General features: G+C 40.2%; 1 protein-coding gene and 1 long non-coding RNA gene across 5 annotated transcripts; both read right to left on the bottom strand.

Annotated features, from left to right (window-relative positions):
* Positions 1-11,601: 11,601 nt before the first annotated feature.
* Positions 11,602-32,070, bottom strand: LOC130711323 (ubiquitin-like-specific protease 1D). Of its 3 annotated transcripts, none has more exons than XM_057560886.1 (14): positions 31,470-32,070; positions 31,158-31,206; positions 30,564-30,658; positions 30,259-30,473; positions 21,756-21,804; positions 21,481-21,566; positions 21,353-21,385; positions 21,156-21,251; positions 17,416-17,518; positions 15,926-16,023; positions 13,655-13,777; positions 12,911-13,025; positions 12,220-12,351; positions 11,602-12,136 (listed from the first exon to the last, which is right to left on the bottom strand). In XM_057560886.1, exons 1-14 carry the CDS (start codon positions 31,773-31,775, stop codon positions 11,960-11,962), a joined length of 1,677 nt encoding a protein of 558 aa, XP_057416869.1. In that variant the 5' UTR covers positions 31,776-32,070; the 3' UTR covers positions 11,602-11,959. The 3 variants fall into 3 exon arrangements, with proteins under 3 accessions (XP_057416869.1, XP_057416870.1, XP_057416871.1); XM_057560887.1 differs by having other exon boundaries at positions 31,179-31,206; XM_057560888.1 differs by having other exon boundaries at positions 12,220-12,327; positions 31,470-32,068.
* A 35,386-nt stretch (positions 32,071-67,456) lies between these two features.
* On the bottom strand, positions 67,457-69,663 carry LOC130710178 (uncharacterized). Of its 2 annotated transcripts, XR_009010320.1 has the most exons (3): positions 69,235-69,663; positions 68,375-68,407; positions 67,457-67,793 (listed from the first exon to the last, which is right to left on the bottom strand). It is a non-coding gene; the product is annotated as an uncharacterized LOC130710178 (long non-coding RNA). The 2 variants fall into 2 exon arrangements; XR_009010319.1 differs by lacking the exon at positions 68,375-68,407.
* Positions 69,664-72,089: the final 2,426 nt, after the last annotated feature.

Here is a 72,089-nt window from a genome sequence, read left to right as displayed (position 1 = left end):
TTCCATAACCATCTCTCGATTGAGATGCAAGTAAATAACACAAGAAAGGGAAGCTTTGAATTGTGTACTTTTAAATTACTTTTAAAACTTTGGTTTTCAAAAAGAATATTAGTTCTTAAAAGCTTTTCGTAAACGGTTTAGTGCAGCGGAATAATAAACAAAGTTTAGCAGACGATCAACACACACAGATTTATACTGGTTCACCCTAAACGATTGGGCTACGTCCAGCACTTGGCCACCACCAAGATTCCACTAGCAAGTTTCAAAAACTTCTCCAATACAAGTATTCTCACGGACTTCGCCAAGTATTCTACAGGACTCCTCCTACAAGTATTGTACATGACTTCTCCTACAATCTCTTCAAGATCGTTTAACTCTCTCTACAAGCTTTATTTTCGTACAAGAGTAATGGTAGAGAATTTATGGCACTGGAACTCTAAGTGTTTTGATACATATTTGACTTTGGATCACTCAAGAGTTCTAAGACTAAGAGAGAATTTAATGAAGAGATTCGACTCTTTAAGGTTGTTGGTTCTCTCTTTCACTTTGCAGAAATGGTAGGTAAGTTTGACACTTGAGAAAGTTTCTGCCTTGAGCTTTTGAAGCTTTGAATGCTTTGAAGAATGTAGTATTGAATGCTTTGAGCTCTTGTTCTTTCAACGTTGATTCTCTTGCTGCTTCATTCTTCAAGTTTTCCTTATATACTTGCTTGCTACGGTTGTAGCCGTTGTGAGACAAATCCAACCGTTGTTCTAGCCGTTGAGAGATGGGATATGTCTGTTGATTCAAATGGCTTCGGTTGGTAGATGCATTAAATGTATGCTACTGTTGAAGTCTATCATTTAGCTGAAAAGGTGATGTTTGTCGGCTAGTATGTGGCAATAGACTTGGGATACTCTTCAGAAATGAGACAATAAGGAAGTTTGATGTTGACGCTTATCCTTTTCCTCCATTGGCCAGCGCACTTTAAGGAGAGAGAAAATCTTCATGTGAGATCTTTTTGAATCCTTAACAAATGGTTGAGTTCTGACTGAGTCTTTGGCGCCTAGAATTTTGTCTTCAATCTTTCTTAATGATGAGCTGGCATTGGACGGTCAGGAGCAAATGTGCCTTGACTTGTAATATAAGCGTTCCAGACGGTCTTGCGAATTCTAAATCTTTTTCCTTTAGAAATGATTTGACGTTGAAGTACTTTGTTCAAATGAATATACCTAGGAATTCAGATTAAATAAGAAGCTTAGTTTTTATTAAAGTGCTTCTAGATAAAAATTGTTATTTATCAGAATCAGATTTTAAAACGATATGATGCGTTTGAACTTAACAATCTCCCCTTTTTTGATAATGACAATTTTGTAGTAAAAGGATAGAGGGTAGGTAAAAAGATTTCTAAATATAGCATAAACTCCCCTTGAGTTCTATATGATTTTTCTTTCTTAGAAAAGGAATTTGCAAGTGAACGTTGAGGTTCTTTGATATAACTTTGTTTTTCAAAACGTGTTCAAATTTTCTCTTCTTATATAACTCCCCCTGAGAAAAGTAACGTTTGCGAATTATGACTTTTCAAAACATAGCATCGTTTTTAAGATTCTAAGTCATTTTCATAATTAAGAAAAATTCTAGGTGTGTCACTATATGTACTTTTCAGGTGTGTCATATTTGTACTTTTCTACTCTATCTATTCTTTTCTAACTTCTCCCCCTTTGGCATTATTAAAAAGGTCATAAACAAACAAATATAGCTAAAAAGAGGTATCAAAGCAGGTTAGCATAGCAAGCATATAAATATTGAACGATATAGGCATAAGATCAATAAACAACGCATCATAAAATAAGTTAAACGGTGCAGCAAAGAAACTTAACGAGTTAAACAGTGCATCACATGAATAACATAAAAGCATAGTAAACTGTTTGATTGACTGAAAAGGGAAATTGAGATAGAGAGTGGCCCTTAGCCAAATCTGGCAAGCAGATTGTCGATCTTTGATGCAATGTTGTGCAACTGATGATTGATATGATCTCGGTAGTCGTCAAAGGCCTTCCCAGTGAGAAATGCATTTTCCAGTGGTTGATCTGGATTCACTTCAGCAGTAGCAGCAACAGGGGCTTGTTCTTGTTCCACTTCTTCTTCTTCTTCAACATCGTCTTCGGACGGAGACTTGGACTGTTCATCACGTTCATCCTCTGGTGGAAGTTCCACAAAGTATTCACCATCTTCACGGAGTGGTGGCTTGGCTTTGATCACTTGGAACTTTTCAGGATGCAGCTCCGACTCAGGTATATCAGTAGGCATAAGCACATACACTCAGTTGCCCAGAAGAACAACTAAGGCAGTCAGTCATTTGAGCAGAGAGAACGGTGCAGTTCCCACATAACCTTTAGTGGCGCACAATTTCCAATTTCTCCAGTCATGTTCCCTCCGAGCTTGCAGTGTATAAACGTCTCCAACATCGGATGGTTCTCTCCGTGAAGTATACACTTGGTGATTTGGAGTTTTTCCATTCCTTTTGATCAGATGCTGCTTGAAATCATTGAAGCATGCAACCTTGGATGTTTTGACCGTGCGTCTGCGTTTGATTGCAGAAGCAACGAGCTTCTGGAGACGCCTCTTTTGTACTTGAGAGAACGAAAGGATTGTGCCCAATCTTGCTGGTCTGGAGGAGCCCGAAGCAGGAGTTGATTGAGGGGGTTCTTGTTCAACGAACTGTTCAGTTTGTTCAGTCAAGGGAGCATGTGGAATGAGGGTTGTCAATGGAGTAGATGGTGGAGTGGTGGTGTTCTTGAGGTTGTTCATCATTTCACTAATGGTCTCTCATCATCAGAGGATTCAATGGAATGCACCAGTGTGAATTGTGGTGATGAGTTGTGAACAGTGGGTTCAACAACTTGTGGTTCAGTCATTTGGGTTTATGAACAACATTTACTGGGTGGTTCAGTGACAGGTGTGATGATATGAGGTGGTGATTTTTGAGTGTGGTGTGGTGGTGATGGAATGATTTGGTATTCAACATTTTCATTAAACAAAGAATTTACAAATTCTTGTTGAGAAATTTACAGATTTACCTCTTGAGGGGGCAGTGAAGAGCTAAGGCTTTCAGCCGACCTTGCGTGAAGAGCAGCGTCTTCTCCTTCCACTGTCTCATCATTTTCATCTGCCAAGATCTTTCTTCTACGGCGTCGAGGCTGGTTGTCCTTCACAGCAGGTTCTTCAAACTGTTTCCCCAAGCGCTTGAGCTGTGTGGGCTATACTGGCTTGTTTGTTGCTGGGGATCCCTTGCCTGATCGAGTCCTTGAAGCAACATGATGAGTAGGTGGTGGTAGAGGTACTCCACTTCTAGTGATCCTGATGGACCGTTCTCTGGTGGGAACCTTGGGTAGGTTACTGTTGGTCAATCTGCAAGTGTACAGAATCTACCCGGTTTTAATTTATCGAACCATAGGGAATTGGTATGCGAATTCAGTTTAAGCCTCAAGTTCACGGAAGGAAAGCGAGTAAAATTAAGTTTTGAGGTTGATTGTTTAAGTGTTAAGTTAACAAGCAAATGAAATATAAGTGTGTGAAGAACAATGGTGAGAATGCCTTGGGTTCTTGCTTAACTAATTCAGTTTTAGACAACCTATTCTATCCACAAAACTCTGTGTCTCGTTGATGCTCTAGCCTAATCAATTATCTATCGATGCCTCGCATAGACAATCCTCTCAAGCCAAAAGATAGGCACCATTCCTTGACAACCTAAACATTTGCTAAAGGCACTAAGCATGCAATTCAGGCCAACAAACCCCAACCGTTCCTCTATTCCTAGTAGCAAGCATAGAAGGGGTAATCCCACAACAAGTCCCTAATCTATAACAAACTTCTGTTCTATTATAGAAAAGCATAAAGCTAGCATGCATTCAAGCTTAAAAGATAAAGCATAGGACTGGGATTCAAGGGTTTACTCAGAACAACATGAATAGAAAAGGAATTACGACTAAAACATCCAAAGTCTTACAAAGAATCCATACAATAAAATGTAAAGAACCTGAGAAAGATAACAAGGTGGAAGCCTCTCAGAAGCCCCAAGGTTCTCCTCAGCTTCTAAACTTGATCCAAAATGTGTAAAATAACTAAGTGTTTCAATGAAAATGACCAAAGCCTTATTTATAGGCAAAAAATACGAGTCTGGGCGCCTGAGCGCCAATTCAAAGTAACAAAACAGTAGCTTCTGGAAGTAATTGGCGTCTAGGCGCCAATTGAGCACGCCTAGGCGCCAATTCCAACTTCTGGAATCAGAAGTCTCAGCTCCAATTGGCGCTCAGGCGCCAATGAAGCACGCCTAGGCGCCCAATGCTCGCTGGAAAACCTCTTGATCTTCTTCTTTACTCCTCTTTAAGCCTCTCTTCAATTCTCCAAGCCTCTTGACCTTCTTTCTTCAGCAGTTTCAGACCTGATTACTTAGGAATAGAGCAAGGAAAATATCTAGGAGCTTCAAGAGTTTATTAGCATAATGAACCTTCAATTCAAGTAGAAAAGGTATGCAAGTCCTAAACTTACTTAAAATGCAAGAAAGGTCCTTATAAAACTACAAAATTACCAAAACAAAGTAAAAACACAAAGAAAGATAAAAATGCATGAGAATGCATGAAACACTACATGAGACTCAACAAAAAGACTCAAAACTAACAAAGAAATGACCCTAAAAATACTACTAAAATAGGGTCATCGGTTACCAAACGGTTCAATCTCATCGTCACTGCAATATGCAATTCTTAAGGCTCTTGGCACCACTCTTCCGGACGGTTTCTTCACCTCAGTGTCAGAGGTTACCTTTTGTTTCTTCTTCATGTCTTATATGGAAGGTTCAGAAGCTATTGTCTTCTTCTTTCCTTCAGCAACTTTCTTCTTCTTCTTCTTCAGGTATTCCTCAGGAACTTTTGAGTCATGATAGGCGATATTCATCTTGCTTACATCGCCTAGCTTGATGGGGGCTGGGAAGATGATGTCTCCTTCCAGTCTTTCCTTTGAAAGAAGAAATTCAGCGGTTGCTCCTTTCTTCTCTAAGATGGTAGTCAGCAGAGAACCGAAGGGAAAGTTTCCTTGGTTCAATTCCAGGAACTTGATGAGGTAACTCCAGATCAGATGGGCATGATTCACTTTCACCGTCACAGAACCCTAGCAATATTACAGTCAAAATAACTATAATGACGAGTACATCGTCATCTAGATAATATTAAGGCCTAATAATGCCTCTAATAAAATAATTTCCATTTTTAAAGGCATAATATCACATATAACACAAACAATTCACATAATATTATTATTAAAATAATATGCCCTAGAACCGGGTAATCTTCACAAACGCAAAGATATTCAAGTCCAGGTATGAAACGATTCGTTTAAAAAAACAAATAAATAGTTTGAGGAAAAAAAACATAATTTCAAGCGTCTTGGCTCCTCCTCATAGGGACTGATCTTCTGTGCATCTCACCCTCCATGCTCCAACCGCTTCATTCAAGCATGGGTCTTCTTTTTATGCCGCAGAAGTTTTGGAAGGCTCTTGTTCTGTTCCCGTAGGTGCTTCATTGCTGGACATCACAAGTTGTGAATTAGAGGGTGAAGATGTTGACATGGATAGGGAGGAGGATGCCCCTTGCTTGGGTGATGACTGCACTGATGAGGATTTTGCTTCAGAGTTTTCCCCTCCAAGGCCCAGGCGGCGCGGTCGGCCTAGGAAGAAAACTGTGGCGAAGCGGAGAGCGGAGGGAACTCCTCGTAGACCTAGAGGACGACCAAAGAAGGTTGTTCTTGAGGCGGCTGTTAGCGACCCTCCGCAGGTGGCATCTCCTCCTTCCCCCATTGGTCCCTATTTTACGCGCGCAAAAAAGGTTTGGTGTTTAGGTAAATTTGCGGGATTGGAATTCCCTGGTAGCGAGGAAGAGGTCATTCGCGGTCTGGCGGAGTTCCTTAAAGAAAATGGGCCTAGAACTTCGTAAGCGTTTAGGTTTGTCTAGTTGTTTCTGGTAGCTTTTGGGCTTTGTTGGTTGTTCTTGGATTAGTTCGCTTTAGGGCTCTAGGAGCTTTTTCCTTGTTGTTGTGGTTTTTGTGGTTTATTTCGTCTCGCCACCTTTTATGGTGTTGTTCTTTTATCTTGATTTTTAATAAACTCTTTTTACTCTAAAAAAAAACAAATAAATAAATAAATAAGTGAAAGAAAAAAAAACTAAACTAACCTGGCATGTTAAAACCCAAGCAGCCCATATTTCTTTTTATCAAAACCCGTATTCTTCCCCCTCCCTCTCGAAACTTCTTTTCTTTTCCTCTGCAACAATGGCTATCATTCTCTTTTCTATTCTCTTCATTTTCTTTTTCTCCATTGAAGCCACACTAAATCTCACCATAAAAAACATACTCATATGAAGGAAAATTATGGCCATCAAGTGGAAAGGCTTTTGGGATAATTTTGGGGGCTTAGGGTTTGTGCTCTAAGGAAGTAGAAGAGTACCTACTCCTACAGAATTATTCTTCCTATTTCATTGAGGTACACCCAGTAACCCACTGCTTATGAATAGTATTATAGCATATGTTAGAATTAAGAAGAAATATTTTTAGGGTTTTGATTACAAAATTGGAAATTTCATAGTTGCTCACGGGTAGTACGACATAAGATAATTGTTGCTAAAGGGTTGAAATCTATTTTTGGTGTTCAGACTGACCGACGAGTGACTAGTTCGTTTGTCCTGAAGTTGTTGGGAGCAATCGTGTTGATTCTTCGTAACTGTGAGTGGTTTTCAACTACTATGACATATTTTTAACGTTCCTATAACTGATTTAATTGTTTTATCATATTGCCTATTTATCTAAATTGGGGAAACATGTTTTTATATGTTTCACTATCATTCTTGAACTTGTTTGAAAGCTGATTTTATGAAGTTGACTTTGAGCATGTTTTATGAATTGATATGAGAAGAGAATGACATTGGTTTAATTTTGAATTATGTGAAATTGAGATTGTGAACTTGAAAAGCTTTGATGAGCATTGGAAAGATGATTTTGAAACTGTTGATGAGACTTGATATGGTTTGAGGAACTGTTTTTGGGGATCATTGATAGAACCCCGTATCCGTTAGCGGAGGTAACAGCCTAGGTGCACCTAGCTAGTTTGATTTCGAGAGGAGAGGACTATCCGTTAGATGGAGCCGACAGTGCACGGAAATTACTATCAACGAGATGTAGCTGCCCCCGATGAGATTGATGAGATATGACATGATTCCGGGTGGAGAGTGTTATTCGTTAGATGGAGCCGCCTCTTGGGTAAGATAATCCTTATGAGGAAAGGGCTATCAACGAGATGTAGCTTCCCCCGATGACACGATGTGACTTAAGAAAGGAAAGGGCTATCCGTTAGATGCGGCTGCCCCTATCGGAGAGGTCATTCCTTAGGAGGAGAGGGCTATCAACGAGATGGAGCCGCCTCATGGTTCTACATGTGTGACCCTATTAATTATATTTCTAATTTTGAAATGCTTTCATATGATGGACATGATTTTTGATCTAGTTTCATTGAAATTGTTGTTTATAAACTTGGCAGTTTGGTGCTCTATTATTTGAAATGGTTCTTATTAATTTTATTAATATTGTATATTATCTACACTGAATTGGTAGTGAAAAATTCGTGCCTACTGTGTTTCCCTTTCCTGTTCATGGTAGTTGTTAAATCCCCACTAAGTCTTTGTGACTTACCCCATTCCTTATTTCCCTCCACAGATTTTCAGCAATTGAGTAGCAGACTTTTGTCAGATTCAGATCATTCGACTTATTTCCTTTGACAGGTTGTCATATTGGTGTCTTTTATTTAATCCTGGTTATCTGCAGCTATATGGAGTCCTAGGTGGATTTAGATTTGGGATTGTGATTTATTATTTTGTTTTAAGAGTTAGCACTTGAGTGCTCAAGTTGATTTTATATTTTGAGTAAAGTACACTCACCCCCCTTAAGGTTTGTTAGAATTACACTCCACCCCATTCTTATCTAAAATCTACATCCCACCCCATTTTATATAGAGGAAAATTTAGTGACGAAAAATATTCTTCATTAATAATTAGTTATTATTTAAATTGTTAATCAATAATTTCAAAAAAAAATTTCAATATAATCCAATAAATTTAAAAATGAAAACATCACAATCCTCCTCATTCTCTCAATCGCATTTTTCCTCCGTAAATTCACAATGAAAATTATGCAATAGCACACCTGCCCAATTTACAAACCATATCTCGAACATAGTGAAACATGCTTGTGTTTTCATATTTGGTAATAATTCAATTTTAATCAAAATAATCTCTTTATACCTCCAATTTTCAAAATTGGGTTGTAGGCCAAAAAAGCAACACAAATGGGTGAAGAAAATAGAGAAACAAAATTATGAAAATATGAAGTGGATATGAGGTTATTAGAGCCCAACGAGGCGGTGGAGCATCGTTTTTAACAAAATCCAACAATATCTTAGACCAACAGAGCGTTCGCTCACAACTTAAAGGGGTGAAATTCACAAGAAGTAGTTGAACAAGTGGCTTTAGGGATGTGCGATTCACGTTCTGGGGTTCAGGTTGCAACAAAACTTTGAGGCATGGTGGTGCCGTGGGGTTTCACATTGTGGGACAGTGGAGCCGTGTTAAAGGGAGTAAAGGCTTGGTGGTGACCGTTTGTGATGAGAAATATGATTTGGAGATAGATGGGACGTGGACTTAACAGACAGAGTGGATGTTTTTTTAAATTTAATTCAGTAAAATTATTTTCATAAATTAATGTATGATAGTGTATATGCATTAAATTTATTTAAAATTTTACTAATTAGTAATTAGTTTTTAGTAGTGACGAATTTGTTTTCGTCACTAAATTTTGCCTTTATAAAAAATGGGGTGGAGTGTAGATTTTTAAAAAGAATGGGGTGGAGTGTCATTCTTGCAAATCTTGAGGGGGGTGAGTGTATTTTACTCTTATATTTTACTTGAAATACTGGTTATGGAAGAGCTTATTGGTAGATGTTGTTATTTTGTAACTATTGAAATTACAAAAGAGATTCTGGTGTTTTTATAAATTATGTGTACATGTTTATTTTGAATAAATTGTTTAGAAAATGATTCTATGAGGATGAGGCTTGTCAGGCTAGGGTGGTAGTTTGTGCGTCGGTCACGGCTTGGGATTTTGGGTCGGAACAAGGTACCTTGGGGAAACGATGGGATTGTCCCCCAAATTTTCAGTTCTCACAACTCCAATCTCTTGAAGTTGAGCCGAGCGTTGCTGCTGAATCGTTACAACCCGTTGTTGCAAGATGCTCATCTCTATGGCAGTGTAGGGTGCCTTGTTTGATTTCTTGCTGGGTGCCTTTGAAGATGAAGTTAGAACTTCGGCCATATTTGAATGTAGAGAGTTTGAAGAAATTACAGATAATATGGTTTATTAAATAATTAATTCCCATAATATTTTTGACATATTAATATTAGGGAGTTGATGGACTAAACTTTGGAGGGAAAATTATTGATAGTGTTTTTGAATACAAAATTTAAAGTTTTTGGGGCATTAAGAGGGAATATTGTAATTAATGCATTAATTCCTTTTTGAGATTTTTATTTAGTTAATTATTCAAAAAATAAAATAAAAATTTTGAACCCTAATCAGATTTAGGGTGAGGGGCGGCCAAGAGGTGAAGAGGAGGAGGGAAGACTTTTTCATTCTTTCCTTTATGGCCAAGTTTTTATGAAGGGGCTTGATTTTGGATAAAAATATTTTATGGGGACTTTTTAAAAATAAAATCTATTTTATTTAAGTCCTTGGAAGGCTGATTTCATAACTCCTAAAAATTAGGGTTTAAAATGGCATTTTGAAAAGGGACTTTATCTCAAAACAAGCCAAATTTTGAGCGAGTTACCGATTATTCGACTACATGTAAATTGAGGCATATCAGGCACATACATGCCATCTCACACGGATACATACATACATATATGGGCGAGTACATCATAAGCTTGGGACCCGCCACAAAAACTGGGAAGACACAAGAACAAGGCACCAAAATGAACAGGGCGGTCATTGCATAGCCGAGACGAGCAATTCTAGGCATCAATAGGATGCCCCGCGTGATTGGATTTGGGCCTATCTTACTTATTGATATCAGGATTTGGGCCTTGGTTGTGAGGCCCAATTCCTAGAGTCTTCTAGATTAGGATCCACCCACTCTAAAAGCAGGGTCCTCCATTTTACTAGTAAGCTTTTTACTCATTAATGATATAGTACTTTTCTATTACATCATCTTTCCTTATTTGTGCTCTGCTAGGGTCCGCTAGAATATTCCCTTATATTTAGTAGGCCTCTAGTACGGAACAATATATATATTCATATATTTAGCTTATTCTCGATATGAGGGCTAGAGTATCGAGTATAAGGTCATTACCTGGTCGGCGAGAGTGCGGGATGTTATATCATCCATCTGACCCAAATCAAAATGTCTACTATCATAGTACTTGTGATCATAATGTCTCTTTTCTACTCTCTAACGTCTACTTGAATCCACTCAGTAAGTCTCATACCTTGCAACAGTCATTTGCTCAAGACTCAATATAAATGACATGAGAAGAAGAAAAAAAGAAAGGGATGCGACTGTGAGAGAAAAAGTGAAATAGTGTGAAAGAGAGAGATGCATGAAAGAAGAGAAAGGAATATGAGATGGAAAAAGGAAGACATTTAGAAGAATAATATGCATCTGCGAGCTCAAGAGAAAGATAAATTCAAAGTCCGAATGAAGAAAAGATGACACCTTGCACAAGCTGAGGGGAGCTTATTCACCTCGCACCTCAAATGTGAAATTGTAATTCATTGCGCGCCTGAAGGGGCATGGCAAATGAATATGTGAAGTGCCTGAAGAGGCATGACAAAATAATACTTGATTGTGCCTAAAGAGGCATGGGAAAGAATATTTGGTAGTGCCTAGAGAGGCATGGAAAGTATACTCAGGTATGCTCCAAGAGACATGGTAAAAAAATACTAGTAAGGAGAAGTCATTTAAACTTGTTAGTGAAAATCTTGGTGGTTGCCATGGATTGGATATAGCCCTCCGATTTTCGATGAACTAAGATAAATGATGTGTGTGGAATGTCCGCTGCCCTCTATTTTCTTCTAGTGTTGTCTGCACATCACATCATACATCATACCTTTCATTTTTCTCTCTTATCTTCCTATGTCATGAGTGAGAATAAAGTGGAACACATCTTTATCCATCATATAGAACATATTATTCACACAACTATAACGGAAACTTAACCGTTCATAACACTTTGTAGATACAAAAACCAAGTGACGGCAACTATGACTTGACCTTATAGACACTCTTACGGTGTTCCCATCTCTTAAATGACAGCCAGAGATTCAGTCCTTCATGAACGAAAGGGATTACTAAAATAAACTTTACCCTGTAGATAGCCCAGGACTAACGATGGAACTAAAATAACTTCAATTGTTCCCATCTCTTAAACCCTTACCAACGTTTTTCAAGATACACTTTTTCTACCTACTTTGTAATTCCAAGAGTCGTTTTATATCTCTATATTTATAAAACAAAAAAACTAAAGATGGAACTAAAATAACTTCAATTGAAATTGCCAACATTTAATGATTCAAGTACACAGTTTCTCCTAGATTCACCTTCAAGTCTTGTCATCAGCTCTGTACTATTTCCTACTATATAGTTAGAAGCAACTGCTAACCCACAAGTAATGGTTAGAAACTGGACAAGCAAATTGTTATTTCCGCACGGCATAACCTTTCTTGTATCAGTTGGACTATTTACCAGGCCATAGGAAACTCTACATCCCAAAACTACCAGCTCCATGGCTGTACTGTACACGGGCAAAAAACATGGGCACCAACTATATCAACTATCAACAGTTCATCAACCAATGATACCAGCATTGCAATTCATATTGCTATATTAGGTCAAAGAATCCTGGGCAGTCTCAACCCCTTCGGTTGCATTGCCAGAAGATGCTGGAGAAGATTCTGAGATACAATTATGGCTAATTGAATTTTGTAGTTCTTCTATAAGCAATTTCTTGATTTTCACTCTCAAACTGGATGCCTCTTCAGGTCTGAACCATCGCTTGCTAAACTGTAAATTGATTATTATCAATCAATAAAACCCATTGCTTGAGATGAAATCATACTAAAAAAGTAAAACATGTAATACCATACCATATCTAAATCTTTCTTTTTCAGTCTTTCCGGCGCCTCTTCCATGAAACGCTTAATGAAGTACAATACAAAAAGACCACAATCATACTCGTTCTTCTGTTGGGGGACCTGGTGGGTAAAGTGCAACACAATCTGTAGTAATTAAAATCCCACAAATTTCAAAATTGAAGAAAAATCATCACTATGATTACTGAAACACCTGCATAAAATTTTTCTGTTTGTTTTTAGCATCAATTTTTAAGAACCTAACTTCAATGAGCTGGAGTGTTTTAAGGTTATGACCTAAAAGCACAAAGGTTAAAAGAGCTTTTTCTTGAAGCTGACAGAACTTGGTTTTATGGCTGTTCACCAAACAAGGTTCCAAAGAAGGATTTCACTCCTACAAAAGTGATCACTCAGAGAAAGTCTCAGGAATGACGCTATCAGCAATCTACTTTATCATGGATAGCAACAATCTATATAAGTGGTATGATTTGCTGCATATTCTAAAGGTCTAGCATTCATTTTGAAGAACAAATTATGAAAATAAGATATATCATCTTCAAACTACTATCATAGTATATCAAATGATCAATGGCACCATCTGGCTTGACTTGTATCAGTCGAGGTCTAATGTGGCTTAAGGAACCATGGGTTTAAAACAAAAAAACACTATAAATAGCACCTGATTCTAGATTTAGAGCACAATTACCGTGATGACTTGAGCTTCAATTCTACGAGAAAGGCACTTCCATATCCTGTCCGCAATTGAAACATCTGAGTAGACACAATCTCGATCCATATATTTCTTTTCTTCAATCAGATAGCTGCAGAGCATAATTTCATATCATGTTTACATTAATGATAAATGCCTGGAAGAAGTCAATCAGAACATGGCAAAACAAATGAACTAACAGAGTGGACTAGGGATGATCGAACTCTAGACCACTTAGTCATAGATGCTTTGATACCATGTCATGTATCAAACACCCCAAAAGCTTAAGTTGTTGGGTGAAGACACATGAATGGTTTTAAATTATATTTCTAATAATATGTAAAACGACAAATGCCCATTGCCAAATCTAAAGTAAGGTTACAAATATATAGACTTCTGTTATTTCCATTAACAAAATATATATTGAGATATACCCAAATACTTCAATACAAATGGTAAATCAAACCACAACATGATTCTTCTTAAATACAATGACTTCATCAAATTAGGTGCTTACAAACACTTGATCATATCTGCTGCTTATAACCCTCATCATGATTTCTTTTTAGAAAAACAGATATCAATCTTGCCAACCCTCCTAAACCAATGTCAAGAAATTATACCAAAACATTTTGATGAAGTGGCAAGATACTTTCAAGAGCTAATCACCAGATCATGGATGGAGTGGATATGCCACATTGTTAATGGGATACGATCATAACAAACATTTCTGAGTCTCACCTTTTAATATTGTCAAAAACTGATTGACTAGAGTGAAGACCCAAAGAATCCAAATGAAGTATGATTGGCCCCGATTCATCTCCTTTGTCCGGGATACAAATAATGATCAAGCTCCAATGAAGACTGAATACATGAAATAATTGTAAGCAATAAACCCAGAAATAGTAGAGGCAGATAAAATATAAATATTGTGCAGGAAGTGCAAATAATATCAGAGGGTTTTGCCATCATCATGGAAATTCTATTTTCTTTACAATTAAGGTCGTCCCTTCTCCTTTCAAGGGTCTATCTGAATAGAGAAAGACAATTCAGTACTTCTTGGTCGTGAGGATTTTATTTATTTCCCAAAGATAATAAAAGAAAAATGTCTTAAAAAAATTCTAATTTGAACTAAAATACAAGCATAAAAATAGTATAGAAGTTTACATTTAAACAACCCACATCTTTAATTTGTTCTGCTTACCAGATTTTCTGCACCCAATATTTCTTCCTATATGAATAATACTGTAAGGAATAAGTGATACTTAGAAAGTATATGCCAAAAAAAAATCTAACAGAGGATACCAATCCCTTAGAGCATCCACAAAAAGCCCGCCTAACCATGAGCTAACTAATGCAAACAAACAAAATGATCACACCCCAGGAGAAATTTGATTTCAGCCAGAGATTCCTGAAAAATGTGCCCTTGCTTTATATAATTTGATTTTTGTTTATCCTCATTCCTATTCTTCATCTTTTGTTTTTCCAGCAATACTAAATTTTAAAGTTAAGAAGACCAAATCACATTGAAAATGGTGATCCAACCAGATCTTAGTTAATCAGAGTCGTCCCTAGCATAGCAAAAATGATGTACTGGTGTTTGCTTAATGACTACCAGAAATGAATTTGAATGACTATGCAGAAAACACCTAGCAGGTCACTGAATGCCTTAAGCAGCAACCCTTTCCTTATTTAAATTATTAAATGGCCTTTTCATTAAAAGCCACCTTTATCTTAAAAACTGACAACTTTCCAACAATACATATACATATTTACAACTAAAAATGAACTTTTTTCCATATATAATGTACATGTGAAGCATGGACACAAACACCAGACATAACATGAACACGAATAAACAGAAACGGACAGTATCTAAAATACAGGACACTAGAACACCGCACATGCAAGTACATATGTAGATGTGCATGTCTTTGTTCGTATTTACACAGGAAGTGCATGAGTTGGGAACATTAGAGGTTGTATGGTCAACATTTGCTCCTCCCACTTGTGTTTTAACTTGATATGCCCTACATGTGCCGGGGTACATGAGTGAATGGAGAAGTGAGCATCATTCCAATGAAGAGTGTCAGAGACATTTCTTAACATTGTTTCAGGTTTTAACCAATTTATTTTCATTTTAAGGTACTTTTCTTGAAGTTATTTATAAAGCAAAATAAAATTTTGTACGAGTATTGTCCTCCAAGTGCTAAATGTTAAGTGTTGGCTAAGTGTCCAAGAAGTGTCTGCTGTGTGTCTATGTCAATAAACACTCTATTATTGCTTAAGGATTTTATTGCGGAGAAGTGTTGTATACGTGCCAATATTGGATACGTGCCTAACACTCTAACACATCAAGAAGTTTCCATGCTTCATAGATTACCCCAGATCATTCAGTTTATTTTTATTATTGCTTATGGATTTTATTGCGGAGAGGGGGGGGGGGTGGGGTGGAGGGGGGAGATGTTAATTCTCCAATGATTTATTTGTACATAGTAGATGAATGCAAATGCACAATAAGGTTAGAATGTTTCATTTGTGGATTTCCATCACTAGCATGCGCAACTGTAACCAAATGTTGCTCATTATTTCAGTTATGTTTTCACTTTCATTATTTGTTTTCATATTCTGTTTTCAAACTTAATTACAAAAAGGAAACATTTTTTCACTTTATTTCCTATTCTCAAAGTTTGTGAAGCAAACAATGAAAATAAAATGTTTCTTTTCCATTATAAAACGTCAAAAGCAGAAAACAGTGATATGGAAACCAAACAGGCCATTAATTAAACAATTTTTTTAATGTAATTTCATTAAAATTCAAATATCAAACAAGAGGGGTAGTACTAGCTGAAGTATTTAAACAAGGACAAATGTTTCTTCACAAGGATGGTTTTTTCTAACATGTGAATAGTATTTTCTTCAGATAGTAAACTAATTCTAAGGAAAAAGAATTTCCCACCATTAAGAAGAATTATTTACATAAGAAATTTCAATTCTAACAAGAAAACTTACTCCTCATGTATTGGAATCAAAACATATGCCTTCTGAAAAATATTTACACCCTTCCACCACCTTCTGAACTTCACAAAGATTGTCTCTCTGTCACTTTGCTAGATATTACAATGGAAAATAAATTAGAGCAGCATATACCAAATAAAGTACAAAGGGAATGTGAGGGAGATAGGAGGAGGAATTAACTTTGACAACAAAAGCATCTTTAATGATGAATCAAGAACCCACCTCAGATTTTCATAAATTTTTTGCCCCCTGTTACATTACTAACTATTCAAATGTTAAATAAATTGTTTTATAACCCACAATGGGTCCAACACTTTTCTAGACCCTACCATGCAGGAGTTTAGAGCATCAGGTTCACCTTTAATATTAGAAATATACGCATACACATTCATGTCATTATTCTTGAATTTCAGTACCTAACTCAACCCAAAAAACTAGCTTCTTAGGTAAGGATTGCCCAAGCATCTATAAGCATTATATGTGCCAATCTCTAGTTGATATGGAATCTCAATCAATGTTGTCAATGGCGGAGAGCCAAAAACATGTCATATTTGACAAATAATGATGGCGGATTATGGTGGAATATGGCAAATTATGGCGGGATATCAGCCATGGTGGAGAACCAAAAACCCGCCATGATATTCCACCATGGAGGATATTTGATAACACTGATCTCAAAACACACCTCACACCCAAGACTGGACATCGATTGTACAACTTATTTTAATATTTTTGAGTTTTTATTTGAGCACTTTTTTTTATTACATCGATTGTACAACTTATTTTAATGTCAGATCTAGGATAGACTCTGATACCATCTTGAATTAGGCTAGAAATAACTCAACCCAAAAAGCTAGCTGAAGTGTTGTCATCCCCAGAGTCGTCGAGTCTATGTTTTCATGGATGCCAGTCATGCCACTTTTTCATGAAACACTTTTTCATGAAACGATTCCAATGTTGGTCCCCAGCGTTAAGGGGAAACTGGACTAGAATCTGAGTCCAAGAGTTGTTGTGTCGTCCTTTTCCATAGGATATGACATCCTCTTCGGGCACTAACCATAGTTTTGATTTCTGAACAATTAACTGTGCAAGATGAAGATAACAGATACAAGAATGTGTACCGTTGAAAACAAAAACATGACCTGCGCAATAACTGCGCAAGATGAAGACAACCGATACAATAATGTGCCCAAACAGAATGGGTTAGCTATTAGCAATTTTCATGTGTATGGTGATGAATTACCTTACCTCAAAATGTACCTTCAAAATTATAACCCAAAACAAGTCTAGAAACACAAAAACGGAACCATTAACTTATCAACTATTAGTCAAATCAGTCAAAAGGCAAAGGGCTTAAATGTTTGAGATCAAACAATCAGCAATGCATTATATCATTAAGTTAAGGAGCCTGTGCACTGATAGAAAATAATCTCCGTGCGTCCGCATTAATACAGCCATAAATTTGAAGGAAGATGGTTAAGTACCTTGCAGGAAACAGCTTCTTTGAGCTTCTTGTAGAAATATGTATTGAAGAAATGGTAGTCAGATAAAGAACTATTTGTCAAAGATGCTTGCTGCTGCAAATATCTAACCAATTAAAAATGTCATAAGTAGAGAGCTAAAAAACTAAACATGCAAAATAAGTCGACTTTTCCATTTATATTCTCTTCTGGAAACTAAACATGCAAACTAGTTTTTTAGCTGTACTGCAGTATGATTAAAGTTTTTAGCATGACTATTCTAAAGGGACAAAAATAAAACAATGACATGATAAGTTCAATAGATAATAAGAGTTGATTGGAGTAAATAAGTTCAGCTATTCATGAAACAAGCTCAGTTAATTAAATGCTAGATGAAACTCATTTGTTTTATTAAACAACCAAGCTCGAGCTTGGCTTTAAGCTCAATTAAAAGCTTGTGAATAGGTCATGTGACTGTTTAGAGAGGGGGGATAAGAGAGAAATCTATATAGGAGACAATTGGTATAAATAATAATATTTTTTATTATATAATTGTATCGAGAGTGGTTAAGACCCAACAGGAAAGTGAGCTTACTGTTACAGATAACAATTTATGACCAGTTAATGATCACACAAGACAAGATAGGATTAGAAATGAAAGTATTATAGAGAAAGTTGGGAAAGTACCTACTGTGTAAAATATGGTAAACTCACCAAAAGGGTCCGGCTCCTCTAGAGTGAGTCCACTCACTCCTCTAAGGTAGTCCACTAAAGTAAGTCATCACACCATTGATTGAGTTGTTTTTAATTTATTGACTTTTCAAATTAGGTAATCACTATTAATGGAGTTGTTTTTAATTTATTGACTTTTCAAATTAGGTAATCACTATTAATGGCATGATGACTTACTTTACCCTTTAAAGTGAGTCGGCTCACTTTATAGGAGCCAAATCCTCACCTAAGGTTTAGGCAATTGTTGAGGTCGGGACATACAAACATGTACGGTATGTTTGTATCAAAATTTTCATAGGAAGAATAATGGAAGGATGGATTGCAGCAGGAAAAAGAAAGGTTTGTGTGTTTTGGATACTCACCGACATATGATGGAAGGGGAAACCGTCCCTCTACAGTAACATCAGTTTTCCTCACTCCTCACACAAGAAAACATGAATCTTGCCAACATTTTTACACTCTTCCAAAACTAAACTTTAATTTTGGTGGTCTGGCTTATATCATATATTAGTTATTACTGACCGTGTCTTTTAGTTTGTTAGACAAAAATAAATATTTATATTATATTATGCATAAAGAGTAAGACTAAAATTATAAACATAAATATTTATACTAGGTTTAATTATATATTAAAAATTAAACATGTATATCTTATATATAAGTAAAATGATAAAATAGTAATTCCTTAATATACTCATTCTCCTTTCTCTTACTTTTCCATTTATTTTCTCTTATTTTTCACTCAATCCAAACAACTAAAAAATCATTTCATTTTCCACTTATATTTTTTCATTTTCCACTTATATTCCTTCCACTAATTTTCATCTCTACATCCAAACAGAGCAGTAAGGTACACTAGATGGAAAATGGTATAATAGTCAAAGGACGAGAGAAACTAAGGAAAACTTTGCATCAAAGCATTAAGAAGGATTTGAGTTTAATAGTCAATCATTATACATGATCCATGATAGGACATGATGTCATGCCATTCTTTGAATTCATGTAGCTGACCTCATCTAATGCGAAAAATTGTTGTTGGTGGTGGTGGCATTTTAGTTCTATCTAGAGAAAGTTAATTACCTAATTTTATGTTCAAGATTCTTTTACCCTATTTCTCTTTCTATTGTTCATTTCATCTTCTATCATAAAAATGCCAACAAAATACTAAATTAATAATCTTAAAAATACTTCACGAAGAGATTTGATTATGGGAAAGAAACAAATCAAAGCCACACAACTAGCCAAACTCAAGCTTCATCTTTTAAACAAGCCAAGTGCAAGCTTTAAATTTATTTCGTTTAAATAAATTAGCCAAACTTGAGTATTGCCTTTTCGCAAACCAACAGCGCTCAGTTTGGCTGAACTTTTCACCCTAAGAGTAGGAACATCACTCTGGTTCACCAGTCACCGTTGCATTATCAAATCCTCAGTTGTTCCATTAAACTAGGAATAATCCCATAAAGGGCACAATGCCTCAGTGGAGCAGAATCCTAAGCCAGGGGGCAAAGGGAGGTAAAACTTCTTTGGCTAATAAAAGTGAAAATAGTGGACTCAAGTGTTTGACAGAAGCTGAGTTACAAGAAAAGCTAAGAAAAGGAAAATGCTTCCGATGCGAGAAGTTTGGCCCTAATCATCATTGCAAGAACAAGCAACATCAGATGATGCTAATGGGGAAGAAGAAAAAGAAAATTCTGAAAAAGAAAGGGATGTAAATCCTATCATTGTAAAAGAGGGAGGTGAGGCACAACTTTCCATGCATAGTATAGGCTAACTACTAAAACGTCACTCGAAGTATAGGGAGAAATGGGAGGAAGAAAGGTGGTAGGACTTGTTGATTGTGGAACCTCACATGATTTCATTTCCACACAGATAGTGACTGATTTGAATCTACTTGTTTCATCTTGGTAGGTACTCACGGTTAGTAGTTAGTTTAGCTTAGAAGGGTTAGTAGTTTGTTAGAAGGTTAGTTAAAGAGTTAATGAGGCTTGTTGCCTATTAATAAGAAGGAGTTAGAGTGAGTTGGTCATGCTTTGTATTTTGGAGAGCAATTGGGATTTGGGTATAGGGAGACTGTTGGGTCTCTCTCTTGTAATCTCTCTCTAATTCCCAGATTGGGAATTAGGGTTTTCATCAATAATACTTCCATATTTTCTGGGTTATATCATTGGTATCAGAGCACTGATTAAGGTGCCCTGGCCAAGAAGATCCTACTGTAAAAGATCAACAAGAAGCAGATGACTGGAGATTTTGTGAATCTGTTCTCACCAGAGGAAAAGAAAATATTGCAGAAGTTGCAGCAAGAAATCGCAGAGAGTAGAAGGGAACTCATGTCAATTAGAGAACAGATAAGAGAATTCAACGAGCGAAGACAGAAGAAGGAACAAGTAACGAGAGCAGTGGAGGCATCGCAGAGAGAATCTAAGGCCGCGTCGAAGAATTCGAAGATAGTGGCAGTAAAGGCAATTCAGGGGAAATCGGAGGTTGCAGTGATGGCTAACCAACCGAAACCTTTCAATCTTGAAGCAGCGGAGGAAGAGTGAAACCTTTCAACCTGATGCAAAAGCCAGGCCGACAGAAACCATCATGCGGCCACTGTGGAAGCCGCTACACGCAGTTCTTTGCAGGCTGGAGAAGACAGATTGATCGCGGGAAAACTTGCCAAACACGGCTGTTTGCATGCCGGAAATCGCCAAACGTCCTTGGGCGAAACAACCGAACTGCAAGGCTTTGTGGGCAACGACAACGGAGGAGTTGGCCGTCATGCGTCGAGCACCAACGGCAAAGAGAGAGAGAACGAAATAGAGTGGTGTCCTCTTCGGTCAAGATGGGAGGCCAAACGGCCATCGGCTAAACCACCAGACCTTGACGTCAAGGGAGGTGGAAGTCGGGCCCATGTACACGGTGTGTCGAGGGAGCCCCGCAGCTTTCCCTGCCTTGGACTGGGGCAGCATGCCCTCACCCTAAATTTTTTGTAACAAAAAAAATAATAATTAAAGGGGTGATGCAAGGGGGAAGAGGCCTAAATAACTTACCGTATGTAGAAGTTCATAATAGTTGATGATAAATAGCCTTCAGGGGCAAGGCAATCTGTGTCTTTGTAACAAATTTCTACACACTCTGGATCATCTCTGTGCCATCATAAAGGAAAGTTATTAGATCATACATCATGCATTAGACACGGCAAAATACAGTTAAAGGACGGTGTTCTAGTATTACTGTTTAGAAGTACCTTGATGGAAAATAGATCTTAGCTTCTTTCAAGCTGAAAAGAGACACGTAAAGAATTTCAGTCATATTACCAAAGATGAAATATATAAATAAATAGATAAAGAAAGAAAAGCAATCAAACTCTCTTACTATTCAGAAAGTTTATTTTCTGTGTTCTCCAAAATAAGAGGTTCATCATCGTCATCGTCATCATCGTCAAGAACAATGGGCTGACCCTGTTCAAAACAGGTCATATATAACTTATCACTAGTAAGTAATTAGTAAAGCAAAAATGATGTCTTAAATCATCAACAGACTACTGATCAAATTAGGGCTTGTCTAACTAACAATTACAAGTTACAACTGCTAAAGGTTAAAAGCTAACAACAAAAGATGAATGGATAAATCAGAAAATGTGGACATACATTCCTGGACCTTGAGCCATCTGATTGCATTGTCTGAAAAGCATCCTTCCTACGAGGTGGGGAGAAAGAAATTAAGAATCCAACATTATGAATTTATGCGCTCAGAAAACCTGATGAACTCACAGAAATGCTACTGGTTTATTGAAGAAAACAGAGACTCAATCCTCAAGTTCTGAGGTTGAATTCTCAGGAATTACACAGAAGAATCAAGAACACTACAAGAACCCTAGCCTCTGGAATTCGAGATCCAGAATCTCCCAAATCCTAACCAACTGAAAAACTGCCTCAACTGAATGACCCAATCCCTATTTATACTAATTGCTAGCTGTCTAACAGAATTGTATTGCTGACATCAGCATAACAGCTAAGCAGCTATATTAGAAGTAACCTTCTAAGGCTTACTTCCCTTATGTTTCCTAGTATATACCTTTGTAAACCTAGACTTAGGTATTTTAGGTATAAAACTATCATCAATACCCCCCCCAGAAGTACCACCTTGTCCTCAAGGGGAAAGGTGGGAAAAGCTTCATGAATCTTCTCAGCTGATTCCCAGCTATTCTCACAAGCAGGAAGGGACTGCCACTGAATAAGCACTTCCACAACTCCCTGGGTTAATTCTCTGACAGCAAGCACTTCCTCCGGTTCAACCAGCAGCTCATGGTCCTCAGTCAAAACAGGAGGCAAGTCCTGAACTTGGAAACCAGTACCAATTGCTTTCTTGAGTAAGGAGACATGGAAAACTGGATGTATGCGACTGGTAGGAGGCAAATCCAATCTATAAGCAACAGTACCAATCCTAGCAGCCACAGGAAAAGGGCCATAAAACCTAGGACTGAGCTTCTCATTAAGCTTCTTAGCTAGGGATCTTCTTCTATAGGGCTGAAGCTTGAGATAAACCAAGTCCCCCACTTGATATTCAACATCCCTCCTTGATTTGTTAGCAAATTTCCTCATCATGTCTTGGGACTTCAAAAGATTAGCTCTCAAATCCCCTAATAGTTCATCCCTGTCAGCTTGTAACACATTCACAGCCTCCAACTTAGAAGGAATTGTAGTGCCATGGAGTAGCAAAGGGGGGTCCCTCCCATAAAGAGCCTGAAAAGGAGACATTTTTGTAGACCTATTGTAGTTGCTATTAAACCAAAACTCAGCCCAAGGTAAGCAAGTAACCCACTGTTTTGGTCTAGAGCCAGTCAAGCATCTAAGATAAACTTCAAGGCATCTATTCACAACTTCTGTCTGGCCATCAGTTTGGGGATGATAGGCAGAGCTATACTTCAGTTTAGTCCCTGAAAGTCTAAACAATTCTTTCCAGAAGCTACTCAGGAAAACTGAATCCCTATCAGAAACAATAGTAGTAGGAAAACCATGAAGTCTCACCACTTCTTGTAAGAAGGCAGCAGCTACATCAGGAGCTGTGTAGGGGTGACTGAGAGGAACAAAATGTGCATACTTTGTCAACCTATCCACCACCACTAAGATAGTGTCCTTCCCTTTAGACTTAGGAAGCCCACCAATGAAGTCCATGGACACATCTGTCCACACTTGAGTGGGAATAGGCAAGGGTTGAAGTAATCCTGCAGGAGACAAGTTATCAACCTTGTTCTGCTGACAAACTTCACATTGAGCCACAAAATCCTTGATGTCCCCTTTCATTCCCTCCCAATAAACCACTGCAGCCAACCTCCTATAAGTTCTGAAAAAACCAGAATGTCCTCCAACCAAAGAAGCATGGAATTCCTTGCACAAGATAGGAATCTTGTTAGAGAGTTTAGGCAAAACCAACTTGCCTTTGTAATACAATCTGTGGTCTCTCAAGGTGTATCCCCTATGAGAATCAGGATCCACAATCAAATCCTGCATAATAGCCTGTAATTTATCATCTTGCATGAGTTCAGCTTGCCATTCCTCTAGATCATTAACCTTAATGACTGATAGTGCGCAATAAGAACTTCTCCTGGACATTGCATCTGCTGCTGAATTGTCCTTCCCAGGCTTGTATTGAATCTCAAAATCATAACCAGCCAGTTTGGAAATCCATTTAAACTGTTCCTCCCCCAGCACTTGTTGTTCAGTAAGGAACTTAAGACTCTTTTGATCAGTTCTGATTATAAAATGCCTACCCATGAGATAATGCCTCCATCTCTGAACAGCTCTCACCACAGCCATCAATTCTCTCACATAAACTGACTTGGCCTGACTCCTATCAGATAAGGTTGCACTCCAAAAAGCCAAAGGTTTGCCTTCTTGAGATAAAACTGCCCCTAAACCAGTTCCAGATGCATCAGTTTCCAGGACAAATACCTTGGAAAAATCTGGAACAGCAAGGGAAGGTAATTCAGTGAGAGCTTGCTTCAAGGCTTCAAAAGCCTTTTGTGGATCTGCTCCCCATAAGAAGCTGTCTTTCTTGAGTAACTGAGTCAATGGCCTGGCAATTTTGCCATAATCCCTTACAAATCTCCTGTAATATCCAGTGAGTCCTAGGAAGCCTCTTAAACTCTTCAAATCCTTAGGTACTGGCCACATCCACATTGCCTCAAGTTTCTTTGGGTCAGCAGCTACTGTTCCAGCAGAGAGTATATGGCCCAAATACTCAATTTGTTGCCTGCCAAACACACTTTTCTTTCCATTGATCTTTAGATCTTGCTGCTCCATCAATTGTAGTACTTGAGTGAGGTGAAAAACATGTTCTTCCATAGTGAGGCTGTAAACCAATATGTCATCAAAGAAAACCAAAGCATACTTCCTTAAGACTGGCCTCAGAACCTCATTCATTAGTGCTTGGAAAGTGGAAGGAGCATTAGTTAGTCCAAAAGGCATTACTATGAATTCATAATGCCCTTCATGAGTCCTAAATGCTGTCTTCTCTACATCCTCAGCCTTCATCATGATTTGGTGGTAACCAGATTTCAGGTCTATCTTGGAAAACACCCTAGCTGGGCCAATCTCATCCAACAGCTCATCTATCACAGGAATAGGAAATTTATTGGGCACTGTCACCTTATTTAATGCCCTGTAATCCACACAAAATCTCCAGCTTCCATCCTTCTTCCGAACCAAGATCACCGGGCTGGAATAAGGACTAATGCTAGGCCTTATTATGCCTGCATTCAACATCTCAGCTACAAGCTTTTCTATCTCATTCTTTTGATAATGGGGATATCTATAAGGCCTGATATTAGGAATTTGAGCCCCCTCTTTCAGGTGTATGGCATGATCATGCCTTCTATTAGGAGGTAACTCTGTAGGAGAGGCAAACAAAGTAGGGAATTGCTGCAAAACTGTCTTTAATTCAGCTGGTGTCTCCTCAGCAACTGCTTCTTCTTTCTCTAGCAGCTGGTAATGTAACATATATCCCTCCCCTTGCTGCTGTATTGTTTTGACAAAAGAGTTCATGGATACCTTTTTCTTCAAAAGCTCAGGTTCCCCTCTTAACTTCACTTTCTGGTTTCCTAACTTGAATTGCAGGGTGAGCTTCTCAAAGTTGGCCTTAATATCTCCCAACCCAGCGAGCCATTCCAGCCCCAAAACCACATCTACTCCTTTCAAATCAAAAAGATAGAAGTCCTGAACCACTTCTATGCCTTGTATCTGAATTCTTACCTGTTTGCAAACTCCTTTTCCCTCCACCTTATGCCCATCCCCAACCTCTACAGTGTATGTGGAAGTAGTGGTGACAACAAGTCCCAATTTCCTAGCTATAGCTCCTGAAATGAAGTTATGAGTTGCCCCACAATCTACAAGAACTATAATTCTGGTTCCCAACAACCCTCCCCACACCTTGAGGGACTTTCTTGTGGAAATTCCCTGTATACTGAGCAATGAGAGATGCTTGTACTCCAACACCTCTTCTGAATTTTCGAGCAACAACTCATATTCCTCCATATCAGCTCCCTCTTCCCCCTCAGCCAGCAACATGACTCTAAATTGCTTGTTTTTGCACACATGATTCTGACCAAACTTCTCCTCACACCTGAAACATTCTCCTTTCCTAATCTTTTCCCTCATCTCCTCACTTGTTAGCCTCCTAAATGGGTTGCCTCTATGTGTTTTATTAACAGACTTGTCATTAACACTTCCACTAGAGGAATTTGACCCCTGTGTTACTGAATTTCCTCCACTCTTCACACCAGATTCAACTGTAACAGTTTTATGATAAGTTGAAGGTTTAAAATTGGACTTGTAGGAGTTATTATACCTGGCAGAACCATTGGTTCCAGCTTTGCTCACTGCCATATTCTTCTTTTCCACCATCAAAGCCTTCCTTACCATAGCAGCTAGTGTGTCAGGTTCATAGAGCTTGATTTCTGCTGAAATCTCCTCCTTTAAGCCATTGACAAATATGTCCATGAAGTTTTCTTCACCCACTCCTCTCAGCATTCCTGCAAACCTTTCAAACTGCTCCACAAACTCCTCTACACTCCCTTCTTGCTTGAGTGCCAAGATTGCTGCAAAAGGATTTGAAGCTGCTGCAAGTTGGAACCTGGCTAGCAGTGCTTCCTTGAACTTGTCCCAAGTTGTGGCAGTGTTGCTGGTTTCCCACCATTGATACCAGCTAAGTGCTTTTCCATCCAATGCAACCATAATTGCTTGGACCTTTTCTTCTTCAGTAGCTCCCTTAAGCTTGAAGTACCTTTCCAATTTCTGAATCCAACTATAGGCATCTTCATCTCCTTGGAAAACTGGAATCTCCAATTTCCTCCATCGCTCAGTGTGAGAAACCTCAGAACGCAACTCATTCACTGTATCTCCTTGAACATCACCTTCACTCACTGTTCCTTCGATCGTTTTCTCCTCCCCTGTTCTGCGATGAAATTTCCCTGTGCGTTCTTCGCTCCCTTTCTCACCGTCACTCTTCGCAGCAAGATTCTCCACAATCTTCTCCAATGCGCGAAACCGCTCCTCAGTTCTCTCGCGCTCAATCGCGCGCTCCCGGCGCTCTTCCTCTCGAATTCGACGATCCTCTTCTCTGTCGCGACTCATCAACTCGATGAGTCTCTCGATTGCATCAACACGAGACTCCATTCTACTAGCAACCATAGAATGGTACCACAGCTCCTGGATGGAGCTCTGATACCAATTGATGAACTCACAGAAATGCTACTGGTTTATTGAAGAAAACAGAGACTCAATCCTCAAGTTCTGAGGTTGAATTCTCAGGAATTACACAGAAGAATCAAGAACACTACAAGAACCCTAGCCTCTGGAATTCGAGATCCAGAATCTCCCAAATCCTAACCAACTGAAAAACTGCCTCAACTGAATGACCCAATCCCTATTTATACTAATTGCTAGCTGTCTAACAGAATTGTATTGCTGACATCAGCATAACAGCTAAGCAGCTATATTAGAAGTAACCTTCTAAGGCTTACTTCCCTTATGTTTCCTAGTATATACCTTTGTAAACCTAGACTTAGGTATTTTAGGTATAAAACTATCATCAAAACCCCATAAGAGCCTAAGCTAAAACCATATCGGCCACCATAATCAGCGTAAGTAGAAAAGGGTAAAGAATTGGAAATCTAATCAATAGTTTTCTGTAGCAGGTGATGATCAATTGATAATGTTTAAGATAATAAGTTAACCTTCAATCTGACAGAGAAAATCATAAAAGTACTAATTTGAGGATAAATAATCATACATCACAATTTAACTTCACATATCAATCTCTCCTTCTCTCACTAAATATATATATATACATATATATCTATACTTGTTTTTAGTATGCACTCATCACTCATTGAAAATATTTAAAGGAAAAGAGAAATCGTAAAATCAAGAAAAAAATAAAACATAAACCATATCCATTAGCTGAGACACTAAAATAGCAGACATAAGTATTCATAATTCATCCTTTGGCCATCCAATATAGCACTTGAACTCTTTACAATACTTGAAAATGCCTGAGATAATTCTTCTCAGTCTCAGACTCTCAGCCCTTATTAATTAACATTGAAGGATCACAATACAAACCCCTAACAAAGATAACTCCTAAATTGTAGGGTAAGAGATAAAGATATTGTTAAAACATATGAAAATTAATTTATAATATTTTCATTGTATCGTAATGTAATTTAAAGTAACATTGATTATCTCTCAGGATTAGTTTCCATATTTCCTAATTTATCATGATTTGTTTGCCTTTTTAATTATGATTAAGAGTCAAGTATTAGTATAAATAAGGACCAATGTTTTGTCTTGAACAATAACATCCATGATCCAACATATCATTCATATCAATATAATTGTATTATGCTAGCGGACCAGTAATCAAAAGAGTACTACATGAAACATAAAAGGAATGGGGTGGATAGGGAGGAGCCCATCTGAGAGGTTAAGAGGTAGTTATAAGTAGTGGAGTCAGTTTAATAGTAGTGGAGACAGTTATTTGTAGTGGGGGTCAGTTTAGGATCAAGGGGATGGTATCCATGTATATTGGTACCAAAGGAATTGAGCGGTAGGTAGTTATTACGTAAGTAGATTATCAGGAGAGAAGCAGGAAAACATATTGCTCTTTCAGTTGTTATGACTGATGATCCTTGTTCCACAACGGTTCAAGGCTAAAATCAGTGTTTTGGTAATAAAATCTCTATCATTTCTGCACTTCCTTTTTTACACTAGCATCTGAGCCTTTCACCATGTGTCTCAGCTTCAAACGGGCAGCGCACTTGGTGACACAAGCATTGCAGTGCTCACAGGATTAGTCAAAGGGCTAGTGCACAACCAACATTTACAAGTGTGGGAGTTTATGATATTTTGGCTCTCCAACTACAACAACTAGCTTTTGTGTATGGTTCTCACTAGGTTTATGACTCTAAAGTATTCCTTTTCCTCCCTCTATATTTAAAGGACAATATCCTATAACAACAACATGGTATGTGAGTGGTAATATCCTCTGTAACTTGTCCCTCACTATTTTGTTGCCAAGCTCCCTAAAAGGTAGAACTCTACCGTAATCTTTTTTTTCCTCTCTTATCGTGCACAAGTTTCTACCATCCTTTCTCAAGTTCTCTCTGATAGTGTGTTTTCTTGCCTGCCGCTTCCACCGCCTATCTCAGAAGTCTTAGATTAGTTAGTCTCACTATCGTGTCTCCTTCTAGCAACTTCAGTAGACTTTCAAGCCTCCATTGGCTTTTCTCCTAGATATTACATGTAATTTTAACTTGGACATGGCTACCCCAGATGAATTATGGCCCCCACTGTTCCAAGTGCATTTGGCCCTAGCTTTTCTCCCATTTGTGGTCTGCACTCAAATTTTGTCTCAATTGCAGTCTGGCCATAGTGTATCATAGGTGCAGTTTGACCCCAGCTATTGTCCCAAAAATGCAATCTAGCACACATACATTTTGATACGTCCTACATGCAGCTTGGCTCCAGCTTCTGTCCAAGTTTACTACTATCCAAGTCTTGTTTTGTGGAGTCCACATACATTTTTCATTTTACGGAGTCCCTATTTGCATATATATTACGATTTGTTTCCTTATTTGATTAAGATTAAGAGTCGAGTGCTGGTATCAATAAGGATTAGTATTTTGTCTTCAATAATAATATCCAACATATCATTCACATCATATCAATGTAATTCTACAATTCTAAGGATTACTTTTTCCTCCCTCTACATCTAATGAACCAAATCCTATAACTTCTGCAAATATTATCTATAACAACTAACAATAGCCCTGAGTATTCAACAATAATTGCGAAGTTGCAGACTGCCAAAAGCAACTAGAAAAGTGACTGTTTATTTCCTATCAAAATCCCATTTGCAAGGTTAAGTATGGTTTGTACAGGAACTACAATGTTTGGCAACTTTTTCCCTTTTCAAAACCAATTCCGTGGTGAATAGAATTGATTTTGAGAGAAATGAAAAAATTTAGCTTTTCCATTCAATTGAATAAATTCAATGTATGGGATTGGGACCCACAATACATATCCATAATTACTTCAAAAGTGATTTTGCTTTACCATCCGAACAAAATCAATTCTTTTAAAGACATTTAAATATCATTCCCAAACACAAATCAAACTTTTTAACATCAATTATTTCAAAATCAATTCTTTCAAAACCAGTTTTACCAAAATCTAAAACTTACGGACCTTTAATCCTTAAGAATTGCGTTAAAGGTCAAGCATTGGCTTTTCGATGTCCGAAGTTCAAATTCCAATTGAAGCAAGTGGAGGGAGATAAAAAAACCCTCGGTGCTTTTGGGTGAATGGACTAACCTTCATTGTGTACCCCAAATTACACATAGATCCTACCCTGAATATAAAAGGCTGGCTACACAACCAGTGAAATGAAGGATACCCTGGGGAAAATCTAGTAAATTGGCATACTATAAAAAATGCACTACATCAGGTTTATGCAAAGTAAAAGATATATGTCAAGTGAACTAACAATTGAAAATGACTAAATGAAGTGCATAAGTTAAACTCAAAATCATATGATAATGTTACCATTCTAAAGGATTGGAATGAAAACCATAATGAAAATGTTTTCCCGTACCCTTTTGGGTAGCGTCTTGACAGGTGTCTGTCAAGTTTCTGCAGGGAGATAGCGGAAGTTGCTCTTGAAATTTTATCATCATAACCACGCTTGGAACGACTGCTAGGGCATTGAAATGGAAACTGTCTTGAAGATGATCGCTGCCTCTTTCTTCCTTTAGGTTCTCGATCGTCACGTATTATCTGGCTGTTGCAATGTTTCAAATTACTCTGCTTCTGCTTAGTAAATTAAAGTCAGAAACACTAATATCAGAGAAGATAGAAAGGAAAACTAGGGCATTTAATTAATGATGCAAAGGACCTTACATCATCTTTAATTTTCTTCATAAAACAAGATGCAAAAGTGGATTGTGGCTGTGCTTGAGATGACACATTCTCGTGTCTCAAGTCGTAAGACACGCCTACAAAAACATTCAGTCTCTTAGTATCCAACAAACAAGTAATTTAATCACGTGGCAGCCAGCTTAACAGAAATATCGCGCTAAACTCCGTGTTTCCAATGTTGATATTCCTAATCTAGTAAATAGTAATGACAAAACTTTTCTATCTTGACCAAGAGCGAACAAAAATGACACGTGGTAAACCATACCCAATATTTTCCTTTGTTTTCATAAGAATCATTAATTAATAGATAAGCCCGTAACCGTTATCATAACCCCACAAGGACATTTGCATTAAAATATAGTTCGAAACCATTTTCAATATCCTCTTTCTGGTAGCAATCATATTCATATAATACCATCAGGTTCCCTACTAGCACCAACAGTTACTTCCAAGTTTCAAACCACCCATTTCTTTTCTCTCCACTCAATCCTAAATCATTATCAAGTAAAACAAATGCAATCCTAAATACTCCAAGGTCCACCGATAATAGAAATTGCTACACGGCTGCATGCTCACCATCAGCAACTGAGCTTGTACCTGCTTGTTCGGCCTTCTTCTGCTCTTTCTGTTCTACAAAGGAATACCAAGCAACATAGCAACATAAGCAATTAAACTGAGAACAAAACCAAAGCAACCAAAAGTACAATGCAGCCACAGAACTGAAGAAATGTGGAAGAAAAAAGCATGTTTGAAATCAACAATTGAAAAAAGTAGTTCAGATTATCACACAAAAAATGAAAACAGAAAAACAACCTAAATCAATTCCTCCAAAATAGAGAAGAAGAGAAATAGGAAAAACTGTTTGCTAGGCATAAGAAGAAGCAGAACCTTGGGACGAGGGTTAGCTTCACGGCGGCTGAGCTCTTCTTCGAATCGTTCGATGGCGGAGAGAAGTTTGGCACCACCGTCGGGCAAGTTTTTTCCTGTATTTTGGTAGGTATTCTTCCTTCTGGCAATGTTTTCCCTGAGTTGGTGATCTGTGAGGGAGTCGAGGCCGCCGCCAAAGGAGGCCGAGTGTGGCGGCTGATCGGAGGCCATCGGCGGCTCCACCACCAACACCGCCGGCGGCGTGTTGTCGATGAGGGAGTTCCAGTCAATATTGAGAGGGCGTTTCTGCTGCTGTTGTTCCTCCATGCATTGAATTGAAATTAACTGTTATGTGTAATTTGTGTGTGACTCACTCACTCACTCACTCGTAATCCTAATTAAATCCCTAACAAATTGTGAGTGTGTCTGAGACTGAGAGAGAAGAGAAGAGAGGGGAGAGATTGAAGACGAAAATTGACGCCGCACAATCAGCTTCGACGGCGCTAATTTGTGTGCGTCAAACTCAACTCGTGGTGGGGAACTCTCTTTCTCTCTCTCCACTGCTTCTGCCCTCCACTTCTCGTCTGCTTTCTACATAATTATTTTGGGAATCATCATTTCCTTCTTAATATATAAATTTTTCTTATTACAAATGTCAAAAATCAACATACTGCCCTAAGGTATAGCAAAGTTTGTAATGGTTCAGCTGGGTGTGTATCAAAAATGATTTATTGGGCCTTTCCACTTAATAAAATTTTAGAATATCGGGAATTAGTCTCATGATTTCGAACGGTTTGAATACCTTTAGGAAAAAAATCAAGGCTTAATTGCACTTTTGGTCCCCCAACTATTGCCTTCCTGCGAAAATCGTCCCCAAATTTCAAAATTAGCAAAAAAACGTCCTCCAACTATACACGTCGTTGCACTTTTGGTTTTCCGTCCAACTTCCGTCCAAAACTTAACAGATTGCTGGAAAATAAAATAAAAAATTCAAAAACCCAAGTATTGATTGGTTCTTCATCTTTTTCAAACTTCTTCATCATTAAATCTTATAAAACCCAGAATCTTCATCTTCATAAAACAAAACCCATAAAAAAAAATTTTTATAAAAAAATCTACAAATCCATGTTCCCCCATTTCAAAAATACCTCTTCCCGTCTCTCTTCTCCACCACATCCTCTTCTTGCTCCCTCCCTCACCTTTCCTCACCCACTTCCCTTGTTGTTGTTGCCGGAAGTTCGCAGAAAAAGAAGAAGACGGGGTCGATGGCGAATTGGAACAGTATGATGACGAAACAGAGACTGAAGACGAGGATTTGGAAACAGGAAGAGGCGAATTTGAAGATGCACAAGTTGTTGGTCGCAGATCTACATGCTCCGTCGCAGATCGAAGCAGTATAGGTTTAGATCAATGGATGGGTCGACTTCGCCGAGGAGGTGGGGGACGGCGTTGCGCTGGTGGGGTGAGATCTTGTTGGTTGTGATTTCAGGTATGAAGTTGAAAGTCTTTGGATCTGGGAAAGTTGGAGTCTTTGGACCTGAAGAGATTAGAAACTGCAGAAGCTTGAAGATTCTTGACCTCTCCATAAATTTTATCTCAGGTGGAATACCTCAAAGTTTGGGGAAACTTTCAAATCTTGAAGAGCTTATGCTGAGTAACAACAACATCTCTGGTTCAATACCACCTGCTCTTTCCAATCTCACAAACCTCATGCAGTTGCAGTTAGATACAAATCAGCTATCAGGTTCAATTCCACCTGAGCTTGGGAAGTTGACAAAGCTAACAGTGTTTTTTGCTTGGCAGAACAATCTTGAAGGTAGCATTCCATCAACATTGGGAGATTGTGGAAGCCTTGAGGCTTTGGATTTGTCATACAATACACTCACTGATAGCTTACCCCCAGGCTTGTTTAAGCTTCAAAATTTAACAAAGCTCCTACTAATCTCTAATGAAATTTCTGGCCCCATTCCCCCTGAGATTGGTAACTGCAGCGCTCTCATTCGTCTCCGGCTTGTAGACAACCGAATCAACGGTGAGATACCGAGAGAAATTGGCTTCCTCAACAACCTCAATTTCCTTGATCTGTCTGAAAATCAACTTACTGGGTCAGTACCTCCTGAGATGGGAAAATGTAAAGAACTGCAAATGCTGAATCTGAGTAATAATTCCCTTTATGGAACTTTGCCTAGTTATTTGTCTTCTCTTCTAAGGCTAGAGGTTTTGGATGTTTCTCTGAATAACTTTTCTGGTGAGGTTCCAATTAGTATTGGCCAACTCACCTCACTTCTTAGAGTCATGCTGAACAAAAACTCTTTATGCTTGTTTAATTGTTAGTTTGTAATGAGATTCTTGAATCTGGATTTGATTTTTATCTTTTCTTGAATTCTCTGGGTTTGAAGGTATGAAGAAGATGAAGATGATGAAGTTTTTATTTATTTTTTATTTTTTTATTTTTTAATCCAGAAAACGTTAGTTTTCTCACGGAATGCTAACGGCAGACCAAAAGTGCAACGACGTGTATAGTTGGAGGACGTTTTTTGCTAATTTTGAAGTTTGAGGACGATTTTCGCAGGAAGGCAATAGTTGGGGGACCAAAAGTGCAATTAAGCCAAAAATCAAAAACTATAAATGTTTCAAAAGAAATTGAGGATGGGGATTGTGGTTTAAAGAAACATTTATTGGGTTAATGTGGTTTAAAAATTGTCTTTCTTTTAGGTTTCTTACATTGGAATACGTGAGGATTTTATAGCCTTTTGCATTACATTTTACATGTCATTTTAGCATCAAATGGGTAGTTTAGTTTCTAATTTATTTTATTTTGGATGAATTTTTTACCTTTTGTCATATGGCATTCGCTAAAGAAATTGAGGATGGGGATTGTTGAGGCGTAAGAAGGTCAAAGATCAGCGCTGAAAAAGTTGAAAAAAAAAATGCTTAAAAGCAGTTCATACCCCTCAAGTTTAACCCAATTGCGATTCATACCCCCTGTGAATTTTTAGTGCGAAGTGTAACCTACATGTTTCAGAAAGGTGCAAAACCTACCCCTCTGTCGGTCTTCCGTCTATTTTTTGACGGTCAAGGCTGATGTGGCATTTTTTTTCTTTTTTTAATTAAATTTAAACTATTAAAATTTTCAAGGACCAAAAAATACAAAAAAAAAACAATTCAAGGACCAACTAAAAAAAAACTCATCTTCATTCCTTCTTCTTCTTCTTCACGCAGCCACCTTCTTCACACAACCTACCTTCATTCCTTCTTCTTCTTCACCTACATCATCAACATCAAACAACAACAACACCACCACTTCTCCCCAATTTTCCAGAACACCCAATTTTCCCAACAACAACACCCAAGAACATCATCCACACCATCATCATCATCCAGAACCCAGAACACGAATTTGAACTGCGAAATTGAAGGGGGAAGAACAAAAATTGATGGATTTGTGGTTTTCCTTCATATCTGCATGTTTATCCCTTTCTTCCCCCTTCAAATTTGGGTTTCTTAGTGTTGGATTTGTGGGTTATGGGTTTTGGGGTTATGGTGGGTCGTGGGTGGCTGGGTTTGATGGTCGTGGGTGGCTGGGTTTGATGGTGGGTTGTGGTGGTCATGGGTGGCTGGGTTTGATGGTCGTGGGTAGCTGGGTTTGATGGTGGGTCGTGGGTAGCTGGGATTTATGATCGTGGCGGTGGTGTTGGGTGAGAGGGGGATTTGGTGGTGGTGGTGGTGGATTTCAATGGTGATGATGAGAAGATGAAGATGAAGATGGTTTGGTCCATGAATTATTATTTTCTTTAGTTTGTTTGGTCTGTGAATTTTTTAACTAAATATTTTAAGTTTAAATTTAATAAAAAAATTAAAAAATGTCACATCAACACTTTCTTCAAGTTTTAGACGGAAGGCTGACGGAGGGGTAGGTTTTGCACCCCGATTTCGGTGGCGTCACTTTAGTAACCAAAAGTAAAATAAAGCGGAAAAGCAGGTATTTTTTTTCGTTTTCTCTTTTAAATAAAATACTTGTCGAAATAAAGACTCAACCCAACCGCGATTAACAGCGATTAATATACATTACAAGCACAGCCCTCGCTGCAACTAAAAGCATCATCATGAGTATCCTCAAGTGACGGCAAGTAACACCAAGTAACTGAAAGTAGTACCCGCAGGAAAATAAGTGCGACTCATAAATAGAGTCATAAGTTTTGTAAATACAGTTCTCCGAAAAGTAAGTCAGCCCAAAACGGCTTCCAAAAAGACTTCCTACGTCCGACTACTCCATGCGATTCCCATCTATGGAGAACCACACCGAACGCAACCTGTCGGAAACTACCCGGTCCCAAAAGTACAAATGACGAATCAGAGCTATGACAGCAACAACCAGCTCAAAAGACTCTAACCACCCATATCCCACACTACTATCATCGACCCTTCCTCGATCAGGCATGAAGTCCGGGTCCTCGTCGAAGGCTTCAGTAATAGTCATTTCGCTCCGGGTCTTTCCCACACAACTAATCATCACGAACCGGCTGACGGACGCCTGGCAGCAGGCCGACCGCCCAAACACAAACATACAAACAAAGCCAAGGCGCGAGGGTCAACTCACAGAATATAATAGATAATACTAGCAACATGTGATGAATTAAGGGGTATATATATATATAGGTTGTATATATACATATAAGTTCTGTATCGTCTACCCTAAGGTATATACATAACATGTTATCAGATCTCTAGTAACAACACAATATCCAATATCTCAACAATTCAACAAATAACATAACAATGTTCACCAATATCAAATCATCAAAATCTTAACATATGAAGTTAGGTGATAAGATTAGTCAAACAATGTATCGCCCTCCCAACGCACAAGTGTCTAACTAAACAAATGTTCCCTGTCGTTTGCCCTGGGGTAAACGACGATGAAATCTCACGCTTCCATGAAGTCTCACGCTTCAATGGAGTCTTACGCTTTCACGAAGTCTCACGCTTCAGTGAAATCTCACACATTCACGAAGTCTCACGCTTCAGTGAGGTTTCGCGCCTTCATGAAGTCTCCCACTTCAATGAAGTCCCACACCTTCACGAAGTCTCACGCTTCAGTGAAGTTTCACGCCTCCGCAAAGTCTCCCGCTTCAGCAAAGGTTCCCGTCTCCACAAGGTCTCCCGCCTCAGTGAAGATTCTGCTTTCACGAAGTCTCACGCTTCAGTGAATTTGCACCCTTTCACGAAGTCTCACGCTTCAGTGAAGTTCCATGCTTTCACGAAGTCTCACGCCTCAGTGAAGCTTCCCGACTCATCCTTTGGATGGCTAAATAAACTGCTCAAAGAGCGAAGGAGTACCATCATACTCAGAAACTTATTAGTTTCCCGGCTTATCTTTTAGATAACCAAACAATAAAACTGCTCATCGAGCAAAGGAGTATCAACGTACTCAGAAACTTATTAGTTTCCCCAAAACTTGGATTCGGCGACACTTCTCATTTTCCAAAACTAACATCCAAGCTCTAAGCTTCCATCTGACATTGTTATCATTATTTAAAGGGTTCAGAGGTTGTTTAGTGTATTATGAATTTTCCTTGTAAAATAGTTTCCATTTAGTTTTATCTCTAATCTTATGAGTTTGAAAGATCCCATAATCCCAAGTAACTCCCAGAGAAGGTCTCGATCCACTAAAACAATGGCAAGGCCCGAACCTCCGTTCGTCCCTTCAAACTTTCCCAAAATCTCATGATAAATTTGGCATAACTGCCTGTTATCCTCTCTGACGTACAACAGATATATGTGTAATTTCATAATCAAAGTAACACAATCCAACAGTCATGGCACATATATCAACACGTCCTAGATTAACCATTTAGCACATAGCATGTGAATCAATCTCAAAAACAATTCAAACGATAAATGATTATCAATTGTCAGCCGTAGCCTCAGAAAACATTTTTCCCAGTCAAACACAATCAAGTGCATAAACAATAAATCAAGTCGAATTCATCGACACCTAAAACATTAGCTAGCAAGGTAAGTTGCCATCACCTCTAGTTCCTCCCGAATCACAGTGTAAGTCACACTCACAAGCTTGCTCAGTCAAGTCCAAGGTTTTTACAAACGAACCTTAGAGCAAACAAAGCAAAAATCAATCAAAATAAGTCGGTACAATCGAAACAATACTAAATAACGTTAGACAAAGCTCAAGGAGCTTCAGAGTACCACATTTAGGCACGTATGAAAGGGCTTTCCCCGAATGGATGAGTTTTGACTCTATTCAAGTTTTGTACAAAAACACTTTATTCGCTAAAACGTGCATAACTCGAGCTACAGAACTCGAAATGACACGAAACCGGCGCCAAAATTTCGACAATTGAAAGAGCTACGCAATGGCTCAGGTCATAAAGACCCAAAAATTATTTTTGGACACGGTACCCAAGCAAATAGGTTTCGGCCACTATGGAAAATAGGGTTTTCGAACTTTTTCTTCGATCTAAATCAATTCCTAGGTATTCTTAGGCGATATCTAGGCCAGGGAAACTCTTAGAAAAATTATCGGGTCGAAAACTGTCGCAGGGGTATTTTGGTCATTATTTTTAGCTCGGAAACTCAAAATCAAAATTTTGAAAAACAAATTAGATGAGCTCGATCCTAACGACATTTATAACAACTAATCCTACTAAAGCTAAGCTCAGTCGAGAGTTTTTGATCCAAAAAGCGGAACCTCAGCATAAAAATGGGTTTTTGAGCAGAATTGAAACTCGGCGGCAATTCGGCGAGATTCAGCAGAAAACAACCGGATATTCATGCTCTAGAGCACGTAGGCAATAAGTTTAGACACTGAAATCAAGTTATTTGGACAGTTTTACAAAAAGCTCAAAACTTTGAGCACAGAAAGACATAGAGAAAAGCGACAGAATTTACGATCAGAGGTAAGGAATAGCATCAGTACCTCGAGGCCTACGCGTAGCAACGAACGGAACGACGATCGGTCAAGAATTTGCAAAAATCACTTTTCTCCTCCTTTCCTCAAAGAGCTCACGGCCGTGTGTGTGTTTTGTGATTTTTTTGTTGTTTTTTTTTTCATTTCAAGCTATATATAGGAAATGAAAAACGCGGAAAAATGAAAATTTCGCGATTCCGATTTTTCCTACTGATTCCAACGTATTTTAGACACGATATTCTTCCCGCTGAATCTTCTAATTCTTCAAAGAAATATCATTATGATTTTATGTTTTCGAGGCTTGTTTTTAATGTGTACCGGCTTAAAATGCACTTTATGGTTTTGACCTCGGATGCAGAAACTTCCTTCTGAAGAAAGATTTGGAACGTTGATTAGAGTGGGTGTACGCGGATGGAATCTTTATTTGAAGCTTCGAACAGAAAAAGTCTTCATCGTCCGTTGATTTTAGGGTTTCTGAACAATCAGGGTTTCGGTTTCGGCAAACTTCCGAGTATTGGAATTTGTCGTTCGTACATTCCAGGGTTTCGTATCGAAACGCTCGTTTATGGACGAATAAGAGAAGTTCTAACATTTCTCTGAAGATTTTTGGAATTAGTTTCCATCGTGCCTTAAAGAGTAAATTAGCTATTTACTAGCGTTCTTGACCTAGGTTTAAGCAACAACTACTCGTGCTATAACTTTTATCGACTTTGATACAATCCTTAGCTTTTTCCTGAACTTTCTCCTTCATAAATTTATCCCATTCAATAAACACTTGTTCAGGTTTTTCCTTCACGTTACCTCAAATTAATCGTGAAAAGGAATTTTATTCGGTTTATTCCAAACTTAAAAACTTGGGTCTCACAGGTTACACTTCGCACTTAAAATTCACGGGGGGTATGAATCACAATTGTGTTAAACCTGAGGGGTACAAACTGCTTTTAAGCCACAAAAAAAAAAGAGAACTAGATTAAGGCAAGCCATAGCGAACCATTTTAGAGAAATTTTGTTGATATTTTTGTTTTAGTTTTCATTTAAATCTCAATTTTGTTTTAGACAAACAACCAACTGAAAGTAATTGATAGCTTAAATATGTAATAAAGTGAACGCCTAGTAGTTAGTCAATCCTTGTGGATCAATAACTTTTTATTACTTCGAAATTATCGTGCAGTTACAATGACATCAAGTTTTTTTTGTCAATGTTGGGGACTTTGTCTAACATTAGTAGGTTCACCATTTAATTAGTTTAAGCAACTATTTTATAATTTTGTCTTTTATTGATCTTGGTTGTTTACTCAGTAAGTTTTTCAAGAAAGATTATTGATGTCGGTTGATGTCGGAAACAATTGTCTCTACAGAGACTATGCAGTCCCAACCGTAAGGAGAGCCCGAAGCAGTATTGCTTGACCTACTGTAGGGGCCAAAACTTTTGAGTTTAAAACTTATGTGTTGTCAATGGTACAACATAGAACCAGTTTGGGGGGGGGGGGTTCCATCAAAGAATCTCAATTTTCACCTAGACACGTTTAAATGAGATTTTCCAAACCGTTGAGTTGAACGAGGTAATTTAAGACGCGATCAAATGGCGTCTGTTCCGATTTTCGCCAAAGGATTTAGAGAAGATGGATCCACCAATTACCTAAAGTGTTGATCACTACTTGGACCCAACTTGAGAATGCTTTCCATGCCAAGAAAAATAGCGGAGATGAGAAATTTGGTCATGGGGTTCCACCAGGTCATGATGAAAGCTTATTTGAAGCATGGGAACCATAGAAAAGACTCCATAAAATATTCCCCAGCCGTGGTATTGATAGGTTGCTAGTTATCCACATATTTTACAATGAGGCACTCGATTCCTCCAAAGTTCGACTAGATTGTGCTTTTAGAGGCACTCTTATCTATAAATGCTTAGATGAAGCCTATGAATTGATCGAGAGCATAGTAGAAAACCATTATCAATAGGCGTGAGAGAGAAGCACCAAAGAAGAGTGTACAACTTGAGATGAGCCAAATCACTCAAATGGCCGCCCAAATTAAGACTTTGACTAAAACAGTTGAGAAGTGAAGGTATGAAAAACACTAGAAAGGGGGGGGGGGTTGAATAGGGTTTTTGGCTTTTTGAAATTTCCCTCTAAGATTAAGGATAATCTTTTCGGACTAAAGATCACAAGATGTAAGAGTTAAGGGAAGGAGAAAAGCACACAATGATTTTATCCTGGTTCACTTGATAAATCCCTCAAGCTAATCCAGTCCACCCGTTAAGGTGATTTCTTCCTTCTTAGAATGAAGGCAATTCACTATTCAATGATTGTTACAACTGCACTAGCAACCTGCTTAGTGACTAACAATATAATGAACTAGCAGCACTAAGACAACCTTGCCTTAGTCTTCTCAAGAATTATGACCTCACTGGTCTCTCAAGGAATCTACAAACAAAGTTTGTGAAAGAGTTCGGTTGACAAAGAGATGCTTCTTAATAAGCAGAAGTAAACACAATAAGAACAATGAAGAAATATTGCTAAGATATTCGCTGAGAGTATTTCACTTGGATGTGCAAAGTTTCTTAGTTGATTTCTTCAGTCTTCAGCCTTTAAATACTCCAAGGTTTAGAATGTGTATCCGTTGGATGAATCTGTCCGTTGGAGGGTAGTTCTGGAATTTCTAGAGCCTGATGTGGCTGATCGTCGTAGGTGAGGCAGTCAGAATAGTACATTAGCTTTTGTACGAATGACAGTGACAATGCATTAGCCTAGTTGACTCTTGATCTTGGGCGTCGCTTCATGTTGGAACTTGTGAAGCTTGTGTGATCAGAGTCAGAACGAAGCTTGGATCTTCAGATCATCAGAGCTTTTGCTTCTGGACAGTTCATCAGAACATCTGGCCTTCTGATCATGAAGTGCTTCTGGTCTTGAGAGCCAGCTTACTCTTGAACTTCAGAGCTTCCGAGTCTTCAGCTTCTGGACCGTTCCTCAGAACATCTGGTCTTCAGAACTTCAGAGCTTGGATCGTTCAGAGTCCACATCAGAGCTTATAATCTTCAGAGCGTCTGAAGCGTTTGCTACCGTGCAGAAGAACGTAGTTAAGTGCAGAAGCGTTATGCTGGTTACTCTTGGTCTTCAACTTCTGAATAATATATTGTCTTTGAATCAGAGTCAGAGCCTGTTTGTCACAACTTAAAAAGACAAACGTTAGAGTACTATAATTGTTCATACATAATAATAAACTTGTTATCATCAAAACTTAGAGTTGTACCACTTGACCAAATCTTGGTCTTACAATCTCCCCCTTTTTGATGATGACAAAACCAAGTATTTTGATGAACAATTTATAAACAATAAACTGAATATACTCAGAGTTTAATATCAGAGTTAAACTTCTCCCGTATATAGTTTATGCAGCTCGTTCTGAATCCAAGTCATGAGCTTGATTCTGAGCTAAGCTCCCCCTGAATCTATGACTTAATAAAAACGTTAGAGTAGTCTAGATTCTGAGCTTGAATTAATAAAGTGATCAGAGTGATATATCAATCAGAGTCAGACAATTAATAGTTTGTACATAACGATGTGAGCATTGGTATATGTGTCAGAGCTATTATATGTATCAGAGCTATTAAGTATCAGAGCTACTAAGGAATCAGAGCATATAATCAAAGTGTGTGGTCACTTCAGCTGAAGTGAAATGTATTCCTTGAGCCTTATGAAATATCTATAGCTATAATGATTGATCACTTAAATTCTCCAAAAATAAAAATAACACATCAAAAACACTCTGGGTTGTACTCCCCCTTTTTGTCATATGCAAAAAGATCTAGGGTGTGAAAAACGTAGCATTGAAGTGTAGAGACTTCTCTTCAGAGGAGAATAAGGAGAATAAGATAATTAATACACACATAAAATAATGAGTAAAATAAATGAAATGAAGAACATCGGCCTGAGAAAGAGAAACAACGTTTACCACCGGTCAAAAGACTTTAAGATATTCAAAGATGATCTTGGTAACAGTGTCTTGGGAAGGTGTTTCAGTGTTAAATGCTAGTGAGCGTTCCAGGGGTATAAATAGAAAGGATTTCTGAGTGAGGGGAACATACTCGAAAAGAATCAACATGGCAAACTATGAGAGAGCCCTTAACGAGTTGAGAGAGAGAGAGAGATTTTGAGCAGAATATGTATGCTGCTCTCTACTACCGTAGGACGACGATGATTAGCATCCAGCAGCTGGTTTGTCGGTTGCTTAGAATGGGCCTGGAACCGGTCCTGGATGCGACACTTCGCATCTTTCTGGAATACGTGGAGGAGCTTGGAGAGCTCTTCCGAGAGGAGGCCGAAATCACCATGCAGATTGGTGGTTGGGAATGGAAACTGGAGCTCCGAGCAGGCGACACGGAGGAGCGTCAGGAAGAGTGCAAGAATGAATTGGCGCAACTGATTCGTCAGAGGCAGCCAATAGATAGGCAACTAGCGGTAATGCTAGAGCGTTACCATGACATGAGGATAAATCCTCCATTCTAGATGTACTCATCCTTGTTTTTTTTAATGAAATAAAAAAAATTATGTTTATATTGTGTGTATGTGTGATGTTAGAATGTGATAACTATCAGAGAATGAAAAATGAGAATAGAAGACAATAAATAAGAGTAATAAAGGAGAACACAAAAATAACCAAGAAAAACTAATAAGATATTTAAAAAAGAGTTTGCAAAATGAAGAGAAATTAAAAGGAATCAGAAGCAGGAAAATAGGAAAAAGAAATCCTAAGATACTAAGGTTTGGGATCTGGAAGCTTCTTGACAATGTCAGCTAACATTGTTTCAACGCTCTTGTTGAACACAGCTTGTTGATCAAGTTGCCTCTGAACGTTATCGAGCCTTTGCACTATGGCACTTAAGTCAGGTTGAGCAGAAGCAGGCAGATCATCTGGAATTGAGGAAGTATTAGGAGGAGATACAACAACTAAAGCAAAGCTTTCATTCAGATCAGAAGGTGCTTGCGAATCCTCAGCAGATGTGGAAGCAGAAGCAAGAACAATTGCCTTCAGGGCAGCAGCTTCAGCTTCTAACTTAGCAGCTTGTTTCAGAGCTTCTAGGCGAGCAGCCTCTTTCTGAGCAGCTTCAAGTCTTGCACCAATGGCTCTGGCCATATCATCAGCCTTAGCAACAAGCTTTTCCAATTCAGCTTTTTTGGCAGTAGCTTCAGCTCTTTTAGCCTTGGCTTCCTCTGAATGTTCTTCCTGAAGCTTGATATTCTGAATTATTTCTTTTATCTTGATGAACCTCTAAGATTGTTGATGAACTCTTCTGCGTTCAGTCAGAGATTCGTGCTTTGCCCTTGCAGCCTCAACTTGATCAAACCGCTCTAGATCAGCAAAGGCATGCATATCCTCAATGCATCCTTGCATCCAGCTGTAGAGTCTCTCCCACATGTTGTTAACCACATTTGGCTTTTCACTCGTGTCAGCATAAGCATAGAGATTTTTCAGCCTTGTTGATGCCTAATCATTAAAACTGTTAATGCATTCCAGAAGGTTGGTGGGCTCTGGATATGTATAGTGAATGATAGGAAGGTTTGGCTGAGGAGTGGGTTGAGAAGCTACTGCTTGGTTAGAGCTTGTGGCCTCATGAGCAGAGGTTTCTGCTTCAGGAGTTGGGGGCAGAGTCTGAGTCACTTGATCAGAAGTAGTCTGATCTGGAGTGAGAATGGTTTGTGCTTCTTGATTGGCAAACACAAGAGTCTTTTGAAATAACTAGTGAGTAGTTAGACAAAGAGACTTGTGAGGAATCAGGTGAGGAGAAAGGAGGAAACACTACATTCAGAGGTGTAGGATTGTAGAGAGATGATGGTGGAATTGGGTTGAAAATTTCTTCTACAGGTACAAAAGTCCTCTTCTCTAAGAGTTGTTGAAATCCCCGTTCGGAGGAGGAGGAGTTGATGAGGATGGATGGCTGTGGTTGTTCTGGATTATTTGGGAATGGCAAAAGTATGATTGGAGGAGTTGGAGCAGAAGATGCTTGAAGAATTTGAGTTAAAAGATCTGGTTTGGGAGGTGGAGGAATGTTTTGTTCAAGAGTGGTGGCCACTGCTATTGCAGATGTGGAGATGGCAGAGGTTGAGGGAAGAGGGGTTGTGAGAGATCGGTATTTGGGAATAATCAACTCAGATGAAGAAGGAATTGTTTGGGATGAAAGGAGAGAAGGAATAACATTAACAGTAATAATAGGAGCAGAAGAAGGAACAACTTGTGGCTTACTTGTCTCCTTGGTAGAGGATCTGGTGATCCTTTGAACTCTGCTCTGAGTGGGTTGAGGCTTAGCAGCCTTTGATTCTGTCTTCACCTTCTTTTTCTTGTGTTTCTTCTCAGAGTCTGAGTCTGAATCTGACTCCTGAGGCCTTTTCTTAGATGGTTTGGACATATCTGGAGGGCAATATGGAAGAGAGTTGAAAAAATCGTCAAAGTCTACTTCAACTCCTTCTTCCTTCAGAAGGTTGACATACTTGTGAATTGAATCTGGAGAGTCCAGCTTTGTCCAAAAAGGGAAGTCATTAATTGCTATCCTCTTTTGGATTATTTCTTCTTGAGGCTCCTTTGGTGGAGGAATGACCATTTCTTCAATTATGGTCATCCTCTTCAGATTCTTAGCATTGAAGGCGTTTCCAGAAGCTGTGGTCAGATATTCTGTACAGCCTGTAGCAATCAGATCTTCAATCAGCCTGCTCTCCACAAAAATGTCAGAGAGAATTTTTCCAAAAGGAATGTAGTAAATTGCACCCTTCTTGACTCCGGTAGTGGTTCTTGATTTCTTGATGCACTCCTTGAGGTATGTAAATATGAAGAACGGTAGGAACAACTTTGTTTTCCTCTTGATTGAGAAAATCATCAACTTCTGTGTGGCGTTGATGTAGTCAGAAGAACTGGATAGAGTCCTAGGGTTGATGCAAGAGAGGATTATTTTGTGTCAAACCCTCAGTTTAGGATGAAGATCAACGGACTTGTAGTCCACTTTCTTTAGCTCCCAGTTAGTGAAGAGTTCCTTGTTGACGATTGGCTTCATCTCTAGAATTCCATTGCTTACATTCTGGAACCGCTTGCCATCAACGAACTTCATGCAAAGAAGTTGAGAAATTGATCTCTTAGTAATGACAATCCTCCTTCCCAGAACGTGTGAAACAACATAGTAGTTGTCACACTCGGCATGTTTCCAGAATTCTTTGACGAGCTTGGGGTAGATAGGCCCACTTAGCCTTTCGAAGTAGTTGCCCCAACCTTGTGCTTCTATCTCTGGTTGGATGTCGATGCCATTTCTAGCCATATTCACAATGTTAACCCTAGGTTCTTTGAGAACTTTGAGTTCTTTGACTGAGAAATTGCAGTGAACAGCAGCAGTTCTCTGGGTAATCGAAAGAGCTCTTGTTTGATCTGCCGAATCAGTTTCCCTTTGCTGTTGAGGTTCTTCATTTCTAGGTGTGGATTGCCCAGTGGGAAGACCCATAACCATAGTGGGAAAGTTTGATGAACTTTCAGTATCAGCCTTCTCTGCTTGCTCTTTAGCCATGTGTTCAGTAAAGAAATCGAGGACGGCTTGCTCTTTAGGATCGGAAGAGTTAAGTTGAGACATGATGAGGGCTTGGGTTAAGAAGGATTAAAAGGTAAAAGAGAGAACACAGAGAATGGAGGTTTGCTGACGGTTTGAAAACACGATAGATGTGTGAAGTGATGACAACTTCTTGGACTTCAAAGCTTCAGAGTCTTCAGCTTCTGGACCGTTCCTCAGAACATCTGGTCTTCAGAACTTCAGAGCTTGGATCGTTGAGAGTCCACATCAGAGCTTATAATCTTCAGAGCGTCTGAAGCGTTTGCTACCGTTCAGAAGAACGTAGTTAAGTGCAGAAACGTTATGCTGGTTACTCTTGGTCTTCAACTTCTGAATCATATATTGTCTTTGAATCAGAATCAGAGCCTGTTTGTCACAACTTAAAAAGACAAACGTTAGAGTACCATAATTTTTCATACATAATAATAAACTTGTTATCATCAAAACTTAGAGTTGTACCACCTGACCAAATCTTGGTCTTACAAGAAGTTGTAATCCACGCCCACCACTGTGCGACCCATACATGTCAATTTTTGAGGAAATTTTAGGCACAACTGTGACACCCGAAATTTGTTAACAAGTTATTAGATTAAATAACTAGTTCCTATACCTAGAAGGCCATATATAAATTCTTTTGTTTAACAAAAGGAATCAGATAGAGAGATGATATTAGTCAACATATATGGTTCATCACTACAGATGTATATTACATCCATATTGGGCTTTACGTCAAACGGTTACAATACTGGTTAAAAGTCTACACCAAACGATCTTAGCTGCATCATACTACGGTCTTAGTTGCGTCACGCCAAGGTAGCTAGAAGTTAGTTCTACATTATGTTTGGGTACAATCCTTAGTAGCTTCCTAACTCCTAGTAGTCAGGTGAGGCGGTGTCGTAGATAGGCTCAGGCGGTGGTGGGTCAATGGGTGGAAAGATAATGGTCAAGGTGGTGTCTCCGGTGATAAAAATCGGCTCTGACAACAGATAAGTTACAATGATCCACATCGGTCCGGTGTATAAGGCTACACTAGCTACTAGATCTGTAATCAGCTGTCCCAAGCCCAGTTGGATTGTTATGGCCTGAGGGGATCATAAGTGCTCATGTATAAATTTTATAATTTTAAAACAAGATACACGAAGAAGGAGTGAGTTCATAATATCCATAACAAAAACTCGGAATAATAATAATAATGAGCATAGCTTTAGAAAGTTGAAGTGAAAAATAATTTTATTTAAGAACATGCATGTAGGCCCAATAGTAACTGCTCCATGGAGAGTATCACACTAAGAAGCTCGACACAAGAGTAAATGTTTCTGTTTGAACCATCAGTCCTAATAATCTGCATTTTGCCAGATTATCATAACATCCTTAACCGGCCCTGATATGACATAGTGTCTAGTCAGGATACCCTCGGTGGTAAGGATAATGCCACGGTACAGGGAAACTACTCCTGACCACTTGTGAGATTATACACGAGATTATATCCCCAGTATCTGCGAACAGACCTTACTACCCATTCTTATTCCAAAGAATGAGCTTCTTGTTCTGTAACATCCCGACTTTCGGGTAGTCACAATAGTAACAAATTCTTAACTAAGTGCGGAAAATGCAAGTATTTTTTTTTCTTTTTAAAGCAAGACTTGTCCAACGAGGACTTAATTCAAAACTTAAGACATACCCAATAAACTATATATATATATATATATATATATATATATATATATATATAGCCCCTGCTGTAACTATAAGTGTCACCAGTACCCGCAAGTGAGAGAAGTGTGTCTGAAGGCAAAGTGTACGCAAACAGTGATCAAGTGTAAGAGTACAAATCCTCCAAGTGTGGGAGAGTCAGCCCAAAACAGCATCCTCAAGACCTCCTATCGTCCGACTACTCCCTGTGCTTCTCATACAGAGAACCACACAAAAAGCAAAATGTCGGGAACCTACCCTGTCCCAAAAGATACCTAAAAAAACAACTAAATACCTATTTATAGCAAAATCAGACGTGTCTGGGCGCTCGAGCGCTAATTACTTGATAAGCTACTGGAACAATTGGCGCTCGAGCGCTAGGAATTGGCGCTCGAGTGCCAGTGCATTTTTCCACAGCTTCCAAGTTTCTGTTTCTTTTGGCGCTCGAGCGCTAATAATTGGCTCTCGAGCGCCAGTTGCTCGCCAGAATTCCCTTCTTCAACCCTCTTCAATGTACCATTCAAGGCTCCTAGCCTCTTGATCTCCCCCCTTCTTTAGTTATAACATGCAAACCTTCATCAAAGCACTAGGAGAAAATATCAAGAATATCAACCATTCAATTGCACAAGGGACCCAAAACCAATGATAAATGCTAAAAGACCCTAAACTATTCTAAAATACGAAAAAGGACCCTAAAGAACCACTAAATTACATAACACATGCAAATGCACAACAAAAGAGAATAATGCATGAAAAAGCATGAAACACTACATGAGACATGAAAAAAAATGCTAAAAAGAAGCAAAGAAAATGGACAGGGCGAGACCCTAGGGTTCCTCGCCCAGGCGCGCCAGCCCGGGGCGACGTGCAAGCCAGGAAATTGGGCCTTCTCCCGGGAGGCCCAACTGGCCCATTAAGAGAGATTAGGGGCGCCAAGCCCAACCCCCTAATCTATAAATAGGGGACGGTTACCAATTGTAAAGGACTCTTAGCTCATTTGAGAAATAAAAGCTTGAAATTCAGTTACTTTCTCTCTCTAAGTGGTTATGCTCTAAACTCTCTCAATTCTCACATCACGATCCTTTCACTATGGGTACCGTACCTCATCTCTATGTTCTTGGATGGAACATTTGGCGCCCTCTGTGGGGAACGGTAGATTTCGATGCCCGGACTACGTGGATTGTGATTTGGTTGAGAGAAGTTCGATTTTCTGTGGAATTCTCTTCGCTTTTTGGATTTTTGGTTGAATTCTTGGTTCGCTAGTGAAGTCTGATTGGGACACGTCGTCCAAGACGCGACGGAGAGCAGGAGCAGCGGTGCGGTTCGCCACCACGTCGCGTGAGAGCCAGGCCGCGACGCGAGCCGGTTCGCCGCGACGAATCTGAGCAATTGACTCCTCCTCCCCCATCGCGTCGTCAAAGTGGAGGAAGGCTGGGACACGCGTGCGGTCCGCCATCGCGTCGCGCATGTGGAAGGCAGCGCGATGAATCGGGAGGTGAACTGCTATCATCTCAGGCGCTGGACGCTCGCAGAGATTGGAGATGGTTAGTTCGCGACGTTAATAGCTGCCTGGAGCAGCATGATAGGGAAGAATGGTGCGCTTACCACTGGACAACAGGCCACGTTACAGAGGAATGTCACGATTTGCAGCGCGCGGTTGAGCGGCTGATAGCGGTAGGGGGACCTATTAGAGCTCAGGGCGATAAGGCCTCAACGACTAAAGAAGTGAGCACGATCGCTTGAGGATTTGGCGGCGGTGGAGTCACTAGTGCAGCAAGAAAGCGATACGCTAGGGCGGTGAATGCGGTCACGGAGGTTCCTTTCGAATTTTCACAACCAGACATTACATTTTCGTCCGCGGACTTCTGCGGAATAAAGCTGCACCTAGACGACCCGATTGTGGTCCTACTCCGTGTCAACCAACTCAATGTACAGGGAGTGCTTCTGGATCAAGGGAGTTCGGCGGGCATCATTTACGGTAACGCGTTTGATCGATTCGGTTTGAACGAAGGAGACCTCACTCCCTACGTAGAGACTCTTGTGGGGTTTGCGAGCGAACAAGTATGGGTAAGGGGCGTCCTCGACCTTGATACTACATTTGGTGAGTTTGAAAACGCTAAGACGTTGAAGGTAAGATACCTAATCTTGGGAGCAGTAGAATCCTACAATATGATAATCGGCCGGGATACCTTGAACCGTCTGTGCGTCATGATCTCAACAGCACATCTGGCGGTCAAGTATCCGTTACCAGATGGGCGAATTGGGAGAGTTGTTGTGGACAAAAGAGTGCAAGAGAATGCTATTGCAACGCGGTGGAACGATATGGGAAAAAGAATGCCTCGTCAGGACACCGATGCAACGAGGTCGATGTGCCAGAAGAAAACCTAGATCCGAGAGGCGAGAGGCGCGTCAACAGGCCCACGCCGATCGAAGAAACTAAGGAACTGAAATTTGGCAAGAAAGTCCTCAAAATTAGGACTATGCTGACGGAGAATCAAGAACAGAGGTTATCGAAGCTGTTGGGCAAAAATCTGGATCTTTTTGCTTGGAGTAAAAAAGACATGCTGAGAATAGACCCAAACTTCATTTGCCACAGGCTGGCACTAAATCCCGGAATCAAACCAATAACCTAGTCACGCCGGCGAATGGGCGACAAAAAGGAAAAAGCAATTCAATAAGAGGTAAACAAATTGCTGGCGGCAGACTTTATTCGAGAAATCAAATATCCGACATGGTTGGCGAACGTGGTGATGGTGAAAAAGGCAAATGGGAAATGGCGCATGTGTGTGGACTACACGGATTTGAACAAAGCATGTCCGAAGGATTCTTACCCGCTGCCGAGCATAGACAAACTGGTGGATGGAGCGTCCGGAAATGAGCTGCTGAGTCTGATGGATGCCTATTCAGGGTATCACCAAATCAAGATGCACCCGTCAGATGAAGACAAGACAACTTTCATGACCGCCAGAGTGAATTACTGCTATCAAACAATGCCTTTTGGATTAAAGAATGCCGGGGCGAAATACCAACGACTGATGAATAGGGTTTTTGAAGATCAAGTGGGAAGGAACATGGAGGTTTACGTCGATGACATGATCGTAAAGTCTGTTTTGGGAACCAATCATCACGAGGACTTGTCGGAAGCTTTTGGCAGGCTCCGAAAGCACAACATGAGACTCAATCCGGAAAAATGTTCTTTTGGGATACAAGGTGGGAAGTTCTTAGGCTTTATGATAACATCGAGGGGAATTGAAATCAATCCGGATAAGTTTAAAGCAATTCAGGAAATGAAGAGCCCAAGCAGTGTGAAAGAGGTGCAGCGCCTGATGGAGCGGATTGCGGCCCTTTCCAGGTTTCTCCCTCATTCGGGCGACAAGTTAGCTCCGTTCTTCAAGTGCCTTAAGAAAAGCACAGCTTTTGAGTGGAGTCCAGAATGCGAGGAAGCCTTCAATCGCCTTAAGGAAAAGTTGTCTGCACCGCCTGTTCTATCGAAACCTATCCAAGGCCTTCCTTTACATTTGTATTTCTCTGTCAGCGACCACGCAATCAGCTCAGTAATTCTCCAAGAAATAGATGGCGAACAAAAAATAGTTTACTTTGTAAGCCATACACTCCAGGGGGCGGAAGTCAGATACCAAAATATAGAGAAAGCGGCGCTCTCCGTACTCGTTGCCGCCAGACGCCTAAGGCCTTACTTCCAGAGCTTTCAGGTAAAATTAAGAACTGACCTACCTTTGAGACAGGTGTTGTAGAAGCCGGACTTATCAGTAAGGCTTGTCGCGTGGTCAGTGGAGCTATCAGAATATGGTTTGCAGTATGACAAGAGGGGAAAGATCGGAGCGCAAGCTTTAGCTGATTTTGTGGTGGAATTAACACCGGAAGTCGGCGAGAGGGTAAATACGCAATGGACGCTATTCGTCGATGGGTCATCGAATGAAAGTGGAAGTGGAGCAGGGGTCACGCTGCAGGGACCTGGGGAGTTAGTACTAGAGTAGTCTCTAAGATTTCAGTTTAAAGCTAGTAATAATCAGGCAGAATATGAAGCTTTAATCGCGGGTTTGAAGTTGGCCATCGAGGTTCAGATCGATAGTTTGCTGGTAAGGACAGATTCGCTACTGGTGGCGAATCAAGTGAATGAAGTATTCCAGGTGAAGGAGCTGGCCTTGATAAAGTATCTGGAACGTGTTCGGCTCCTGATAGGTCGATTGAGGGAGGTAGTGGTTGAGTTCGTGCCGAGAACGCAGAATCAAAGGGCGGACGCCCTGGCAAAACTGGCAAGCACCCGAAAGCCCGGAAATAATCGGAGTGTGATTTAGGAGACACTCGCCAACCTAAGCATAGAGGGAGAGCTGGTAGCCTCTGTTGACTGCCAAGAGACTTGGATGGATCCCATCGTGGACATCTTGGCGGGAGAGCCAAGTGGGGTAGTCAAGTACACAAAGGAGCAAAGGCGAGAAGTGGTGCATTACACACTGCTTGACGAAATGCTTTTCTGAAGGGGATTTAGCTCGCCCCTCCTAAAGTGTCTCCCGCCTAGGAAGTATGAGAGCTTTATGGAAGAGGTTCACGGGGGGGTTTGCGCCAGCCACATAGGAGGAAGATCTCTAGCAAGCAAGGTCCTCAGGGCGGGATTTTACTGGCCCACAATAAGAAAAGATTGTGCGGAATTTGTAAAGAAATGCGAAAAGTGTCAAATGTTCGCAGACTTACCCAAAGCCCCGCCAGAGCAGCTGGCCACGATCAGCTCGCCATGGCCCTTCGCCATGTGGGGAGTTGACCTTGTCGGACCTTTCCCAACCGCCAGGTAACAAATGAAGTTCATCCTCGTGGCGGTGGACTACTTCACCAAATGGGTAGAGGTCGAGCCCCTAGCAGCTATTACCGCAGGCAAGATCGTAAACTTCTTTGAAACATTGATTAAGGAGAATCAAATATGTGTCTGTTGAACTAATCACTTGTTGATAATAGGTCTCGTGCTTTAGAAAATGAAAAATAAAAGTCGTAGTATTAAATGAATTACACTAACTTAGGATTGTCAAATTAATGAAAATAAATAAAAATAAATTCTAGCACTAATGAAGCAAGAAAACATTAAATTAATTATTAGTAAAGGAACAAGTTCTGACATAAAAAAATATTAAATGAATTACAATAACTTAGGATTGTCAAATTAATGAATATAAATAAAAATAAATTCTAGCATTAATGAAGCAAGAAAACATTAAATTAATTATTAATTGTTCCATCATGAACATAGAGATGAAGTATAGTACCTAAGGTGCAAGGAACGTGATGTGAGATTCTTAGAGAGAATGAGAGCGTAACTGCTTAGAGAGAGAAAGTAACTGAATTTCTAGTTTGTTATTTCCCAAATGAGCTAAAAGTCCCTTATAATTGGTCACCGTCCCCTATTTATAGTTCGGGGAGTTGGGCCTAATGCCTCTAAACCATCCTAATGGGCCGGTTGGGCCTTCAAGACGATGGCCCAAGTCCCGGACGCCCTCCTCGCCCTAGGCCAGCGTCCCTGGGCGAGGGATCCTGGGGTCTCGCCCAGTCCACAAGACACCGAGCTCGAAGCATGAGAGCTAAGTGTGTCTTTAAACAAAAGAGACAAGGCGATGGACGTAAGAAACTAACTAATGTTAAAACATAAGGCACGGAAGTAAAGAGCAATTGCCAACATGGCTTGGTAATCTAAAGCCTAAAAATTTAAAATTTTGAACGCCTCGTCACGTTCCCTTGGCGGCTTGAGTCTAGAGGCGGCTTGAGTCCACAAGCCAGCTTGTGGCGATGACCCGTGATTTGCCCGCCTCGTTGTGGCCACGCACGCGTCTTGCACCTTGAGACCTTGATGCCTTTGGGCCTACCACACGTGGCAGCCTAGGTCTGTAAAATCTCCACTGCTCCCCTGAAACGTCCCCTCGAATCCTCTAAAAGCCTGCCAGTTTTGGATACTGGGCCAACTATCTTCAACCGTTCACGATTTCCACTTACTGAGTCATTCCCACTTCCCGAAATCCCGCAACTGCAATTATTCCTCTCGTTGTTATGGGGTACGATCTTCCACCTTTCCTCCATGTTTTTCAACAACTACCCCCAACGTCCCTTCACACGTTCTCCTTAATCATCACATTTTGCTTATAAAGACGTTTTTCCACTTATCCCTTAACCTCCGACGTGCTAATCGCCCTCTGAAAACCACTGTTTTTACTTTCATAGCTTCCCACGCGCCGCCCTTCCTTCCGGCAGATCTCCACAACGTTAAGGTGACCCCTACTTCTTATACCCCTTTTTGTAATGACACCGAAGCGCCGTACCAAAAACCCCAAACGCGACGTCACTGTCGCCACCCCCCTACGGTGCGTTCCTCCTGTTGATCTGCCCCCCTAGGGGGAGGTCCGCTTGAAGAAAAAGACATCGTTGCCTTCCGAACGAGAACCTGGGAATCCTTGCCGGTCTCCACCGTTAGGGCCCTGCCCGCCGGGACGATGCCCAACCAACCATCCAACTTGGATCAGTGGTCATCCATTTGCGAAATTTCTTCGGAATCCGGTGGGTTTTGCCATGAGAAACCTCTTGACAACCTTATGATTTACGGCGTGTGCACAACCGCCGAACGTCCTTGGCTCCGTCCCCAAGACAACCACGTGGGTGTTCCCCACGTCTTCTATGTGTATGGATACATGTTCACCAGTTTGGGAATTAGGTTTCCCTTTTCCCCCTTCATATGCTCTGTGCTTCACAGCATCAATGTCGCTCCCAGCCAACTTCACCCCAACAGTTGGGCTTTCCTACGATGCTTTGAAATCCTCTGCGACGTGATTCAGCAAGAGCCTGAACCCTCCCACTTCTTCTATTTCTATCGCGTGTCCGCCCAGCCGTCGCCGCCACGTAACTGGGTTTCCCTGGAAGCTAGACCCGGGCGTCAGCGCTTCAACCTTTTTTGGCCCAACATTGCTGTCGATTTGGCTCGGAAGTTCTTCAGGGTCGTGGTGTCCCATGAGTATCCTGAGGTTTTTACCCATAGGGACGGCACCGCCCGATTCCCCCTCTACTAGACCCAAGAGGTGCTCCAAGTGATTGACCCACCTGAAGATTCCTTAACCCCTAAGGACAAAATTGTCATCAGCTTCCTGGCTAGACTCCCAGTTTTAGACTGCACTCGTGTAATTGGTAAATCTTTTCTCACTACCCACTCCGTCTTTCCCGTTTTCTGCTAGCTTACCCTTGCCGCTCTTTGCTTCAGGAAAAATACGCCAAGTCAGCGAGGGCCTTCTAACCGCCTTTGAGAAGAAAGGAAACGTCTCGTTCCCCCCCCCCCCGAGTTAACTTGAAGGGCGACAAAACGTCCTTGTTAAAAGTGAGTGGGAAGAGGCCTCTCGCCCTTCCCCAAAGAGACCGCACTCCACGACCGCTACATCGTTTTCCGGCGGGGAAAAAACTCCTGTCATCTCCGCAGCTTTTCACGGGCATGGGGAGACTCCCAAGCCAAACCAGCCCGGCGAGCCTTTACTGGCGTCTCCGGTTTCCTCGCCTCGCGCCCGGGGTGATTTCGTCGACAAGCCTCCCCTTAGTGCGAAAGTTATTCTACCGCCTCCTGGTCAAAACTCAATGCCATATGCTAGTGCTTCATCGCCCAATCATAGCCCCGCCCCGCCCCGCCCCAGGGTTTTGCAAATCGAGAGCCTCCATATTCACTGTCCCTAACGCCAGCGCAAATTGTGAGGATGGATGAAGTGGTCAAGCAGCAAGGCTTGGACAGGGTTTCAGAAGGCGCATTGGCGATGGCGTTCCACGCTTTTCATCATTATAAGCGGTCCGCCCAGGATGCTGAGGTGTTGCGATCAGAGGGGGCGCGCCTCCGCGCCCTCAACGCTGGATTTGTTTAGGAGCGTAAGGCGTTCCTCGCCCAACTAAATGCCAAGGAGACCTCGCTGGCCAAAGAGTTGGCCGAACAAACTAGCCATTCTGAAGTCAGCTTGAAGTTCCGAGACAGAAAAATCTCTGATTTGGAGAAGGCCCTTGCGAAGCTTCAGCAGGAGGCTCAGGAAGAATTTGAAGCAAAAGTGGATCTGGTGGTCTCCAAGGATCAAGCCCTTTCTTCAATGGAGACTGAACTCGAACACCTTCGTGCTGAACTGGCGAAGAAGGATGAAGCTTGATCCACGATGAGGACACAAGCTTAGCTCGACGCGAAGGCCTTCGAGGAAAGAATGAGGTCAGACGCCGCTGCTGCTGCCGTTTTTTAGCGCGGCTGTGGCTTTTTCCTCGCCAAAGCCCAAGTTCAGCACCTCTATCCTCAGATCGATCTTCACCAAATGGGAGCATTCAAGAAAGTTATCCACACTGGGCTGGTTGGTATCGACGATCCCCCAGGCTTTGTCGCCGAGCATTTCCTGAATGAAGAAGATGTAGAAGGAAACAAAGAAAGTTAGCGGTTTTTAGGTTGATTTTGTAATTACGATCTATTTTTGTGGTTTATCTTTTAATGCAAATTCTAGGTTTCGGTTGTGCTCTGTCTTGCTACGTTTCATTTGACTATTTTTTTTTAGTACCCCTGCTTCCCTTCCCCGCCGACGCTTTCGCCGCAGAGTTCTAGGCTGTGAACCGTGCGAGTCACCCTTCATTTGGAGTCTTAACCCTTGTACCTGAAATGCCTCTTTCCCAGATTTCAACGGAGGGTTACCATTGGCCACCGGCCAGGAATATTTATGACTTTATTGTGAGTTGCACCATTTCTCAAGGAAAACTCCTCGAGAAACTGCCTTGACAATAACTCCTGGAGACTAAACTTAGTGTATAAATGGCCGTTAACTCATAACAATCTTCACATCTCATCTGTTTCCTAACTCAAACATAACAATGGCACCCTTCGAAAGTTGTATTAGCGAGCTGAGGAAAAAAGCTTTTGATGAGGACCTCTATATCAACGTTAGGCACCCAGATGATCCTAGCGTCTACCAACTGACCAATCGGTTGCTGGGCATGGGTCTAAGCCCCTAGATGGACAACAAACTTAGAAGGTTCCTTGCATTTGTGGAGGAGCTCCAGGGTTTGTTCCAGCGGGAGCTGGACAATTATGCCGATATTCGAGCGGCGGAGGCTTTACTGAAAGCCGCAGCGGAAAGTCCTGAGAGGCAGGAGGCTCGTCAGAGTTTGGTCCAGTTGGAGTACGAACAACACCGCATAGAGCTTGAAAAAACAGAGTTTCGCCGTCAATGTAGGATTATGAGAAAAAATCCTCCATTTTAAGATGTAATAAGAATATTATGAATAAAAAGTTGAAGGTATGAAAAACAATAGAAAGGGGGGTTTGAATAGCGTTTTCAGAATAAAAACTTCCCACTTAAGATTTTAACAAATCTTTCGAAACACAAGTAAAGTGCTTAAGATAAGAGATGAGAAAAGCACACAAGGATTTTATCCTGGTTCACTTGATTAATCACTCAAGCTAGTCCAGTCCACCCGTGAAGGTGATTTCTTCCTTCTTAGAATGAAGGCAATTCACTAATCAGAGATTTGTTACAACTGCACTTTAAACCTACAAGTGACTAACAATACACTGACTTAGCTCACACTAAGATTCACTCTCTTAGTCTTCTCTAGGATCCGATCAGCCTTGATCTCCTAAAGGTAAACTAAACAACTGTTTAAAGAATATTGTTTACAGAGAAGTTGCTTCTTAAAAAGCTTGTAGTAAACACAATGAATTCGATGAAGAAAGATTGCTTAGAAGATTTGAATATTTCTTGCGCGTATAAGTTTCTTCCAACGCCATCTTTCAGTCTTCAGCCTCTATATATACTCCAAGGATTAGGGTTTGAACATTGGATGGGAATGCTACCGTTGGAGGGCAGATCTGGGATTTCCAGCTTCTGCTGTGGCTGAGAATGTTAGGTTAGGTCGTCAGGATAGTACACTTGCTTTTGTACTTTGGATAGTGACGTGACCTTTAACCTTGTTGACTTCTGATCAGAGGAATGCTTCGTGTTGGAACTTGTGAAGCTTGTTGATCAGAGTCAGAGGGAAGCATGGATCCTCTGACCGTTGTACCTTCTGATTCTGAACTCAGAGGAGAAGTACTTGGTCTTCAAAGCTAGTTTGCTTCTGGAATTCAGAGTCTCCACTTTCCAGCTTCTGGATCTTCAGAGTCTTCTACACCATCAGAGCTTCTGAACCTTCAGAGTGTCTGGGTTATCAGAACGTCTGGATCTTCAGAACTTCAAGTGAGTTGAGTCCACATCAGAGCTTGATTAACTTCAGATCTTCTGAAGCTTTTCTACTGTTCAGATTGAACATAGAGATTGCGAAAGCGTTGCTAGGGTTACTCTTTAATCAAAGTGCTTCTGATTTGTGTGAGATTTTGTCAAGGTCAGAGCATGTTAAGAGCACACTCAGAAAACACGTTAGAGTACCATAATTGTTCATACTAAAATGTTAACCTGTAATCATCAAAACATAGAGTTGTACTACACGATCAAAACTTGATCTTACGATCCCCCAGGCTTTGTTGCCGAGCATTTCCTGAATGAAGAAGATGTAGAAGGAAACAAAGAAAGTAAGCGGTTTTTAGGTTGATTTTGTAATTACGATCTATTTTTGTGGTTTATCTTTTAATGCAAATTCTAGGTTTCGGTTGTGCTCTGTCTTGCTACGTTTCATTTGACTTTTTTTTTTTTAGTACCCCTGCTTCCCTTCCCCGCCGACGCTTTCGCCGCAGAGTTCTAGGCTGTGAACCGTGCGAGTCACCCTTCATTTGGAGTCTTAACCCTTGTACCTGAAACGCCTCTTTCCCAGATTTCAACGGAGGGTTACCATTGGCCACCGGCCAGGAATATTTATGACTTTATTGTGAGTTGCACCATTTCTCAAGGAAAACTCCTCGAGAAACTTCCTTGGCAATAACTCCTGGAGACTAAACTTAGTGTATAAATGGCCGTTAATTCATAACAATCTTCACATCTCATCTGTTTCCTAACTCAAACATCACAATGGCAGCCTTCGAAAGTTGTATTAGCGAGCTGAGGAAAAAAGCTTTTGATGAGGACCTCTATATCAACGTTAGGCACCCAGCGGATCCCAGCGTCTACCAACTGACCAATCGGTTGCTGGGCATGGGTCTAAGCCCCGAGATGGACAACAAACTCAGAAGGTTCCTTGCATTTGTGGAGGAGCTCCAAGGTTTGTTCCAGCGGGAGCTGGACAATTATGCCGATATTCGAGCGGCGGAGGCTTTACTGAAAGCCGCAGCGGAAAGTCCTGAGAGGCAGGAGGCTCGTCAGTGTTTGGTCCAGTTAGAGTACGAACAACACCGCATAGAGCTTGAAAAAACAGAGTTTCGCCGTCAATGTAGGATTATGAGAAAAAATCCTCCATTTTAAGATGTAATAAAAATATTATGAATAAAAAGTTGAAGGTATGAAAAACGATAGAAAAGGGGGTTTGAATAGCGTTTTCAGAATAAAAACTTCCCACTTAAGATTTTAACAAATCTTTCGAAACACAAGTAAAGTGCTTAAGATAAGAGATGAGAAAAGCACACAAGGATTTTATCCTGGTTCACTTGATTAATCACTCAAGCTAGTCCAGTCCACCCGTGAAGGTGATTTCTTCCTTCTTTGAATGAAGGCAATTCACTAATCAGAGATTTGTTACAACTGCACTTGAAACCTACAAGTGACTAACAATACACTGACTTAGCTCACACTAAGATTCACTCTCTTAGTCTTCTCTAGGATCCGATCAGCCTTGATCTCCTAAAGGTAAACTAAACAACTGTTTAAAGAATATTGTTTACAGAGAAGTTGCTTCTTAAAAAGCTTGTAGTAAACACAATGAATTCGATGAAGAAAGATTGCTTAGAAGATTTGAATATTGCTTGCGCGTATAAGTTTCTTCCAACGCCATCTTTCAGTCTTCAGCCTCTATATATACTCTAAGGATTAGGGTTTGAACATTGGATGGGAATGCTACCGTTGGAGGGCAGATCTGGGATTTCCAGCTTCTGCTGTGGCTGAGAATGTTAGGTTAGGTCGTCAGGATAGTACACTTGCTTTTGTACTTTGGGTAGTAACGCGACCTTTAACCTTGTTGACTTCTGATCAGAGGAATGCTTCGTGTTGGAACTTGTGAAGCTTGTTGATCAGAGTCAGAGGGAAGCATGGATCCTCTGACCGTTGTACCTTCTGATTCTGAACTCAGAGGAGAAGTACTTGGTCTTCAAAGCCAGTTTGCTTCTGGAATTCAGAGTCTCCACTTTCCAGCTTCTGGATCTTCAGAGTCTTCTACACCATCAGAGCTTCTGAACCTTCAGAGTGTCTGGGTTATCAGAACGTCTGGATCTTCAGAACTTCAAGTGAGTTGAGTCCACATCAGAGCTTGATTAACTTCAGATCTTCTGAAGCTTTTCTACTGTTCAGATTGAACATAGAGATTGCGAAAGCGTTGCTAGGGTTACTCTTTAATCAAAGTGCTTCTGATTTGTGTGAGATTTTGTCAAGGTCAGAGCATGTTAAGAGCACACTCAGAAAACACGTTAGAGTACCATAATTGTTCATACTAAAATGTTAACCTGTAATCATCAAAACATAGAGTTGTACTACACGATCAAAACTTGATCTTACAATCTCCCCCTTTTTGATGATGACAAAACCAAGTATTTTGATGAACAATTCTTAAACAATAAACTGAATTCACTCAGAGTATAAGAAATAGAAAAAGACTTATTCTGATGTGAATGGTTTATTTTGCACATTCTGAATCCAAGTCACAGCTTGATTCTGAGCTTAGCTCCCCCTGAATCTAAGACTTAATGAAAACATTAGTGATATCTAGATTCTGAGCTAAATAATAGAAGAGTTCAGAGTGAAAACGCATGACATAGATGAAATGAAATAATCAGAGCGCATAAGTATTCAGAGGCATGAGTAGGGTATCAGAGTCAACTAATATCACTTCAGAAGAAGTGAAATGTATTCCTTGTATTTGCCCAGTGACACATCTATGGTCATAAAAGTAGGACTCTTAAATTCTCCAAAAGAAAAAGAAATCACACTAACACAGCTTACACATCAAAAACAGAGTTATACTCCCCCTTTTTGTCATAAGCAAAAAGCTTGGGGTGTGAAAACTTAGCTTGAAGTACAAGGTACTCCCCCTTAGAGAAGGTTTATGTTTCGAAAAGATGGAGAAAGAATTAATGATGAAAAAGAAATTAGCGAATTAATGAAAGGAGTTAATGCATATGCAGAATGTTTACCACCGGCCACGGGAGTAAAGAGAAGCTTCAGTTACCAATAACTTATCCTCGAGAAACTGCAAGAGCAATAACTTATGGAGAGAGAAGGATGCTTATATAAAGCGATTAGGAGCAAAGTAGGCTTCACAACAAGACTACTTCCGAATAACAAATGGCATCATACATCGTTGCATTAGAGGAGCTCAGAAGGAAGGCTTTTGATGAAGATCTTTTCATCAATATTAGGCACCCAGAGGGTCCGATAACCATACATGAGCTGACTTCAAAGCTGCTTGAGAAGGATCTTAGTCCAGAATTGGAGAAAGATCTGAAGGAGTTCCTCTGCTTCGTGGAGGAGATTCAGGAGCTTTGCAAGCTGGAGCTGAATCTGCTGGAGGAGAAGGAAGCAGTGGAGAAAGATCTAGAGACGATGGAGGAGAGTCTGGAGAGGGATGAGCTGAGCAACAGGCTCTGCAACATAGAGTACGTACTCGATCGTCTGGAGAAGGAAAGAGTAGAGCAGCGCCAAGAGTGTAGGAGAATGAGGAAGGATCCTCAATTCTAGAGTAATGCAGATGAGTGATGATGTAATATGTAATGTTGAGTTATTAAATAAAAAAAATTTCAGATATATGTTGTGTTAAATGCAAGAAGAAAAACGGAATAAATAATCACATAACGCAATAATGAAACTAAAAACATAGAAGCAAATAACTAAAAGTTTATCAAACAAGGAAGAAAACGAGAGAGATCCTAAAACTAAGGTTTTTCAGTGCGACGAAGGAGTTCTTGAATAGCTTCATTCATGGTGAACAAGAGAGTGCCATGAGAATTAAGACGTTGTTCCAAAATAGCAATTCTGGAAGGTCTTGGCTGAGTAGAACTGGATGGAATATCCTGAAGATTATCTTAAGCAGAGTGAGGAGCTTGAGTGGACTGAGAAGCAGCACTTGTGAAAGACACTGGTGCAAGAACTTGACCTTGGAGAGCATCAGCTTCAGCCTGTAGCATCTCAGCTTCTTTCAGAGCTTCTAACCTTGCATTCTCAAGTCGTTCAGCTTTTAGACGTGTAGCCTCATCTTCTTGTTCTTTCTGCTTTCTAGCTTCCTCAATAGCATCAAGTAACTCAACCCTTAGTTGTTGTTCATGCATAGCCACTCTTCTGTTGAAACGCTGCCTAGCAGCTTCAATCCTCTGATCCCTTTCAGCTGTGAGATGACTCATCAAGATAGGAACTTGAGCAATCATCCAATCACACAGATGATCCCATTCTTCAGCAACAGAGTCAGGGTTCTCATGAAGGTCAGTGTGACCTTGCACATTGCGAACCATTAATGATGCTTCATAATTAAACACACTGATGCACTCAAGAAGGGAGTTGGGTTTAAGATATCTATAGGGAACAATGGAGAGATTAGTTTCAGGAGAAGTGGGATGATTATTGCTATTTGCTTCAGAAGCACCTTGAGGAGAACCAACATCTAGAGTTTGGATGTTTGAAGTGTTGATCTCAAGGTTAGGCTGAGAGGTCTCAACCTCAGGGTTTGGAGATTTAACCGAGGAATGGTTTGAGACCGAGTTTTCTGGTTGGATATTTTCTGGTTGTGAGGGAAGTGCTGGTTGTATAGGAGGAGATAAAGGAGATGCTACATTCAGAGGGACCACTGGAATAGGATGATCTGGATCAACTAGACGTTCCGGTCTAGGTCCAAGATATTTCCTTGGGCTAGGAATGGTCTGATAGTGGTCAGGGATAGCAGACTCTTTCTGTTTCGCTATTTGATCAAATTGGCGAATGGATTCAGAGTTATTTGAGGGTGAGGAGTCGGCAACATTTGTGGGAAAGGATACAGAGGGACAAGGATCAGTATTGTATCAGTTGTTCTGCGAGCAGGATGATCTGATGCTCTGCGGACAGAGTGATCAGAGGTTCTTGGTTCATGGTGAGACTGGTCAGAAATAATGGGTTCAGAGGCTTGTGGATTATATTGAATGGTTATAGGTGAGGTGGGTTCAGAGGGTTTGGGAGTCTGAAGCATATTCCAAAGAGGTGCTTCTACATCAGAGGGTTGAAAGACTGAAGATCTAGGTGAGGTAATTGGAGAGGTGTTTAGGTCAGCTGGCTGAGACTCTTGAATGGGAGAGAGTGGGGTAGCAGTGCGATTTAGAAGGGCAGAAATAGGTAGTGCATCAAATGAGTTTAAATCATCATCATTAAATGAAACTGCAAACTTACTGGATGATTTCACTGCAGACCGAGTAACCCTGGCAGGAGCCTCAGTTCTGGTTACCTCAACAGCTGGTTCCACACGAGTTGGATTCACCACAATTCTCACTTGCTTCTTCAACTTCTTTGGTGGAGGAGCATCATCATCATCACCATCAGATGAAGCATTTGGCTTAGAGGGTTCCTCATGCTTCCTCTTAGGCTTTTCATTCTTCTTCTTCTGATCAACACCATTAGAGGGATCAGTCTCTTCAGAGGAATCCTCTACAATCATTCTTCTCTTCTTCTTCTTCTTTGGAGGAGAATCAAATTCTGGAGCTGGTGGCAGGGTTCTGAAAAACTCATCCACATCTATTTCAAAACCTTGTTCCCTCAGATCAGCTAGATAGTGCAAGATAGCAACTGGATCATCAGCTTTGGACCATAGAGGGTAATCGTTCAGAGGGACTCTTCTCTGTCGGACTTCATCAGAGGTGTCTTCTTGGACAGGTGCAACCTTTGTTTTAATCAATCCCATCTTTTTCATGGATGTGGGAGTGAAGACATCACCAACAACAGTCGTCAGATCCTCTGTGCAGCCTGCTATAGTCAGATCCTCTATCAATTTGCTTTCCAGGAAGAGGTCTGAGAGCAATCTTCCAAAAGGAATGTATCTGATTGCAGATTTTGGAGAAGTAGTTGTTCTGGACTTCTTGATGCACTCTTTGAGATAAGAGAACAGGAAGAAGGGAAGGCAGATTTTTTTGCGGTCCTGAATGAAGAAAAGCATCACTTTCTGACAGAAATTGATGTAATCTGGAGAGCTTCCCTTTGGCCTTTGATTGATGCAATGCAGAAGAATCTTGTGCCAAATCCTCAGCTTAGGATGAAGTTCTACCACTTTGCAGTCAATCTTGCCTGGCTGCCAGTTTGTGTAGAGAGCTTGGTTAACAGCTTCTTTGGTCTTGGGTTTCACCTTTGATTCCAACAGTTGGAATCTGTAGCCTGTACTGGTATCTTCACCCAGAAGATCAACGATTGATTTCTCCGTGATGATAATTCTTCTGCCAGCGATGTAGGAGACCACTTGGTTATCATCACAGTCGGCATGCTTCCAGAATTCCTTTACCAATTTGATGTAAATTGGACCAGAAAGCCTGTTGAAGTATTCTTCCCAGCCTTGAGCTTTTACTTCAAGACGAAGATCAAACCCGTTGGCAGCAATGTTGTCAAGATCAAATCTCCATTCAGCAAGAACCTGGAGTTCATCAGGAGAGTAGACACAAGTAACAACACAACCCCTTTGTGCGAGAGGAATTAACCTGTAGCTTGAATTTCTGGTTGATTTCGCTGAGTAGCAGTGCTCGATTGACCGGTAGCCTGACCCACCACCATGGTAGGAAATTTCCTTCTGTCAACAGTTTCACCTTTGGTAGATTTCACCATTTCTGAAGCGGTTGAAGGTTTGGGTAGAAAGAGAGGATGAAAGAAGAGAGAGAGAGATCGTGGGAATAAAGGGTTTTGCAAACAGGAGAGAGAGAGAGAGTAGAACAATAAGTGATGGAGAACGTGTGTGCATAGTGGTTTTTGAAAATAACCGTTGTTGATTAAAAAGAAAAGTAAAATCAACGGTTAAAAATTAAAGACATCATTATAAACAGTTAATACACATATCACACGGTGGAGAGAAGCACATCTACACTCATTACGACAGATTGTCAGCACGGGAACAAGGAACGATGTATCATAGCTACTGACACACATTTACTGTCTCAGCTTCAGAGTAAGCATCAATGGGTACTTAACCTCTGATGGAGTTACCTTCTGAACTAGACATCTTCTGATAAAGAAGCATCATAGTCAGAGATTCTGATCCATCTTCATACTGGACAAAAGTCCATATTCAGATTTTTCAGAATGAAATTAAATATATCCTCTGCTAAGGCTTTGTAAAGATATCTGCCCATTGATGGTCAGTATCAACAAACTTCAGAAGAAGTACGCCCTTCTGAACATAATCTCTAATAAAATGATACTTTACCTCAATGTGTTTTGCCCTTGAGTGTAGGATAGGATTCTTACTCAGTGAGATTGCAGCAGTGTTATCACAATAGATTGGGATGTTGCTCTCAAGGATTTGATAATCCTCCAGCAGATGTTTCATCCAGAGCATCTGAGTGCTGCAAATTGCTGCCGAGATATATTCTGCCTCTGCAGTGGATAGTGCAATGGTTGATTGTCTCTTTCTTGCCCATGAGACTAAGTTACTTCCCAGAAATTGACAGTTTCCAGAAGTGTTTTTTCTCTCAGTTCTATCTCTAGCATAATCAGCATCACAGTAACCTGAAAGCTTATACTCTGATGTTTTCTTATACATCAAGCCAAGGTCAGTGGTACCTTTCAGATATCTCAGGATCCTCTTAACAGCAGTTAAGTGGGTTTCCCTCGGATCTGATTGGAAACGAGTGCATAGATGAACACTAAACAGAATATCTGGCCTAGATGCAGTTAAGTATAGAAGTGATCCTATCATACCACGATAGAGCTTCTGACAAACTTTACTGTAACACCCCGATTTCGGTGGCGTCACTTTAGTAACCAAAAGTAAACTTAATGCGGAAAAACGTGAATATTTTTTTTTGATAATAATATAGACAAGACTGAATTAAATAAAACCTAAAAGCGAAAAGCAATAAAACTAATATACAATATATATAACAGCCCCCGCTGTAAGTAGCAACCTCGTCACGAGTAAACCTCCAGTGACGGGTAATAGAAGAGTAGCGCCCGTAGGCAATATGTACAAACCAAATGAAAAGGGTGAAGTGTCCGCAACACCATCCCTCAAAACTGAGAATGAGCTGGCCCATCGGCCTCAAACAAGACCTCCTAAGTCCAACCAACTCTCTGTGATTCCCGTAAAGAAACCACACAAAAAGCTATAGGCGGAACTACCCTGTCCCCAAAGAAACAAATGAAGCAAAGACTGTCAGAGCTAAAACTCTACTCCTACACTAATCCTAACTCGAGGAGCTCACACCAGCACTAAACCTACGTGCTAGCATGATCTTCGTCTGAATCAGAATCCAGAACGACTAAGTCTACCAACCCTATCCGTCCTTCCCTCGCAACCGCAATACGCTCCGATGCTGGACTCACGGGCTTAGGGCCCGAACCCTGATCATCAATGATCGCAACGCTGGGTGTGCTGGACTCTGATGAATGCACTCCCACAGGCTCCTCCTCGGAGGGGTCCTCCTCATCCGAAGACGAAGGTGGCGGCGGTGCTCCTCCAAATCCTAGTCCACAGTGAACGCCCGGTGGCAAGTTGAAGCTGACAGAGCATCTCCGCAGCACTCCTGACCTCAAGAGTCCTCCACTATCTACATGGTCCTCCATGATCCTCCCGGAGTACGTCGCGCGATGGCTAGCGGGGTCTACCACCCACGAACCGGGGTCATCCTGGTCAATCATCTCATATCTGATCCCCCCCCGAAGGGTGGACCATTGTGAACCAGTCCGCAATGGACATCTGACAAAAGGCGTTGTCCGCCAAAGCACACACAGAAGACGCGAGGGTCAACTCCAAAGAATTACGTAATTAATAGCACCAATAGATACAGATAGTATAATAGCCACTTAGGCTTATAGCTAGGGATAACATCCTAGGGTTGCATATTCCATAATGAACATAACAGCAATAATAACAATTAACATGTTCCAAATAGGATTAACAAATAACAATCACATTCGACAACTAAATTAGTATGCATGTTGCATGATATGCAATGCAGGTTAACCCAGTCAACCAGTATGCATTTCGGAACGGATGGACATCAACGGATCAGCCCTAGCACCAGCCACGGTGGGACCATTTCGGGCCGCGTGCCTCTTACTCCAACAACAACGGTAGTCAGATCAGCTGTAACCCGTAGGTCTGCCATTTCGGTCTGCTACAAGAGACGTCTACAAACGCTCTTACACGGCATTCCGGGTCTTATGACCATTTTGGAAACCGACGAGGTCCAGAGTACGTCCTGTGTTAATACCTCATTAATGTTGCATGAATGCAGGATGATTAGTCAAACAACGTCTCCGAATCTCACTCGACACGTCGCCACGTGTTCTAGGTAAATTAAAGTCTCTAAAAGCTTACCCTAAGGTAAAGTCGATTCTGCGACAAAAGACACTTCTTCACAACAACACATAACCCACGATGATCTCCAAATCATCCGACTCATCTCAATCCGATGGCCACAACTACTCAACGAGCACGAAGTATCACACTCTCGGAGACTAACGGTGTGACGACCAAACCCACACCTCACTATTCTAAATTATAGATAAAAACACAGTAATCGAAGTAACAAATAGGGTAGGGCCCATCGTCCTCCATTTGATCATCTGAGCACGTCCCAAGGAAAGTTAGCCCCCGTAAAGGTGATTAAAAGCGATTCCTTTCCTAGACAGGACGACCCAGAGTTTCGCCTGGACTTCTTTGAGCCTTTCCCCTGTTTTATTCATCAAAAACATGTTTACAAGGTACATCAGTACACACCATATTCACAATAGTAAAGCATGAGTCTAGTCTTCACAAAAACTAAATCTTACAAAGCCGGTCTTTATTCATTACTAGCTATTATTATGCCTGGGCTTGCCACGAGCGAACCTCTACTCGATCCCCTTCTCTTCGGATCCTAAAAAAAACAGAGAGAAAGAAAAACAATCACAAAACAAGAGGGGTGAGAATCTTAGCAACACAATCAAACAGGAGAGATAGCGTAACATAAATAAGCATCAGTTCAAAACACAGTAGCAATGATAGTATAAGATCAGTTCCAAGTCATTTCAGACAATCCACAGACAGTATGCAATGCGCGCGTATTTTGGATCCAAAACCGTCTCAGGAAGCCGTCGGAAACACCATCGACATGATGATCATCAGGGGGTCTGCGGAGTGACTAGGTTTCGAACGGGACAAACCTCATTAACGACTGTTGGTAAGCCCACCTAGCCAAACCCTAAGACCGCTACCTCATTAACGACTGTTGGTATCCCTTAGATCTCTCAGCTTCACCCAATGGCACAGCCCGGCCAAAACTGCCCAATTGGGGTCTGCTGCGCTTTCCTGTGCAACTGCATATGCCCCTTTCGCTTTTCAAGAAAAATATCAAGTTCAAAAACAGAAGCAAGTATTAAAAATAGACCCAAGGGAGGTCCAACCCTTATTTATTCACACTATACTCCCTCTTGTGAAGTAGAATTCTCCCCCCCTTACCTTTTTCTGTGTCGTTCCTTGTCTGAAAGCTTTCTGCAATAGGTAAGGGCATTTTGGTCATTTCACACTACAAATTCCTATTTAATTTAGAAAAATGGCTATAAAATTACATTCTAAGGCTTGTATGATTCCATATTAGTATATTAAATTTCTAATAATCTACTTTTTAGTATTTTAAGATTATATCAAATTTTTAATTAAAATATCAATTAAAATATCAATTTATTTGGAAAAATAACTATAAAACTCAATTAAATTCCAAAATTACAACCAAAAGTCCAAACAATTTTATTTTCACTCTTAAAATCATCCTTAGTCATTTTATAGCCAAAATTTCATTTTTCTCATTTTATTCCATTTTAAATGATTTTTAAAATTCAACTTAATTAGCATTAAACTTCAAAAATTCACCAAAATAATTCTAGACCTCCAAAAATTATGAAACCACTTTCTGAATTTTCCTCATGATGCCCAGATCATCATCCAACCATCATTTGAGTTCAAATCATTCATTAAAGTAGGTTTTAGGACCATAAAAGTTTCAAAACTTCATAAAATTCAAACCCATAGCAAACTAACTTGAAACTCGAAACTAAATGCGTGAATGAAGCCCTGAGATCATGAGGATTCTGAAAATATGAATTTTTCCAGGTTCTGGGCACTTTTTCAGGCAGCCTCACCGGAGAAGGTGGCGGTTTCCGGCGGCCAGTGGCGGAGCTCCGGTGAGGTGGCCAAAATTGAGTGATTTGAGCTATGAAATGGGGTGCTCTAGCCTAATTCAGACCTTAGAAAACCAATGGTGATAGTGGGTTACGATAAATCTCTCTAGTTTGTGAGATATAGAAGCTTGAAAAGCTTACCTCGGTCAACAATGGCAGATTACAAACCAGACCTCCAAGCTTCAAAATTCTTGCACAGATAGCTTCCTTATAAATTCTAAGCAAGATGGACACTTGAATCGACAAAAACGATGGAGAATTGAGGGAGAACGAAGAGCTCAAAGTTTCAGAGCTTCTCGAGCTCGGTTGGGCTATTTCATGGACAATTGAGCTCGAGTAAGGGATGGTTTACACTCTAATGATCTCAAGGAAGCTATTGGAGCAAAAATTAGAGGTTGAATCGGTCTAGAATGAAAATTCCAAAGTTTGGCCGTGATGTGAAGTTTTGGCCGTGCACCACCGTGTCTGTGGCGGTTTTTGGTGGCTAAGGGTGGTGGTTGAGGCTTCAGGGGGTTGAGGACAAGGTTTAGGCAAGGTAGCAAGGCTTGGGTTGCTCGAATTTGAGCTGAATTGAGCTTGAGCTTCGCTGTGGTATTTATAGGCAAAACCAGGGACCAAAGTTTGAATTTAAACTATTTCTGAAATCATGGTTTAGTCCCTCAAGGTTTAGTCAGGTCACCGTTTAGTCCTTTTCTGGAAAAATCCTTTATTCCTATCCTTATCCTTTGAACTCTCTAGAATTCACCCTTTCATCCTCCTTTTTCCTATTCTTTTCACTCTAATACGAAAATACTAGGAAAATACTAGGAAAAATACTAATGTTAGTATAAAAAGGCTAATAATATTTCTAATAATTCTATAATGGCTAATGTAATTATTCTAACTTAGGAAAATAAGGATAATTATATAACTAGCATAAAAATTATAATTATGCCTTCTTAGAGTATTATTACTAATAGCATAATAAAAATACTAATATTATGAATATTAGCATAAAATGCTAAAATACTTACTTAATGAATATTGGCAGTAAAAATACCAATATTCAACCCAAGAAAATTATACCATTAATACTAACACTTATGCTACCAATAATTATCATATTCCTAATATATTTAATCCTTTCTAGTTGAGGAAAAATTCGGGTCGTTACAAACGGTTTCCCGGAATTATCCCCAGGATAGCCCAACAACACATAGCTTCTCCAACAGCACAAGAGCATCAACATACTCAACACAGCTGCTCCAACAGCACAAGAACATCGACATACTCAACACTTCTCAACTTCCTTAACGATTGGATCCGACGACACTTCTCGTTTTCCAAAAACTAAGATTTGCATCCGAAGCTTCCTTTCGAGTTTATTATCATTAATTGAAGATTTAGAGGTTGTTTAATGTCTTATGAGTTTTCTTTTCAAAATAATATCCTTTTAGTCTTATCGCAAAATCTTATAAGTTCTCGGGATCACCTAATCCCCAAATGATACCAGAGAATGTCTCGATCCATGAAACACCATAACAAGGCCCGAATCTCATTCGTCCTATCAACTTTCTCAAAACTCTCAAATAAAAATCGGCATGACCTGCCCGCTATTCTCACTATTCAGAAACTCAGATTTCATTGCAAAAGCATAATTAACTCATCACAATCAATCAACATGTCATATATCAACATATTAAGTAATAACCACATAGCACTTAGCATATAAGGCATGCATCACACATCCTAAATTACCCAATTAGCACTTAGCATGAAGATTCAATCTCAAAAGCATTCAGTAGATGAATCATCTACATTGTCAGCCGAAGCCTCAGAAAACATTTTTCCAATCAAACACAAACAAGTGCATAAACAGTAAACAATGTCGAAAGTATCGACCCTAAGCATTAACTAGAGATTCAGTGAGAAGCCCTCACCTGTAGGTTCTCCAGAGTGATCTTCGAACTCTTCCTCACAAGCAAAGCGTTGCTCCTCAGGAAATTCCTCAAAAGCACCTTGAAAGTAAAACCACAGAATTCTATCAAAATCTATCGGAAACTAAGCTATCAACACTCACTAAGGTTACACGAAGTAGTACATACTCCGAGGTACGATAATCTAGCGCGATAGGACAAGTTTTCGAAAAAAGAATTTTCCTCCCTCCCCCCTATAGTGCTCGGCCACTTTTGGTAATTGTAGGGTTCGATTTTTCTTCGATCAAACTTGGTTCCTATGCTATCATTAGCCGTAACTAAGGGTATTCTAAACTCGGAAAAATTATCGGATCGAAAACTGTCGCAGGGGTATTTTGGTCATGATTTTTAACTTAGAATTTCAAAACTGAAATCCCAAAAAGTAAATTTGACAGGGACGTCACTAACGACGTTTATGACAACTAATCCTACTAGCACTAAGCTAAGGCGATAGTTTTCAGCCCAAAGAACGAAGCTTTACTCCAAAAATGGGTATTTAAGGCATAAATTGATTCCGGCGGAATTCCGGCGACATAACGGAAAAACTAATCCGGCAGAAGTGATCTTGGGCATGTAAGGAAGATGTTTAGAATCAAAAATGAAATATTCAGGATAGTTTTGCAAAAACCTCAAAACTATCAGCTCAGAAAAGTCTACAGAAAAGCTATGGAAAAAGCGATCAGAGGTAAGGATTAGCGACTATACCTCGAAACCTTGAAGTAGCAACTGATTGATCGACGATCAAGCAAGGATTGAACAAAATCTCTTCTCCTCCTCCTCCTAGCAAACTCGCGGCTTCAAGAGAGAAAATGGGTAAGATTTTTGTGTTTTTTTCTTCCTTTCTTGGCTATATATAGAGGTTGGCAAAACGCGGTAAAATGAAAGTTTCGCGAATCTGATTTTTCCGGCTTCATTCTCCATGAATTATAAGATAAGTTTTGGCAAAAGAAAACCAAAACTATAAAAAGGTCTCCTTGTATTTTTGGTGACTAATGCATAATCGGTATAAAACTATTTTACCCGATAAGTTGCTTTTTGCAT

This window comes from Lotus japonicus, chromosome 4, assembly GCF_012489685.1.
Source record: "Lotus japonicus ecotype B-129 chromosome 4, LjGifu_v1.2".
In the NCBI taxonomy this organism is placed as follows: Eukaryota; Viridiplantae; Streptophyta; class Magnoliopsida; order Fabales; family Fabaceae; genus Lotus; species Lotus japonicus.
Note: the sequence above shows the minus strand (reverse complement) of the source record. Positions and strands in the feature narration are given on the sequence as shown.

Bases quoted from the DNA above. Each gene is read 5' to 3' on its own strand.
- LOC130711323 (XM_057560886.1), bottom strand. From the start codon at position 31,775: ATGGAGGAACAACAGCAGCAGAAACGCCCTCTCAATATTGACTGGAAC. The intron at 30,659-31,157 runs GTGAGCATGCAG...ATGTTTTTGTAG, and splicing joins TACAAGCTCAGTTGCTGATG to GCGTGTCTTACGACTTGAGA. The intron at 21,567-21,755 runs GTATGTCCACAT...TGTTTTGAACAG, and splicing joins ATGGCTCAAGGTCCAGGAAT to GGTCAGCCCATTGTTCTTGA.